This window comes from Gigantopelta aegis, chromosome 4, assembly GCF_016097555.1.
Source record: "Gigantopelta aegis isolate Gae_Host chromosome 4, Gae_host_genome, whole genome shotgun sequence".
Classification (NCBI taxonomy): domain Eukaryota; kingdom Metazoa; phylum Mollusca; class Gastropoda; order Neomphalida; family Peltospiridae; genus Gigantopelta; species Gigantopelta aegis.
The window spans coordinates 108,319,713-108,370,560 of NC_054702.1; the positions used below are offsets into that span (position 1 = coordinate 108,319,713).

The following is a 50,848-nucleotide window of genomic DNA, read 5'->3' on the forward strand; positions in this document are numbered from 1 at the left end:
ATCTGACTTTTAGCACAGTTAAAAAAAAAATATGATTCATATAATTTTAGCACAAAAACAACTTCACGAGCACCTTGCTATGGTCCGGATAACAGCCTTGACCTTTTGTTTCGAGACAGTTGTAAATTAATATGCGCAAACAAATCGTATGTCATAATAAATAAACTCAGTGATAACATAGAAATAATTTATAAAATGCATACATTAATAAAACATGCATGTTATATTTTGTAATTTTATTTAAGTGCTGTACTATAACGGAAATAGTCGGACGTTAACGGAAACGACCGATTGCCACGTTAGCACAAACGTGCATTACACAGGTGTATTTAGGAACAAGATTTACTTTTAAAAGAGTAACATTTGTAACTTAATTCAACATGGACTTTTCCTATATTTTATTTCTTATTTATTTAACCTACTTAACAACTGTAGATTCAATTAGATTTTATGTAGCCCCAAATCAAAAGAAGTGCCTTCGAGAAGAAATTCACAAAGATGTCTTAGTTACCGGTGATTATGAGTTATCGGATGCGCCAGGTCACAAGTCTCATCTTATTGTAAGTATACGTGGAATGTTTGGTGTGACTACATTTAAGTATTTTCACTAACTATTACTGTTTACAATTCAAACAATATGTTTTAAAAGATAACAAAGATTAACTTTTGAGACCAACAGCTGGGGCAGATGTTTCAAGAATTCGCATCACTGTAAGTGCAAGTTTAAGTGAAGTAGGGCGATCTTGCCACCGGTCAATCTCGCCTGTGCGAGATCGCCGTAAATTCCATATACTTCTGTGCGAAATCGCCGTACTATATATATATATCTAACTAAAGAGGAATTTTATTATTTAAAATGTTTATATTACTATCATTTACTGCATGAAATGATATGAACAATGTTCAAATCAAATGTGATGTGTCCTTTTTTTCTGTCTTTGCCTGTTAGCTAGTGTTTGTATTCTGCCGATCAAAGCTGGGCGAAATCGCCGTAGTTTTGTCTGGACTTGGGCTACTTTGGGGTGTATGTACATAGTGTATGTAAATTGAAGGGACTGTCGCTATTTCTGCATACAACTATTAACAGCCATTCTTGAAGAAATTTTATCACATACAACGAAATATGTAATTGGTAATCAGTTAGCAAGATAATCTGTTTAAATCTACAATGCTGTATTAATTGGAACAACAAACGATGTCGGTGTTTCTTGTGAGTATAGTTTTCTCGCAGTGACCACTGCATACCGTTTTAAAGACGATTAACACTAATAATAGTGAACTCTAATCAACATATAGACATAAACTGTTATAATGAATTATAATCATCTGTATTATAGTATTAACTATTAAAATACAGAAACAATTTCCCTGTAATGAAACTGAAATCGTGAAATGCTAATAAGCAATATATCTTTATATCTGTTCTTGTATCTTATCTCGTTAGTTTTGTGTTACTGGTAATTTAATGTGATCAGTTCTATAAAACCGTAATGTAAAGAACATATCGAAAAAAGAAAACATACACAAGCTTTTAGTTTGACATTTTATTAATTTGTAACATTAACATGTTCTCAAATATGTAAGTGTACTATAAAATGGAACACACAAACATGTCGGCGACCACGTCCAACTTTTTGTGAAGCCAATATCAAACCCAAAACATGCACTGAATAATAATAAGCTTAAAGTACTGTCAGTCGGGCCAACTTTGTTGTAAACAGTATGGAAGACAGAAAACAGACAGATGGAGTTTCAGTTTGAATTTTATTAATTTGTTACATTAATATGTTCTCAAACAATAAGTAAGTGTACAATGAAATGGTACACAAAACGTCGGCGATCTCGCCCAACCTTGCTGATATGGAGTAAACTGAACAAAAGCAATGACAGAAAAAACAAAAGCTTGGGAATAAAGAACAGTATCAAACCCAAAACATTAATTAAATATTATAATAACCAATTTATTGTAATAAACAGTGCCATTCCCGTCTGCTTATATGTATATAGAGTACGGCGATTTCGCCCAGCAGTATATGGAATTTACGGCTAGCTCGCCCACGGCGAGATCACCCGGGCGAAATCGCCGGACTCTGTTTGAGTGAGCTCATAATTGTCAGTCCAGTAAGCTTATGGCGTAAAAATAGTATCCTTGAGTAATCGTGAACCAGGCTATTAATGGGAAATGGTTTCTGTGCATGCATAATGTAATGTATGATCGACTTTATGCAATTATGTTTTACAGTGTTGAATTTATTGTCAGTCAGTTAAAGTCCAAAACCAAATTGTTAACAACTACAATAAATTACTATCCTAATTTTACACTAAGTCTTTTTTGTTTATTCCTTAAAATTACCGATATCGGGTTCACATGATTTGTAGAAATTGACTTAAAATGGAGGAAGATGAATTAACATTTGGTGTGTGTCACATGACCTCATAAGTGTCAGATCAACACGGCCAAATCATTAAATTTTTATGATTTTTAAGCCCCTGTTAGAATTTGTTTTCAATTATCATTAAAAAAATTTTTTATTTTACAAACTATTCACTGATTAAGTGTTAGCAATGAGTGTTGGTAAAACGCAGACCGGACCAGAAAGCTCGACAAAATTAATTTTTCCTTTTAAAAAAATATTAAACAATGTGATCGTCAGCTGTGCATAGTTAAAAAAACCCTTCTTTTTTCATGTAGTGGCCTTAAAAATGGAAAATATATTTTTTGCAAAGGCATGCACCTGAACACAGGTAGAAACGGTGCACACTTTCCTGTTTACTGGAGGGTGCTTCACTTGTTTACTAGCCCGAGTACTCTGACTGTAAGAGAGCTAGACAGACATTTGGACATAAATACGCTCTCATTACAGTCAGAGACCAAGCTATGTATTTTTTTGGCAATTCCCGACAACCAAAAAGTTGGCTAAGATTTCCGCTCTAATACCACAACAATCCTATGTTTGACGTGAAATATCTTTACATCGATCATTTTCGAGGTGATTGATTAAACAAAATTCAGATATTAATCACTAATACACACACTACAGAAAGAAACCTGACAGCACCCACATTCGGCAAAGCTTCGGCAAACTCCGGACAGCAGAATTCTAAGTTCACCGGCCTATATTGTGACGATGCGTCACATGATCGCCCACTCAGCCATTCCGTCTTCCAGGGGCCGTCTCAAAACAACAAGTGCCCAACAATCACCAAAAAAAGTTTGTTTTGTGTAACGACACCACTACAGCACATTGATTCATTAATCATCGGCTATTGGATGTCAAATATTTGATAATTTTATCACTGTGTTAGAGAGGAAACCATTAGCCAACTTTTCCATGTTGTAACGTCGCTTGGTATGAGACGGCCCCTGTAACTGTTGCACAAGGCAGAATCACCCAGTGGGCGATCACGTGATCTACGGGTCGAAATAGGTCACCAAGCTGTTTTGGGGATTATTTTACAAGTTTTATTGTTGAAGTATGCCATGTATTTATACTCAAATATGTTAATTTGACACATTTATTTTTTATAACCTATTTTTGTTGGCATTAGAACGGTTTTGGTTATGCAAAAAGGTGTGCGATCTCACTCACATGCCAAGACAACAGTCCACTTAGTTAAATTAACAGTCATCACTAATAGCAAAAATGTAAACAATACTAACTACTTGTTGCCTGAGTTTATTTTGAAATCTGGTCACTGGCATTAAAATGGTTGTTCAAACAATGTTTTGTCGGTGATTAACTTAATGAATATTACTGAGCTTTCCCTTAAAATAGACTGATCTCTGCAGTTCACTAGAGCAATAGGGACACACATCATTTGGTACAAAAACCAGTGTACTTTCCAGAGTTATCCTTACATGTATTAATATGGCGGAAAAACATGGTACAACTGTGTCCGGTGTATCGGCGTGTCCAGTGATTCGGCGCACTTGGTATTTTGCTTAAGTATGTTTAGGAAGTTGTCATGTTCTCGGTGTTTTTAACGAATTAAAGTTCAATTCCTTTTTTCGATGGTTAATCAAGTATCAACATATTTGTTACGGGTGCAATTACAATTTTTTTTTTAGAATTATCAATTGTCACATTGTTATAAAAAATAAAAGCGAAATAAGATCCACGTGTGTGTGCACAATCTACCCAAGAAAAATAAAATCCATGTATCCATCTGCAGTACTTACTATGCCACTCAAGAAAATGATTCCGAAACGGATCATGAGATGGGTCATGTGTGATCGTTCATTTTCATAGTAATAATTTTAACAAGACAAAACAAATAAGTACTAAAATAATTCTGGGACAATAGTGTAGCATTTAGGGCTAAAAGTGAGGTCATGGGCGGTCTATAAATAGCAGGGTCAACAAACCACATCTACTGCGCCGAATCACCGGACATGCAAATCGTTTCAGATACAAGGGGTATTTCAGATTATCATTATGCACTGCTCATTGGTGAGAGTCACATTTTATTAAGTATTTCACAGTGTTCACATAGAAAATGGTCCTTGAATGCTTAGGTGCACTGATACACCGGACAGCACTGTACTTTAAGTTTTATCGTAGTGATCTGTTGTCAGTGTTTATAAATAAAGTTGTTGTCTGTGCACAAAACCATCTGTACAGTGCCATACAGTAACAGTCAAACAGCTTTCACTCTCTACTAAGGGAATATTTCGTTTTGATGCTATGTAATAATGATAGTTTGATTGGAATAGTCTGATTATATTGCGATGTACAAAACGTGAAAACCGATGTTTGTAAAATAATTGTCTTTTGTTCAAATATTGTACATTATTGTTCTCATGTGCTGAAAATAAGAAATATTTCAATATTTATAAGTTGTTTTTCATGGGTCGACTTATAAACGGGTCAATAAAAAAAGAAAGTTTTCAGGGCTTGAAATTAGGGACTCTACTTATAGCCGAGATCGACTTACAGGCGAAGATATACGGTAGTCTAATGTTGACATTTATCAGATACACCCTTAAACCAGGCTATTGTTTTTCAAGAGTGATGTGTGTCATGTCAGCAAAACTCATGCAATGAATCTGTGAAGCAGATGAGACTTTGACAATGACTGGTGTAAAATTGTAATTTCTTGTAGTTTGTTTAATATTACATATGTTATTTAATATTACAGTTCAAAATGTATTAAAATATTTTGAATGTCTATTTCGACTTTTCCTCATGAATCTGTGCACTTTATTTATGGGAGGGTTTTCTTAATTCAACAAAACATTCCGATGTTAGGGTTCACGCCTGTATATAGATTCCAGGGCTCACCCTGTACAGTATATGATGGCTACTTTAATTCAGAAAGGTTCCAAATTATACACTTGATTCAAATCATATTTTGTTAACAAAAACAACTGCATTAGGTAATACAATTTTAACAAAACAATTGAATATGTGCATTAAAATATGATACAAGTATTTATTTAATACTATCATGTTTTAATGTTATTTAATTTGTTGCTATATTAAAATCTAGCCAGCAACGCTTGACTGGTCAACTGCACACAGTATTGTGCCAAAGTAGAAAAAGGGACTGGCAAGGTGCTAAGTGAGCTATAACACTAAACAAATTGATGTGTGTTGTGTGGTTTTCTTCTTAAAATCAAATTAGGTCTCAAATATTTGGCGACTTCATCTCTACTGCCAACGACTTGGCAAATAATTGACCCAAAAAAGCTACATTTCACCAGCCACATTAGTACCTGTTGTATCTGAAATTCATGAAAGCTCATATTTATGGTACCGTATTTTAGTGACCTTCACTCATGACTTTATATGGAAGATGGCAGTATAATGCTTTTCTGAAGTCTGCAATGTTGAAATGAATCAAGTTTTACAGGCATGATTATTTGATTGATTTTACTATATACAGTGTTACAATTGTGTAAATTGAAGTATAATATACAGTACTTCACATATATATCTGTGATATCAATTGGTATACTGCAAGTATTACTGCTAATCTGTTATAATGTGGGCGATACATTTATTAAAAGATTGACAACATATTAGATATACATTTAATATCATATAATTATGTTGTCATATGTCGTCCATGTTTATTTCAGGTTACAGATACTAAAAGTCATATCCTTTATTCAAAAGAAGATGCTAAAAAGGGCAGATTTGCATTTACAACAGAAGAGTATGATATGTTTGAAGTATGTGTGGAAACAAAGATGCCAGGAGGTTAGTTTTCAAATCCCATTTGAATATATTTAGTCTCCATGACATGCTGCTTCTCCAGGGCACGATATTTCATGCAAGTCATCTTCTGTCTGCATGTTTTAAAGTCACTCAAACTGCGAACCATTAAATTCTTAGATTAAAAAGTTGAACAATTCAAAATTATTGGATCTTTATTCCTGTCTTCTAAAATTTAATATTTTCCAAAAATTGGTTACCACTTATGGTAAAAATCAGGTGACCTATCTTCCATTTACCTAAAAAAATTAGGTCATATTCTTAGCATCAAAGGCAAACATTTAATACATGTCATTTGGTAAATAGTTTGACTATACTTGTTTTAAAATTATTTTCAGGTGGTCAAGGTGTTGACCGGGAGGTTTCTTTGGACATGAAACATGGAGTTGAAGCTAAAAGCTATGAAGACGTACGTCTATTTTTTCATGGCTTAATGGCTTATATGTAACAGTATTCATGAAGTGTTATGAAGAAAAAATTGTCAAATGTTTTAAATTTTGAAGTTAGTAAAAAATCTGTGAATGTTATACATTTGAAGTTAAAAAAATAGACATTCCAAATGTCCATACTAGTTAAAACTTTTCACTGGAATTCTGTCTGCCAAAGTAAGATAAAAGAAAGGAAAGGAAAGCATGAAACTTATTAGACCAGAATAAATCTAATTACCGAGAGCCATTTTGTACATTTGATAAGGGAAGTAAACTACTTGTTTTAAGGGTCGAGATGTGGCCCAATGGTAAAGCACTTGTCCGATTCAAGGTTGGTCTGGGATCAAGGGCCTATTGGGCTATTTCTCGTTCCAGCCAGTGAACCACAACTGGTATATATCAAAGGCCGGGTATGTGCTCTCCTGTTTGTGGGATGATGCATTTAAGAGACCTTTTGCTACCAATGAAAAAAATTAGCGGGTTTCTTCTGTAAGATTATGTCAAAATTACCAATGGCCAATCGTTAAACAAAACAAACTTTAACTATTTGTGTGGAGGTTTTTTTTACTTGCATAGTAATTTTTATAATTATAATTATATATTTCTTTTGTAGCTTGCGAAGGCAGAGAAGTTAAAGCCACTTGAAGTAGAACTAAGGCGACTGGAAGATCTGTCAAAGTCAATTGTCGATGATTTTGCATACATGAGGGCAAGAGAGGAGGAGATGAGAGATACAAATGGTAATTTGTCTTCAGTGGTGTCAACTTACTGGTTGCCGTATATTGTGTATTTCATTAAAAAAACCTCTCTCGACTAACTTGATGAGTAATGTGTAACACAAAAGCACAACATTTCATCAAATGTCAGAAACCCTCTTATTTTTTAATAAAATGTCCATCATTACATGTAAAAATTTCACGAAATTAAAATTTGCAACTGCTAGAGTTATTCCTGCTACTTAATTAAATTAAAGGGCTATCCTAAATGTTGCAATAGCATGATAGTGTTAACACTATAGCATTTATTTATGTATCCTAAACAGTCTTGACCGTTACAGTGTGTCAAGTTTATTTTTGTCAAAATAAGACATCGTCCCTCCTCTTGTAATGCCAGACCATGCATCCCGTAAAAATATTAAGTAACGCTTGGAAACTCCTTCCCCCTCCTGTAAACACTGCTGAGTGTTAACGTAAAGCTGCTGCGAAAAATGGATATTGTTTTGCATTTTCTTAATTGCCATGGTTGACACCAAAAATCCATGGTTTAAAATGTACCAGTGTTAAAAATGTATTCCTATGGTTTTTGCAGAATCAACCCATTCAAGAGTGATGTACTTCAGCATATTCTCCATGTGCTGTTTGTTAGGCTTGGCTACCTGGCAGGTGCTTTACCTGAGGAGGTACTTCAAAGCCAAGAAACTGATTGAGTAGACAAGTTATCCTGGTCAGCATTTGTCATCCCTTACATCACGAGACGTCAGCCAATAACACACTCATTGAAACATTACTTGTTTTAACTCTCACTTCACCTAAACTTCTTGTTTACCATATTTTTAGGAGACAAAAACAGTTTCGTGTTTCAGTAAAAATTCCCAAATAATACAAAATTTATAATTATTTTTACTAAACTTTGTATTTAGTAACAGTAATGTTCTTGAAAAATCAAATACTTCTTGCTGAGAGTTGGCTGCTTTACTTCAATTTAAATTGTTGAAAAGATCTCAAAGCAAAATAATGGATTAGATCTAAAGTCCTTATGTGTTTTGATCAAAACATATTTCATCTTGTATATAAAAAGACTACTGCACAAAGAGACATTTTCATCATCATGGCCCTATATGTACATACATACATATAGATATGTATCTATATGTACATACACATGCCCTACATTTTCAGTAATAATGGAGTTGGTAGATATTCTGTATATATTTAATACATTATTTAATAGAAAATTAACTATTGAAATATGTTATGCTGGTGCATGTTACGCTTCCGGTTCATTTGATATAGAACTTTTGAGTTTTCTTTAGAGCATGTTTGTTTTATAATTTATAGAGGTGGAATGTTGGTGAACATTATAAAATTTAGTCCTTTCCGAAGTTTCTCCCTTTCAAGGAAATGTATATTATGCTGTTATGTATGCTTATCAATGTGAAATGAATGTTTAGACTGCCTAACTCTCATCTTGTACCATTTGCAAATTTGTCAAGATAAAACTATCCAGGAATGTACAAATTAAATATTATCTTGAGTCTAGATTAAAAATACTTGTATTTATAATCTAAGGAACGACTATGTATAGTTTATTGATTTTCCGAAAGTATCTTAAAAACTTGATTATGGTTTATGGTCTCAAAATCTGTGGATATCACATTCTATACTTTTCTTATTACTCAACTATGAGATGTACACAATGATTGGGTTGGGAATATTTATATATTTGTATGTTATATATATATAAAAATGCAGAAACCTGGTGGTTTTGGGGTGGGGGAAGAGGGTCACTATATTAAGCAAGGATATTTTTTAAAATACAGGTTATCCATTTTAAGATATTTTAGGTTTACAGTGGAATTATTTGTTGAATAATGGTACGAGTGTATTTGATGAACACTAGTCTATGCAGATCCTATTCAGCAGGATCTTTCCACAGGTTTTCTTGCATTATTATTTTCTGTTGTGGATGAAAAGATTTCCATGTTGGGGTTTTTCTCTTTTTGTGTACACGTGTGTTGCTGTAAGATACTAGTTAGAAGAAATAAATATTGTGAATTAATCCAGTTTTTTAGATTTTTTTGGTATCCAACACTACAGACCACCTAGAAAACCTGGATTGTTTTTTTTAGTTACAAGTCTTATAATATATGTGGCGGTTTATTACTGCACTTTTCCCCGGGTTTTTTAATGTTGAAATAACCAACATGTTCGCCTATTGCATAAATTGTCTCGCCCGATATTTTTAGAATTTCTATGCTCCCGAATAACGCTATAAATGGCGAAGTGTAATTGGTCGATATTTAAATTGTTATTTATAGAAGTCTGTTTTGTTTAACAACACCACTGGAACACATTGATTAATTAATCATCGGCTATTGGATGTCAAACATTTGGTAACTGACACGGTCATCAGAGGGAACCCGCTATATTTTTCCTAATGTAGCAAGAGATCTTTTATATGCACCATCCCACAGACAGGATAGCACATACCTCGGCCATTGATATACCAGTCGTGGTGCACTGGCTGGAACAAGAAATGGTGAGTGCTTTACCACAGGGCTACGTCCCGCCCGTTATTTATAAATGAAATGTCACCTGGAGTCCACGCAATGCTGTTAGATCTACTGGTAATTTTAATCGGATAGAGATGTGTATATATATATATATATATATATATATATATATATATATATATATATATATATATATATATATATATATATATATATATATATATATATATATATATATATATATATATATATATATATATATATATATATATATATATATATATATATGGAATGGACCTACATATATATATATTTAATATATGTCTGTTTAAATTAACAGTAGTGTATTTCATCATTCAGTGGCCTGATAAATATCCCAAGTATGATTACTCGTGCTAATTTCCCCAATGCAATCAGACATGGGACCCTGGCAAAAAAAAAACTCTTGGATAAATCCCTGCATTTTATCTTCACTGGATGAAGCAAAAATGATACTGGTTTTAATAAATCAATTTTTACCTACAGCCATTTATAGATGAACATTTTTCAATTAATAAAATGTTCTATCCAAACTGATAATCTGCAATGGATTTTAACACATGATGTTTCCACTATGTTGTCTGTTCAGGACCGGTTGGTGAGAACGACATCTGTGTAGTAGCTAGCCATATACATATACCTCCCCTTTGAGTAAGTTGTTGTCTGGAGTTTTAATGAATGCTATGACCATTACATGACTTCTAACAAGTAAAGACTTTGCCATGAAACAAATTGAAGAGAATAATTAACTGCAGATTATGGGGAGCCATTAACAAAACAAGTTTTATTTAACGACGCCACTAGAGCACATTGATATTTTTTTTTTATCATCAGCTATTGGACGTCAAACATATGGTCATTCTGACACTGTTTTTAGAGGAAACCCGCTGTCACCACATAGGTTACTCTTTTATGACAGGCAGCAAGGGATCTTTTATTTGCACTTCCCACAGGCAGGATAGCACAAACCATGGCCTTTTTTGAAACAGTTATGGATCACTGGTCGGTGCAAGTGGTATACACCTACCCACTGACCCTTGCGGAGCACAGGGTTTGGAGTTGGTATCTGGATTAAAAATCGCATGCCTCGATGGGATCCGAACCCAGTACCTACCAGCCTGTAGACTGATGATGGCCTAACCACGACGCCACCGAGGTTGGTCAAGCCATTAACATGCAATATTGAGCATTTATTTTTAATCCTTTTGTTGTAATTTTTTCTTTTTAATTCACATGCCAAGGTGGTAAAATGACTCTCCTTGTGTCGGGGGAACCCGAGTGATCGCTCCCTTTAAACAGCGAGGTCTTCAACATTAATTCACTGTCTGGACAGACTACAGATGTGACTGCCCAGGAAGCATGCTTGATCTTAATTGGATTAAATTGTCAATGACAAACTGCCTTTTTAGATTGTTTTATTACAAGATGAGGAAATACTTTTGTATTGTGGCAAATAAATGGCCAAAAAAATAATAAAAGTTTATATATAAAGTAAGATGCAATATTCAACATTGATGTTGGTCTTGTGCTACAATATACTACAAACAAGCTTTCCTGAGATTGATGGTACAAAATTTGTGTATAGACTTCACCATTCTTACATGGAATAAAGGTGATATCCTATCTTATTAACCTTTGATTCATTATTGAGCACAGCTTGGCTGGCCTTGTCAACACATGGACATCAAACACGCATCGACTGTAATTTTTATATTTTTGTAACTATTAACTTTATTCAAGGACAGGGCTTGATCAAATCACATTTCATAATCCTATACAGTTTTAAGACTGTTTCAGCTGGATTCTTGGCTGTACAGACGCTCCTCAGACTAATAATCATGTGAATATCTGAAAGTCAATGTTATTATTCACACTGTAATTCAACAAAGATTTTGAGAGTACTGCTAAAGCAATACATGTCCCCTACGGGGCCAAACAATTTTTTGTATCTCCTAAATTCAAGGGCCATAACTTTGAAAAGTGGGTAAATCACCACTAAACTTCAACTTGATCTGTAAAGCAATACACAAATGATAAAGCTATATATAAAATTTCATCTTGATATCTCCAGGCATTGCAAAATCTGGAATTGTTTTTCATATCTCCTAAGTTCAAGGGCAATAACTCTGTTAAAAAAGTGTAAATCGCCATGCAAGTCGAACTTGACCTGTAACAGTACATGATAAACCAATATACAAAATTTCAGCTCAATATCTAAAGGTCTTCTGAAAAAAAGTCTGAATAACAAATTTTGACATCTCCTAAGTTCAAGGGCCATAACTCCATCACAAATGGGTAAATCGCCATGAAAGTCAAATCTGATCTGTAACAGTACATGATGAAACTATACACACAATTTCAGCTCAATATCTCAAAGTCTTCTGCAAAAAATATCTGGAAAACATGTGGGACAAACGGACAGGCTGACAAGCGGATAGACGGAGATGAAACCTATAGTCCCCTCCGGTTGGACCGGTAGGGGACTAATTAATAAATTATTATTTCGTTCTTAATACCTATATGCATAATTTATAAATATATTTGTAATGTTTAAAAACAGCTTTAGAACAACAAAGACATCACTAAATATTATGTTTTATCTAAAAATAAGGCAGACAAGGCTTAACAGAATATACAGAGGTCTTACAAAAGGTAACCAACACATACAGGGAGAATATCACAGATGAAAAACGAATGTAATCACAAAATAATAGCAATGTGTGCAGATTCGTACACAAAATAAACAGTACATAAAACAATGACACTTCGTCACACCAGTCTGTTGTAACAGGGAGGTCAATGTCGTGGTCTGAATTTAGTGGTCTATAACTTATAAAACGCTTAACAGTGTTTCCCAGCCATCATTCAAATTCTTAGATATTCTCAGCTAGTCCCGGAACTTTATTAACAAAACCATTATTATTACAATCACCCAGAAGAACTTTCTAGATTCATAGTTATTGTGGCTCCCATTTTGCCTCAAATACAGTAATGTAAAAAAGGGGATGCTTAATTACGTTCTCTGTATACATATAACTGACTGAATAATATATGCCAATAGGTTTTTCTTATAAACCAGTCCGTCTTGACCTCCCATGTCTAAGCAAAAACAATACAATTTATAACAACAAAGTAAACAATGAACTAATTGATCTGCATAATAAATCTAACTATTTGTACTAGAACTACATATTTAACAGTTAAACGGTTAATGTCTAAAATATCTAAACCAGAGCATCTTAACTAACTGGTACATTGCACTAAAAGATAAAAGAACAGGCTTTCTGGATTTGTTATTTTTTCCCAATTACTTGAAATATGTATTCACATTACAAAGGCCTTGACACATTTTTTGTTCAGTAGCCATACAGGTAACAACACTTGATATAGTCCTGCCATAGAATTCCTTTATGGTACATCATGATGGCCATCTTGGAAATAGCCCGTTATTTACCTATTCAATGTAATCGAAACAATCATGATGTTAAACATTTCTTGAGCCAGTCCAATTCTATGGTGACTATCTTAAGATTCTGATGAGGACTGGGTAGACTATTCCTACAAATAATCTAGTGAGTGATATATAATACATAGATGAAAATTAATGGTCAGTTGCTTTACCCAAAATATAAGCCTGATTAAATATCAGCTGAATTAAAAGAGGTTATTACCCTCACAAGTTTCAGTATTGTCAATATATATAGAGGATTCGTCACGAGTATTTTTTAATAGGGAAAATATCAACAGAGCCATTGTTAATTGGTATTTGTCGAGGCTCTGCCGAGACAAATACCAATTAACTAGACGAGGTTGATATTTTACATATTAAAAAACACGAGTAGCTAATTCTATTTATCCTATAACACTTCTAAAATAACATTCTAATTAATTTTTCAGTAAATCACAGTACTAAAGTCGCCGCCATCGATAATATGATGTCATCACGATTAGCACAGATTAGTTTGATGTCACGCATTTTAAACAAATCTTTGAAAACATTACTCTCAGGTACACGGGTCTTGTTGGCTTGTAAGCAAATGACCCATCCACAGCAACACATTACCTAGAGACCGTGTAAATTTGCATACCATTATTAACCTGGTTAATAAAGTAAATTATCACATGGGTTTATGACATGGATATCATGCGTTAGTTATAGGATAAATTATGTTATATTATGTTCTGTTGTGCTGTTATATTATTTCGTTAACCCCTGCATAAGTGTAGGAGGTGGGGCAAATCCTCAAATTCGGGCAAAAACTAATCAGATATTTGGGCAAATTGTGCTAGCCTGAGACCTTTTTAATATGCATTTCCATCATTCTACCCGCAAAATTAGTGGTAATCCATGTAAGAATGCATAGTGATTAGTATGCATCCCTGTTTGCCAGTAATGCCAATATGAATAAATGTTATCCAGATTTGGGCATTTTCATTTAATATGGGCAAAAATCAGCCTGTCGCCCTACAAAAACGGGAGCTCATTTAAGAATTGACCGCAGTTATTTTTTGGTTCATGCAAGTATGAACGTATGAACCGAAAAAACGATATGCACACTTTTGTATGACCCGCTAAGCATGAACCAAAAAATTATTGCGGTCAAATCTTATAATTAAATTTATATGCATACTTTAACAATACGTAACTGAAATTATTTTGTTTAGCTTTAAATATGCCTGTAGTATTGTTTGTGTAAACTTCGTTGATACTTATGTCGCATAAGAATGCAAACGTTCATTCACTATGATAAGCGACACCATTTCCTCGAGCTGCTGTGCATTTTTACGGATCATTTAGTTAAATTGGAAGGAATTGTCCCATTTGTGTTTAGTTTATATTTTATGAAAGTGAATGAAGGAAACGTGTCTAACATTTATGCTGTCGGTGGAACCGTTTAATCTTCACCAACAGCTGTAGAACATCGCTTACAATTAAGTTACAGGTGTGAAGTTTCCTACATGATTTCTTTGGCGAAGGGTTTTTGTTTTGTTTTAAATCAATGCGTATACATATAGATCTACACGTCTACTCTGCTATAGCATTTTCCATTAATATATTTTTTTATTGCTTTTGTAGCTTTCAGAGTGTTTTTTTCAAAATATCTAAATATAATCCGGCTTGTTGCACAAAAGTAGTGCGAGTCAGTGGGGGGGGGGGCAGTAGGCATGACTTAAATTTTTTCAGTTCATCGAGATATGAACGAAAAAAAGTAAGCACCTCTGGACCAATCAGATTGACGTAAAGTGTATAGACGCAAAGAAAATTTAATTATATGCCTATGAACCCCCGAGGAGCATAATACATTATTTTTAATCTTAATATATGATTTTGACGACACTGAAATATGAGGGTAATAATCTCTTTATCTCATACATATACATCTTTTTGTAATCTTTATATTAAACTATAATTCCAGTTAGCCATTACATATAATTCAAACGACATATGAATATATGACGACAGGTCTTTTTGGATGGGATGGACATCAATATTAGAATGACCTCATGTTACATATGCTGATATAATAACAAACTAGTGTATAGTGTTTTGGTTTGATGTCTATAAATGCATTTGTTAATATTGAAGTAGTATGTTTGCTTACATGTCAACAAATGTAGTCTCATGAACTGATTAATTTGCATCTTGTTTGCAAAGTTATCAAGTTCGAAAATGTGGTCTGAAAAATATTACATTGTGTTACTTTATTGAACATGCTATCTATTATATGATAAAAGTATTTATCACCAAAAAGGAACTTAATGGAAAGAATTATTGTTATTTCGCATTACTCTAAGTGATTGCTACTTCTTTTCTATCTACAAAAATATACACCATAAATTCATATTAATACAAACTGTATTTGCAAGGCACTAGAAGATCCAATTTACTACACTGATATTAGTAACAATTACATAAAAATAAATGGGTACACATAACCTAAAATACAGCACATAAGAATCAACTAATTGATTCAATGGTAAATGGATACTGTCAAAATGGTTCATTAATTTATAAATTGCATTGCCGTTATTTTCATCTGTCTGTTTGGTATATTAGCTAAAACTGTGCCAACATAAAAGTTGTTTTGAAACATTGATTAAAAAACTGCCAATCATGTCATGAATCACCATGTTTTTAACTAATAAAATATCAGTAAAATACAAACATACACATTTCTATTACAATAAACATTGTCATAATAAGACTTTCTCACTAACTAATTTCTAATCTTGATTATGAAATAAATTAAATATTAGGTAATATGTTGTAAGTCAGTCAGTCCAATTTTTTAAACTCTGAATAGCCACCAATAAACAGTACAAGTTACAAGTGATTTTATTTTCAAACTGAAGGAAGCAAGACATCAGTTTGTCAGCAAGTGATGGGTCAACCAGGTGTGACGAGGACAAGACATCAGTTTGTCAGCAAGTGATGGGTCAACTAGGTGTGAAGAGGACAAGACATCAGTTTGTCAGCAAGTGATGGGTCAACTAGGTGTGAAGAGGACAAGACATCAGTTTGTCAGCAAGTGATGGGTCAACCAGGTGTGAAGAGGACAAGACATCAGTTTGTCAGCAAGTGATGGGTCAACCAGGTGTGAAGAGGACAAGACATCAGTTTGTCAGCAAGTGATGGGTCAAACAGGTGTGAAGAGGACAAGACATCAGTTTGTCTGCAAGTGATGGGTCAACCAGGTGTGAAGAGGACAAGACATCAGTTTGTCAGCAAGTGATGGGTCAAACAGGTGTGAAGAGGACAAGACATCAGTTTGTCAGCAAGTGATGGGTCAAACAGGTGTGAAGAGGACAAGACATCAGTTTGTCAGCAAGTGATGGGTCAAAACATCAGTTTGTCAGCAAGTGATGGGTCAACCAGGTGTGAAGAGGACAAGACATCAGTTTGTCTGCAAGTGATGGGTCAACCAGGTGTGAAGAGGACAAGACATGTTTGTCTGCAAGTGATGGGTCAACCAGGTGTGAAGAGGACAAGACATCAGTTTGTCAGCAAGTGATGGGTCAACCAGGTGTGAAGAGGACAAGACATCAGTTTGTCTGCAAGTGATGAGTCAACCAGGTGTGAAGAGGACAAGACATCAGTTTGTCAGCAAGTGATGGGTCAAACAGGTGTGAAGAGGACAAGACATCAGTTTGTCAGCAAGTGATGGGTCAACCAGGTGTGAAGAGGACAAGACATCAGTTTGTCAGCAAGTGATGGGTCAACCAGGTGTGAAGAGGACAAGACATCAGTTTGTCTGCAAGTGATGGGTCAACCAGGTGTGAAGAGGACAAGACATCAGTTTGTCTGCAAGTGATGGGTCAACCAGGTGTGAAGAGGACAAGACATCAGTTTGTCAGCAAGTGATGGGTCAACCAGGTGTGAAGAGGACAAGACATCAGTTTGTCTGCAAGTGATGAGTCAACCAGGTGTGAAGAGGACAAGACATCAGTTTGTCAGCAAGTGATGGGTCAAACAGGTGTGAAGAGGACAAGACATCAGTTTGTCAGCAAGTGATGGGTCAACCAGGTGTGAAGAGGACAAGACATCAGTTTGTCAGCAAGTGATGGGTCAACCAGGTGTGAAGAGGACAAGACATCAGTTTGTCTGCAAGTGATGGGTCAACCAGGTGTGAAGAGGACAAGACATCAGTTTGTCAGCAAGTGATGGGTCAACCAGGTGTGAAGAGGACAAGACATCAGTTTGTCAGCAAGTGATGGGTCAACCAGGTGTGAAGAGGACAAGACATCAGTTTGTCTGCAAGTGATGGGTCAAACAGGTGTGAAGAGGACAAGACATCAGTTTGTCAGCAAGTGATGGGTCAACCAGGTGTGAAGAGGACAAGACATCAGTTTGTCAGCAAGTGATGGGTCAACCAGGTGTGAAGAGGACAAGACATCAGTTTGTCAGCAAGTGATGGGTCAACCAGGTGTGAAGAGGACCAAACTAAAACATTATAATCCCTCTTCTTGGATGTACTCGTATATGCTTGTCATAATACCTGTATGTTTAAAACCAGTTTTCAGAATCTGACCTTAACCTTCAACACTGAACCTAAGAATAGCTTGGCATCAGTATTTGGAAATGTTCTTAAAACTAATTTGTTTATTGTTGCAACTGGCAGTTACATGCTGTCAAATAATTAATTTTTATAAATTAACAAGAATTCTGTGGAATGTCTCGTCTAAGATAAACATTTCAGTGCACTGTAATGAACACCCATAGGGTGCAACTATAAACCTGACCTAGGACTTGTAGTTGGGAAACTGATCTCAATGCAAAACTTTAGCATTAAACTTTAAAACAAAAGTTGATGCCATTGCCACAAACATAATGCTTATAACTAATCTTTTTACTTCATAAAACAATTTTTTTCAATATAGTGGACTCTGTTTAAAATGGTATGTAAACCGTCACAATCACAATATAGTACCGTTCAATGGGAGTATATTAAAAAAAAAAAAAAGACACTACAGATTTGATAATTTAATTATCAACCCAGTTTGAGTGGTGTCCACAGTGAATTTAGTTTTCATAACGAATGAGTTGACTTTCTGGCTTTAGTAACCAATGGGGGAAAGTGACTGTAAAAATTGAGATTTCAAGTCTTGAACCAATACGGTATTTTGTAATATCTAAACATACCCATATATGCATCTTTAAATCACACCCAAAGGTGTGAAGAAATTAATTGATATTCTCAAATGGTTGTTAAAATAAATAATTCAATTCCAAAATAAAACTTTGGGTACTTTGGCAAGTGTGTGTAAAGACAGTTAAAACCCCAACTCTGAAGAACAATTGGACGAACATGGTATCTACTGCTGAACAAGGTCCTAATTTACATGGTGTATTTAGAAGTAAAATAGTCTCTGAAATATATGAAAATGTAACACAACAGCTTCAAGAAGATATTTCGCACTAGTTATAGTACCAAACATGATTTAAATAAAGTTAACATTATGTCATTAAGACAACATACACTTCCATATCCATATTTTTCAAATAAAATTATTTTATACCAAGAATTTCAGAGCAAATAAAACATTGGTATCATATGGTCTAATAAGTAAAAAAGAAACTCTATACAGTAATGCCTTTTCCATATAACATATATTTTTTAAAAGATGAATTGATACAAACTATGTAGGTTAGAATGACTGTGATGGAGTGATTATAGTAGCATAAAATAAAATTTTCTAGCATGATTAATTTCTTGCAGTCATTAGTTGCGGGGTTTGATCATCTTGTCTAGCTGGGACTGCCCGAGAGCAGAGGCAAACTTCTTGATGATGTTATCAAAGCCAGCTTTAGCAGCCAGGTCATAGGGAGTTTCACCGCGGTCATTCTTCTTGTTCTGATCGGCTCCGTAACTAAAACAAATCAAAAACAATACCATGTCATTTTGAAGTAATTGTTTTATGTATTTATTTACAACAAGCTGTAAAAACTTCCATTTTTACAAGACAAATATGGTTAAAGTTAAAGTTTATTTTGTTTGATGACATCACTGGAATTCATGGATTAATTAATCATCAGCTATTGGAATTCAAACATTAGGTAACTTTGACTGAATGAATGAATGAATGTTTAACGACACCCCAGCACAAAAAATACATCGGCTATTGGGTGTCAAACTATGGTTAATGCAAACCTAAAGTGATGATCAACATCAATATAAAAATTCAACAGTAAAATAAAAACACAGTGTAAAGGACTGTGTAAAAATACAAATATCACAGATAGATATAATTAAAATTTAGAATAAAATTCAGTATCTCGTAAAAACTGCAATAAAAGTTCTGGATGGATTAACTTTGAATGACACTGGTTGGGATGGGAAAACACCCAATCAGAGAATGTGTACTGAGGAGTTTAGATCCTGCAATCCGACCTCAGGTAAGTGCTCTCCCGACTGGGCTAAATCCCACCCCATGACAAATATTGTTAATTGTAAGTTCACTTAAAACAAAGAAATTAAATTGTCTGAAAACAACAAAAGTCTGATATAAGACACATGTACAATATACATCTTATATAACAACCACACAGACTGTAGCTCGGATGGACGAGTGTAATACTGTCTGTTAGAAACTCTCAAACAAAATCGAGTCAAATAAACACACTATTTCTCACAATATGACTTAATTATAAATTTGTTGTAATTCTAATTAAGAGACATAACACAAGATGTTTTTTGCATATTAGTAAACTATGTAATTCTGTTTACTAAATTGACTTTACACTATAAAATTATTCACATTTGTCAAAGATACATTATAAAAGTATCCACATTAGTGAAAGGTACCCTACAAAATTACCACTTCTGTACTGAAGACTATAAATATTATTCTGTCTCACCTAAGTAGACAGTCGATCATCTTGAGACCTGAAGGACCCAGGTTCACAGCTTCATGCAGGGCAGTGTTTCCTTTTCTGAAACAGTCATTGTATAACACATTAAGAAAATTACATACAATACAGACACCTGTTAAATTCTTAACATAAAATAATTTGTTTTACTAATAAGTGAAAGAAATGATATTCAAGGAAATTTGTTTCACTTTTATTAACATTTTAAAGAATGAACAAACTAGAGTGTTAATACTACTGTACACTTTTAACATGAAACAAAAGTTAATAAAAACATTTGTTACACAATTAAAATTGTTGGCTTGGGAGTGAATGGGCTTCAAAAAAAAAAAAGAAGAGGAAAAAGAGTGGTCTGTAAATGCATGAAAATGTTGTTATCTGTGAATAATCCATAAGTAACTTACATGGATGAAGGTCCTTTCCTGTTGATATCGGCACCAGCATCAATAATGACTGGAATACAGTCTACCCTGTTCTTAATGACAGCCACGTGCAGAACTGGCAGGCCATTCTTGTTCACACAAGTCACATCAGCTCCCTGAATCAGTTTAAAAATCAACTTACTTTGAACAAAACAAAACGTTTTACATTTTAAAAATTTCATCGACTGATAAAAAGAAGAGTTCTCCAATTATCTGCTTGCAGTTTAATTACATTTTAAAATAAGAAAGAATTAAAAATGTAAATATTATATACCAGTCCATGCACTTTCTAGCTCCACTTTGTTTTTTCATTTTAGACATGAATGCCTACTTTTCAGTCCTCCTTAAATAGCTATGGTGTGCTTATTAACCAATCACAGAAAATAACCTTAGCTCACAATTCCACCTAAGACAATAGAATTTTGTTTTGTTTAACGACTAGAGCACATTGATTATTAATCATCAGCTATTGGATGTCAAACATTTGGTAATTTTGACATACAGTCTTAGAGACGAAACCCGCTACATTTTTCCATTAGTAGCAAGGGATCTTTTATATGCACCATCCCAGTCAGGATAGCACATACCACAGCCTTTGATATACCAGTCTGGAATGAGAAATAGCCCAACCAGATCGATTCCAAACAGACTGCACATCAAGTGAGCGCTTTACCACTGGGCTACATCCCGCCCCTCCTAAGACTAGAAGTTATACCATGGTGTTCATGTATTTTGTAGATGTGAAGAAATCATAACAGATACTAACCTCATCGATGTACTGTTGTAGATTACCTGGAGATCCCTCACCACTTGATCCAAGTTCTCGCATCATTTTTAAGTTGATAGGCTGTTGTAAAATACATCAATCAATTACTTAAATCTATCAGATAATATTAAATATGTTTATACTAAAACTATTTCTTTATTAACATCTACACAGATAAAAAAAAAAGGAAAGCAATATTTCTTTAATGACACCCCAGTACCTTTGAAACTATGGCTATTTGGCATTTATCATTTTTCATTATTTAGTCGAGTGACAGAAAATTGCAAGGTATTTTATCTGTACTTTCCTATGTGAGGACAGCACATACCATGGCATTTGGTGTACTATTCTACTGAGGGTAATCAATCCTATAACACATGACACCTCATATAAGTCAGCTACATCCAACCCACTCACCCCCCTGTAAAATATATTTTAAAATAGGTGAATACAGGTATAGGGTAAAAACAGAATCATTAATATAACAGAAATGTAGTGGTCTATTAGAGTGCGCCGTGCGGCCCAATACCTCTGACATCAGCACTCCACGTTTCTGTTAGGGTTACTTCACCCATATCAGTCTAGCCTATACCCACTGACCAGTCCAGCTTGGGTGTCCCTAACAGAAGCCAAAGCTCCTGCTGGCATAGCTCTCTGGGTCACTGAGACATACAATCCCCCTCACCATGTCAAGAAATGGACTATGAAGGGGATTAACATAAGATAATCTAACCATTTTCATAAATACAGTAGACTGTCTAAACCGGATTCACTTGGGACCGATGAAATATGCCAGTTTAGACAGAGTGCCGGTGTAGACAGATTTCATCCAGAGTTAAGGTTCTTGCTATACAGTGATAAAACAAAATACCTATGTAATTAAAACGTCATATTCACCAAACGTTTGTGTTGATAGCTTGTGGCTTGAAGCAATAAAAAAGAAGACTGTGTAAGACACCTGTGAAAGAAAGGCTAAGCAATGCTACCTACACCCATTACAACAGGTGTTCATTGATGATTATTATTATTATTAAAGGAGTGTCATTATTTCATAACACTAATTACTGGGAAACTGCCGGCAGACAGTAAAGGCTAAGCAATGCTACCTACACCCATTACAACAGGTGTTCATTGATGATTATTATTATTATTAAAGGAGTGTCATTATTTCATAACACTAATTACTGGGAAACTGCCGGCAGACAGTAAAGGATAAGCAATGCTACCTACACCCATTACAACAGGTGTTCATTGATGATTATTATTATTATTAAAGGAGTGTCATTATTTCATAACACTAATTACTGGGAAACTGCCGGCAGACAGTAAAGGCTAAGCAATGCTACCTACACCCATTACAACAGGTGTTCATTGATGATTATTATTATTATTAAAGGAGTGTCATTATTTCATAACACTAATTACTGGGAAACTGCCGGCAGACAGTAAAGGCTAAGCAATGCTACCTACACCCATTACAACAGGTGTTCATTGATGATTATTATTATTATTAAAGGAGTGTCATTATTTCATAACACTAATTACTGGGAAACTGCCGGCAGACAGTAAAGGCTAAGCAATGCTACCTACACCCATTACAACAGGTGTTCATTGATGATTATTATTATTATTAAAGGAGTGTCATTATTTCATAACACTAATTACTGGGAAACTGCCGGCAGACAGTAAAGGCTAAGCAATGCTACCTACACCCATTACAACAGGTGTTCATTGATGATTATTATTATTATTAAAGGAGTGTCATTATTTCATAACACTAATTACTGGGAAACTGCCGGCAGACAGTAAAGGCTAAGCAATGCTACCTACACCCATTACAACAGGTGTTCATTGATGATTATTATTATTATTAAAGGAGTGTCATTATTTCATAACACTAATTACTGGGAAACTGCCGGCAGACAGTAAAGGCTAAGCAATGCTACCTACACCCATTACAACAGGTGTTCATTGATGATTATTATTATTATTAAAGGAGTGTCATTATTTCATAACACTAATTACTGGGAAACTGCCGGCAGACAGTAAAGGTAAGATAACGTGCCGGTGTAGACTAGTGCATTTTGACTGGAAAAAATGGGAGAGAAATTAATTTTCTTAAGTAAGCAAATACACACAAACAAAAGTAATGAAATGCTTACAGATAACTTGGATTCAGACTTCTTTTTTGCTTTAACTCTTTTGCCAGACTTCTTTCGGTTTGATATCGGAGTCATTCGATCTTCACTCACTAGAATAAAACACACTGATAAATCACATGTAGATATATTGTAATGTTTGTAATTCCACAAATAAATGAGTTACCTAATTAATTACCTCTTTGGTTTTTTTTATTTTAATGACATGTACCAGGCTAGGACAAACTAAATTAGCTTAAGTTACTTTTTTAAATCATCATGATATGCATAAGAGCAGTATTGGATAAAGAGATGATGTTTTTTTTACACATCTACAATAATAACTCAAGTTATTCATAAATCTAGCTATATTAGACACATCAAATTTAGCTGGGTTACCTAGTAATCTACACATATGTTAGCTGTTTCTGAAAAAAACAATCTTAAAAACTTTAATACTGGTGATTAGTTACTGAGACTGGCCCTATATTCTAAAATGGTGGTCGCATGCCTAACATTAGACAATATGATATCTTAAGTTTTGAACAAAGAATAGGATTTTTTTTTCAGACAAACAAGTGGAAAATTCAGAAACACTGTACAGATGATAAAAAATCTGGGATTTCAGATATATTTGGACAACTTTCACCTGAGACTTGCACCCACCTTCTGAATCACTGATGTAACTGCCAAGAGAGTCGTGTTCTGTGTGCATGCTGAGGTAGCCCTGATGGGACACGCCCAGCCGCTTGCCGATGAAGGGATCCTTGTTGCCACGCAAGGCAAACGTCAAGTTCAGAGAGAGTTCATAACCATCTTCCTGGATGGAACTTGTTATCATCTAGGATGACAGAAAGAAAACAGATAAATTATGTTGAGATAATATGGTAACTTAGTTTTATTTCTTTCTCATTGTTTCTATAAATGTAAAAACAAATTTAAAAAATTATATTTACTAGTAATAAACAGCAATAACTTAACCAATATTTGTCCTTCTGCAACTCTGAAAATGAGATTTTCACTGAACAAAACTTGGAAAAGTAGTTCAATCACACAGAATGAAAAAATCTTAAAACTAATTAATTTACATATACATATGAACATAACATCGCAAGCAATTACAAGCTACAAAAACAAACAATTCTACCTTTCCCATTTTGGGTTCGCCAATAAGAGCTCTAAATTCTGCATCATTCTGAGCCTTCGCCTTAAGATGCTGACAAATGTGGTCAACCTGCTTCCTCCAGTATCCTGTAATAGTCAAAATTAAATATTATTATTTATATTATAATTGGCTCCAACAGAACATTTTGTTTTTATAATTTTGATTAGTTGGTGATCAGTTGAAAGTTGAGTTGCGACTACTATTTAACATATTAAAATTGTGTGGTGACCTCTGAAATTTGCATAGTGAACTGTGATGTATAATTAAACAAAATGTTCCTGGGCTCCTCCTCCAGTATCCTCTAACAACAAAACTATTATTAATCTTTTAATGGGCTGATGGGCATCAATAAAACATTGATAAGGAATAATAATGATTACATTAATTACCTCCCTCCCATTCATGGCCATCAATCTCTCTGGACAGGTATAATAACAATAATATTTACCTCTCCCTGGACTGATGGAGGTCAGGAGAGGCCGGCGATCGCGCATCTGTTTCTCAAACGCGATCTTTTCCGCATCTTCATCATTCTTTTTGTCGAGCTCTCGCTGGGACGGGTAGAACAAGCCGACTGTCTGCACAGCGACCGTGGTCATCGGTTTGATGCCACTCGCCGGTATCACACCAATAGTGACAGGCATCAACTTCAAATATAAACACAATAGCATGTTAACAATAGTCACAGACATCAATATTTAAGACAAATAACAAGTTAACAACAACATCCTGGTATTATACTGATAGTGACAAGCATCAATTTTTACTCAATACAAGTTTAGCAACTGCAGTTGTAAAGTTTCTGGTTGATAATGAACGGCATCAACTAAAAACCAAGAAATGCTAAACATCATAATATAGTGATATTTCTCATTTTCATTTACTCTACAAACAGTTGAATAATATGTCATTAACATGATGATAACAACAGTTCAAAATAACTAGTTTTAAAAGTCACATCTCCAATTAAACAGGCATTCTGAGAATACTGCTAAAGCAATACATGTTCCCTACCAGGCTTAACAAATGTTCTTATCTCCAAGTTCAAAGACCATAACTCTGTGACAAATGGATAAATCACCATGTCAGTCAAATTTGGTCTGTGACAGTACATGATAAAGCTATATACAAAATGTCAACTCAATATCTCAAAGCATTGTGGAAAAAATATATCTGGAAAACTACTTGTGGGACAGACGGACACAATACCAGTTTAACAACTGCAGTTGTAAAGTTGCTGGCTGATGTTACTACAATAGTGAAAAGGCATTGATTAAAAATGCAATACAAATTTAACAACCGAGAAATGCTATACATACTAATATAGTGATATTTCTCATTTTCATTTATGCTATAAACACTGGAATAATCTGACATTAAAATAATAATAACATTTTAAAACAACTAGTTTTAAGTCATATCTCCAATTATACATGCCTTCTGAAAATACTGCTAAAGCAATACATAAGGAGACAGTGCATTAACATTCAATATTATGTCACAACTAATATAGAAAATCAATCAACTAAACATCTTGTTAATATTATTATAAATGCAATAACAAAAATAACTTACCTCCGAACTATAATTTGAAACAGGTCTGAAAGAAAAAACCCAGAAACATTAAACTACTAAAAATATTTACTTTCACTCTGAAGAGAAATTTACATCACAGAGATATATTACATATACACAGAAATATGAACTTCCTGACTAGAAAGTATTTTTACATAGCCAATACACTTTTCACTTTAGTTGAAAGGAAATAACATAGCTATCTGATTTTGGACAGAGTGGGTTGGATGTAGCAGGATATGGATAATAATAAAACAAAAATGTCGAAAGAAAAAAAGAAAGAAAGAAATGTTTTATTTAATGACGCACTCAACACATTTTATTTACGGTTATACGGTGTCAGACATATGGTTAAGGACCACACAGATATTGAGAGAAGAAACCCGCTGTCGCCACTTCATGGGCTACTCTTTTCGATTAGCAGCAAGGGATCTTTTATATGCACCATCCCACAGATAGGGTAGTACATACCACGGCGTTGATATACCAGTCGTGGTGCACTAGCTGGAACGAGAAATAGCCCAATGGGCCCTCCGACAGGGATCGATCCCAGACCGACCGTGCATCAAGAGAGCATTTTACCACTGGGCTACGTCCCGCCCCTCAAAAATGTTGAAGTCTTAAATTAACATCTAGAGTTAAATACTGTTGTTGATGTATTCAGAGATTGCTGTATAAAGCAGACCATGTAACACTAAAGAAAGGCTGACAGAATAACAGACCTGTACTCAATGCGTGACAGCACCTGGATCTGAATACTGTTGATGTATTCAGAGATTGCTGTAAAATCAAATAAAGGCTGAAAGAATAACAGACCTGTACTCAATGCGTGACGGCGCCTGAATCTGGATTCCACACGAGCCACAGAACGTGCTGTACGGGTGATTGGTGGCACTACACTTAGAACACTGCAAGGCACCGGATGGCTGTGATGGCTACAAAGAAAACAGTTTAAAAATACAACTGTTAATACACATTATTTTATATGCTAGTTGGACTGAACTGGTTAAAGACATGGCCCCTGCGCATGCTGTAACCTCACCGTGGTGCAGGGGTGTAACATTCTCTTTGAGAATGGCCAATACAGCACAAATTAAAATTTTGAGTAAAAGTCAGTATCTATCTGTGATAAATTTGTTTTGCTTTTACCATAGTGTGACACCCAATAGCCAATGTATTTTTCGTGCGGGGGTGTCGTTAAACATTCATTCATTCATTGGTTAAAGACATGAAGACCATACCTTTTTTAAAACAGAATGTGTTTATGGGACAGACAATGGATGTAATAAAAGATGGTTTGACAAACTCATAAAGTCTAAACATTTGGGGTTTTTAAACTTTTACATTATAAATTACAGTTTGTTATGTTTAACACTAGTATAACATGGATATCAATTTACTGAAATATTTAACTGATATTTTCTGAGCCAACTCAAAATGAATACAGCAAACAAAAACAAAGTAAAAAAACCTGAAAGACAAGCTTTGCCAGATTTAGTGTCTAGACTCAAAACTTCAATAATGTAATATGCATGCAATTTACTTGGTGTTGCCATATTAGTTTTGAGTCTAGATTCTAAAAGTTTTATAAGCATCAGGCGTGGAGGAAACAAGTTGAAATTCAAAATAGAGAAAAAGAAAAGGAAGCAGTAAGATACCCCCCCCCCCCCCCCCCCAAAAAAACCACCCAACAAATTCCCATACCTTTGCTCCACACCAGTCACAGAATCGAGCATCCCCATTGTTGACGCGGTTACACTTGGTGCATGTTATATATCTCTTGTCTGGGTTGGTAACAGGCGGTGCTGACAGTCCAGAGAAAATAGCTCTCTATTGAAACAGAAACAAAGTTAAAAATTTATATTACTGTTTACTCAACTAAATTTTTACAAATAATTCCAACACAGGGTTCGAAACTCACCAAAAAATATGGTGGTTCAAAAATAATAATGCATGTTGACAAATTATGGTAAGCAAACCACGAGCAAGATTTTAATGTAGAATACAAATATTAATAGTGTCTCAGGTGTTATAGCTCTAAAGAAGATATTATTTGGGCGACTAACACCATTATTTTTTAATATTTAAGTCGCCCAAACAGGACATAGGTCGCATTTGGCCAGGTCGCCACAGGCCATTTCAAGCCCTGCAACATATTAATATATTTGGTTATCCAAGCTAAAACAAGATAATTTAAGTGACAATTCTATCTATTATAAAAAATTAACCAGTAATTTAATAAAATAATAATTTTTGATACTCAATTCAATCAATCAAATCATTTATTTCCATATATGCATCATACAGAAATGTACATAAACATAAACTAGTAGTGCTAATAATGATGCTACCATCATGAACATGTTATAACGTTACATAAAACTCTAAAATGAATTGCCTTTATGCATGAATATAAAATAACATACAGATATAAATGCATACATGAAAGAGAATAAAAGTATAGTTATGTGGTTTTGTTTTTAGTTTGTTCTAGACTGTGGTAGGGAGTCTAGAGAGTTCTGTCCTGTGATTTAACATTTCATAGCACGACTGACCTATTATTACGGATATATTCCCTGAGCAGTCTAAGAGAAAAAACGATTTCTCTTTGTTGGTTAGATGTTGAAAGCCTGGGCAGAGTTGTTGTATTTTATTGTATAGGATATTTCGTATGTGGGAGTTTGTGGGACATGTTGTCAAAAAATGTATTTCGTCTTCTACTTCTTGGTTACACAGTCTGCATAGTCTGTCTTTTCTGTCAGTGTTCCTATATCGTCCAGTTTCAATTTCAAGTCGGTGAGCGCATATTCTTAGTTTTGTAAGTGCCTGCCTAAAGTTTACATTTTTAATTTGGTTTAGATATTCGGCTAATTTATATTCATCTTTAATATGTTTGAATATTTGGAGTTTTAACTACCTGAGTTTATTTTGAAATCTGGTCACTGGCATTAATGGTTGTTCAAACAATGTTTTGTCGGTGATTAACTTCATGAATATTACTGAGCTTTCCCTTAAAATAGACTGATCTCTGCAGTTCACTAGAGCAATAGGGACACACATCATTTGGTACAAAAACCAGTGTACTTTCCAGAGTTATCCTCCTTACATGTATTAATATGGCAGCAAAACATGTGATTAACCGATGATACTTTCAGTTTTATCGTAGTGATCTGTTGTCAGTGTTTATAAATAAAGTTGGTGTCTTTGCACAAAACCATGCTGTACAGTGCCATATAGTAACAGTAAAACAGCTTTCACTCTCTACTAAGGGAATATTTCGTTTTGATGCTATGTAGTTTGATTGGAATATTATTGCGATGTACAAAACATGAAAAACAAAGTTTGTAAAATAATTTTCTTTTGTTCAGATATTGTACATTATTGTTCTCATGTGATGACAATAAGAAATACTTCAATATTTATACGTTGTTTTTCATGGGTCGACTTATAAACGGGTCAATAAAAAAATAAGTTTTCAGGGCTTGAAAATAGCGACTCGACTTATAGCCGAGATCGACTTACAGGCTAAGATATACGGTAGCAAAGTCTGCAGTTCAGCATACAGAATAATTCATGTTTACTTTAATGTTAAGACAAGACTTTGTATTATGCTTTATAAAATTTCTGAATTCATTATTGCAGTATTATACCATAGTTAAGACTTTACTAAAGACTATATCTTAAAGGTTCTTCACCTTCAAAACAATTTGAGCAATATTTATGTACAATACAGTTCCTTGCTTGAAATATTATTCTATGCACATTCAATAACAGCGAGAGCTATAAAGTGGCAGCCCTCCTACAGATGAAATTAGAACCATGCATCGTAGTTTATATCAGTTCACATGGCTGTATACCCTCAAGATATTAGCATCTAGGATCATTATAGTGCGGAGATGCAGTAATGATTTGCCAACTGAGTGCTCATAACAGTCGTAGTTTATATCAGTTCACATGGCTGTATACCCTCAAGATATTAGCATCTAGGATCATTATAGAGCAGAGATGCAGTACTGATTTGCCAACTGAGTGCTCATAACAGTCATAGTTTACATCAGTTCACATGGCTGCTAACCCTCAAGATATCATATCTTCTTCTGGGAAAATTATAGAGCAAAGATATTGCCAATAGCAGATTCATAACAGTTACGGCTTCTTTTAAACACTTGTAAAATTTTATATAGTTTTGGTTCAGATTAACGTCAATTTTTCAGAAAATTCTTTACTTTTGAGGGCAAAGTACTTTTAAAAGATTTATATGCAGAGGTCTTACAAAACATACCTGTTGTGCAGTGGTGGGAAGGCGGGTGTCACAGGTGACACACATAATCAGGTTGCTGGGGTTGGCAGTTCCACACAGCGTGCACACAAGCCGGTTGGACAGCTTGATGCTAGCCATTGGCTGGTTCTGGACGGGAATCGGACCCTCACACACCACGCATGTCACAGTGTTGAAAGGCACCATGGACTTACAGTACACACACATGCCCATCTGCAGCCATAAAATAACCAGTGTAAACACACATTCCAACATATGAAGAGAAGAAATAAATACTTATACAATAGCAATATATCAGAAAATTAAGATACTAAATATATATAAGTAAATTTAAACTAGTAAAATAAAAAAGTAGCGACCTGCACTTCCATTTATATACTCTGTCAAAAAAGAAACGCATAGGTGATAGGGAAAGAAAAAAAGTGTAATTTTATAAAATATCATTTTTTGGTAAAATGTTGCTGAATGACCATGTTTGTTAATGTTCCTGGAATGGGACAGCATGCCCAAATGCACCTTAAAACAAATTTAACGCACGTTGTGCGACAATTGCAGAAAATTGGTGTGAAATGGTCAGATTTTGGCGAATGCACGTGAAATTCGGGCAAAAGATTGGGTATTTAAAGATGGTCTGCACAAACGATTCGGAACCGACTTTGAGAAGCTGGGTTACGGGCTAGGAGACCGTATGTTGGCCCCGTCCTGCGACGTCAACATCGACATTTACGTGTTCGCTGGTGCAAAAATGTACAGGGGTGGAACTTGGGAAACTGGCGGCGAGTGTGGTTCAGCGACGAGTCACGTTTCCTTCTACAGCGACGTGATGGACGACAACGTATTTACAGACGCCGCAATGAACGTTTTGCCAACAACTGTGTCGCCCAAGTTGACAGATTCGGGAGTGTGTGTCATGATGTGGGGAGCCATCTCATACACCGGCAGAAGTGAACTTGTGTTCGTACAAGGCAACTTGACAGCTGTACGCTACCGGGATGAAATTCTTCGCCGTCACATGCTTCCAATTTTGGATCGACAGAGAGAACTCTTTCAGCAGGGCAATGCTAGGCCGCATACGGCACGTGTAACAATGGATTACCTACAGAATGAGAACATTAATGTGTTGCCATGGCCATCCAGATTGCCAGATCTCAACCCCATGGAACATCTATGGGACGACCTGGACAGACGTGTATGCCAGTGTGACCCGGAGCCTCAGACGCTTCCGCAGCTGTCCCATGCACTGCAGGAAGAATGGGCTAGGATTCCGTGACTCATTTAGTCTATGCCAAGGAGATGTCGCGCAGTGATTGCTGCTGCTGGTGGCCACACAAGGTACCGATTTCAGCGCCCTTGTGCGACGCTGTTTGGTGACGAAAACGCCTCCACTGCCGTCAGTCTATAGCAAGAACATTTTCACCTACTCATGTAAAATTTTACTGATATGATCATAAATAACGAAATTATGCCACTTTGTATTAAAGAGATAATTCCATGAATATTTAGCCTATGCATTTCTTTTTTGACAGAGTATATTACGTCTATACTAGCAGACTGACCTGGCCAGGTTCCGGTGGTGAGATGCGAGTCTGAGGTATAGGTGGAATCTGGTGGCCACATGTCGTACAGAATCGAGCAAACGGATCTGACGGTCGGTCAGCAAAACAGTGGATACATCTTAGTGGAAAAACAATATTAATAAGCATGTGAAAAGAAAAACAATTATGACCCTTAGTAATGGTACCATAATTAACACAAACTGTAAATACACATCTTCACTGGTGAATATCGTAATGACTAATAACAACAGAAGTAAACTAATCCTTACATTTTTTATAATGAATAAGATGTTACGAATGTTTTATTTGACACTGCTGAAAAGTATTAATGTGTTTGGTAATAAAATACAGTTGGACCCTGCTCATGCCAATGTCAAAATAAAAAACAGAAATGGCCAACACAGCATATTTTAAATTACAGCGATGGTTATTGTGACTAGATAGTAACATAAAAGTCTCCCACTGCTACCACATAGGCTACTCCTCCCAGTTAGCAGCAAGCTATCTCTTAAATGCACTTTACAAGACATGACAGCATGTCATTTAATATACCAGTTGTGAGGCACCGGGTGGAATATTAAAAAAATGGATCTATCAAGATTAATCAATCAATTAACACACTGCATCTCAGGCAATAAATCTTGTTTCCATTCATATTAAATATATATCCATACTTTATGAATGAACTAAATCCATTTCTTTGGCACATACTTTAGAAAATCTGTTTCTCTCTGGAGCCTCATAGCTTGTACGGAGTTCTGTGGGAGGCTTCGCTGGAGCTTTTTCACATCAAGGTCATCAAACGACTGAAAAAACAAACAAAAACAGAGATATAAAACTAGAAAACTGTAATGATCACATGCCTACTCAATATCAGTGCGCTTATTACATCACTATAATGAGCTCCATTTGTTATGTGAGTGATAATTAATACACCTATGTTGAACATTAAGTTCACTTTAAAAACAAAATTGATAAATAATCTTAAAAGACAGAACACTTAAAGAGTAATTAGCTTTTAAAATTACAGATGTTTGACAAAAACTTCTTTTACACAACCAACACAAACATTTATTTTTAAAATCTTACCACCACATCAGTTATGTTTGAACGTCTTGAATTTAGAAATCGTGGTCCAGTGCCCGGTCTTCTTCGATTGGAGCCAGTTACAGCCATATCTACATAGAAGACAGTTTAACAAATTTAAAGTCAAACATGTATGATTAGCAAACATAAAAAGAAAACAATATACTGTGACATGGAAATAGAATTGTTAAACATTACTCTAAAAAAACTCACAAAACATTCTCAAGAACATGGTTCTTATAAAATCATAAATTTGAAGAAAAAAAATTATATGCTGTTCAAGAAATGTGTATAACAATATTGAGTTGAATTCATCCAAAATATTACACTATTTAAGCAACCATCCTAAAGTGTGGTCTGTGTGTCAGGTTTGAAAATACTCATCAACTAGATGCACAGGTTATGCTTGCTGACCAATTCATTATCAGATTATGACAATAACCATTGTTTAAACCACAATGCCAAAGTAAAGGAAAGATAACTGAAAAAAAACCTATCCTTGAACTACTTTACAACTGCATGTTCTACTTGAAAAACTGGGAGTTTGGGGCTAATGTACAAATACACAGACACTATTTTTATTGTGTACATCATAAAAGTCAGTGCCAAAACCTCCAGATTTTATCTTACCAGCAATCATCTGTTGACTTTCCTTCATTTTGGCCACATCCATCCAGGCTGACTGAGGGGAGGTCACCAGCTTCGAGGCTGCTCGTTTCACCTCCATCTGAAACAGCCACATTCAACATTACTCAAACAGTAAAAACTAAGGGCCAAGTTTATGAAGCCTGTATTTCTTAAACATATGTGAAAGACAAAACCAAACTTTGTAAATTTTGCCCCAAGCATGTCATTTAAATGTCATTTAAACTATCAATGTAAAAATAGAAGTGGAAATGGGATCCAGGGGTGGTACAGGAGGGCCAAAACTGGTAGCTCAACTGCCGGCGGTGGCTCAACTGCCGGCGGTGGCTCTTTCTATTGTACAGTCCCAAGCCTAATCCACACCTGTAAGATTGACTGAGACTGTTTTTCCAGACCGACCAAACTCGCCAGGCGCGTACCTTAATGAATCACCCACCACACCAGTTCCAGCAACTCTGGTGATGCCACTTCCCTTCCAGAAGAGTGCACCCGTCAGGACGCAGGCCCGACCGGTCGCCGTTGCGAAAAGGAAGGCAACCGCTCATCCGAAAGGGTAACCGGACAAGCCACGCCCTCCTACTATCCAGCCGCCGAAGCCCAACATGGAACAAGCTGAGCAGTGGTCACTACAGGCCGGCAAGCTCCACCACTGTTACTACGCTTAGCTTGTGAAGACTAATCTAGAGGATGTTAGACTCCTCATCAGTACGCTGAAACATTGAGTTCTTCAAACCTGGGACAATTAGTCGTGCCACGTCAAAGGGGACTTTGCACTTTGTGCTTCACAGCTTACCGGCTAGGACTTTTACCATCAGGAACTGCTACTACCAGAAATGGACAACCCGACCCTGCACCGAATCCAAAAGAACATTTCAGGGAAGGACTATCAAGCCATAGCCAGAACAGTAGCAGGATCCGGCGAACAGCAAAATCTACCCCAGCTGGACATCACAAACATCATAGGAACACCATAGACGACAACCTCCCACCTCCCTACCAACCTACTTTGCCTCCTGTGAGTGTGGACTTGTCAGACTTAAAAATGTTTTTTTTATAAATAGTCTGATGCCCTTTATGTTTGGCAGTCCATCTAAATTGCTCAAATCACCTTCAAAGCACTTAAATGTTTTGTTTGGCCTTCAATTTTTTGACCAGACATGTCTTCTCGACTTGGAACTAACTTTTCCAAATTCTGCCCTTCCTGTCCTGGAATTGGTCACTGGTGAAGTCAGAAGCTAAGTCCAGGATAGGTGTGTTCCCGAACCTTCAGTGAATATGGGCACGTTAATAGTCCCCATCCCAATGTAAAATTAGTAACTCTTTTAACAAACTTTCAAAACTTTCTTATTAGCAAGTAGCACCATTCCTCAGTATTAACTTACTTACTGCTAGTATAAAACTAAAAATCATCTGTAACTCTGATGATAATATAAAATATCTGTGACTTGATGTTAACAGTAAAGAAATGTTCACTGACTTTTGTTCTCTCTTTTGCCCACTCTTCCTGAAAGCCGAGGTCATCATCAATGGGTTCCATGGGTGGAGGAGGAACATACTCCACATCAAATACTTTTGAGACGACATTACTTTCTCGCATCCCATCCCTGCAAAGTTAAAATAAAATTCTTTGTCACAATTTTTTTTCTCCAAAGTGTGCACATCGCTTTTTCAGTTCATACTTGCATGAACCAAAACATAATTGCGGTCAAATCTTATAATTAAATTTATATGCATACTTTAATAATATATAACTGAATTTATTTTGTTTAGCTTTAAATACGCCTGTAGTATTGTTTGTGTAAACCTCATTGATACTTATGTCGCATAAGAATGCAAACATCATTCACTATTATTTGAATCAGGTGATTTTTTGTAAATGACGTAATTTTGATATGCAAAACAAATTTCATCTAGCTGCTATGCATTTTTATGGATCATTTCGACAAAATATATACATGTATTAGCATAAAACACAAATCCATGATAACATTAGAGATTATTAACCAAGTACAAGCACAGTCAGAAATTTAATAACATTTTGTCAGCTATTTTATTACAATTCTCAAAAGATATTTCAAACATTTTATTGTATTGTTGTTTAATTTACACCCAAGTGTAATAATCTACTCAAACCTACTTGGACACGGCCACAGCCTTGATGTTCTGCTTGCCAGCTGGCAGTGTGAAAGGTCCCCGGTACTGTAAGGTACACTTCTCTCCCAGGCGCTGGAATGGATCAGGCTTCGTACCATTGATAGTGTAGTGAATAATCGTGTCAGGGGTTTCTGAAAATTATAACAAATGAACATGGCATAAAAAACTAACATGGGAAGTAGACTGTTGTACTGCATGCCATATCAATATGTTATACAACAGTCGAGAATCAAGATCATAGTTTAATAATCAATATCAGGATAAAAATAAAGAATTACAATCAAGGCATATTTCACTTTTTGAAAAACAAGATTATAAAGTTATATACATTGCAAAAGTGATAGGCTACCACTATATATCAATATGAATGTTTTCCTTGTCTGCAACTTTTAAACAAAGAGCTATGTCTGTAGTATTGACTAGGTTGGTGACTTGTAAATGAGTTATGCTAAATTTAACAACATCAAATAAAATATAATGTACTGGATCTTCTAAACAAGTCTAGCTTGACCACACTAAGACAAGACAACTGCGTGTAACTTCAATTTATGTTATGAATGTAAAAATTTAAAATAATAAATTTGTGACTAATGAACAAATGCAATGTCAGCAAAACATGATATCTTCCAAAAATTTATTTCACTATTTTTAATTGAATTTCAGGGGTTAGCGCGAACGCAGACCCCCACACTAAAAAATTACGTACTCGAGTCGCCCACATTTGGGGCGATCGCAGGGGTCAGCCCAACCGGAGTGCAATGGATAGGCCTCGCCCTGGGAGGACCACCTTGCGGATCATGGTAACCTCCCGTACCAGGTAAGTATGCTTTGACTTTGGTAATAACCTTATTTATAAGATATCTTATTCAACTAAGCTTGGTGTCTTGCATAGAGCATATGTTGAATAAAAAGTTATTTTTAATTTTAATTTGATCATTAAAAACAAATTTGTAATTGGTTTTATTTTTGGTTACGTTTACTTCTATTAATGATGAAAGTAATATAAAATAAAGTAGTACAAGTAACACAATATTAGCCATTTTGTGGTGTTTTCACTTTATAATATATAATGATAACATTAACCAATGAGAATGCTCCATTCTGAATCAAGGAGAAACCTGTCTAATAATAGAATTTTGTCAGGCAGCTTTAATGTAATACTTTACTGTACTACTTCACATAGTCAAATAAATGCTGTATATATATATTATATATATTTTAAAAAATTACATAATAAGACAGTTACACAGTACTAAGTAATTACAACAAAAAAACCTCAAACTGATACAGATAGAAGTGACAAATTAGTGCATAGCCTGAATCATGATGACTTTACTTGCATTATTGATCAGCTAAAACAAAATAGCAGCATGTCAGACAAGTTGTCACCATGGAGATAAGTAACATCACATAAAAAGGTTGGCTCCTGTGCCTTAGTGGAAGGTTTAATAATAGACTGGTCATGCCACACAATGATCAAGATTATCTATTGCATTCAAGAACATAATATACAGTAGGACTACATGTAGCTGGGAGAAAGAGTACATTGTACGTCCATGCTGTTAGAATTGGCTTACTTTTGGGTTCTTAGTAAAAACATTCAATGTATAACACAACACAAAATACACTGATCTCAAACAATATCAAGTAAACAATATTCTTCCACTCAAAAAACTAAATCTTGTTTTGTTAAATCGACTATACAATGGATTTATTCAGCTCCAAGACCAAGCTCAAAACAAATTTATTTGTTGTAATTTCATTAAAATCAACTTGGATGTTATTTTTTAAGCAGTTATTCTTTTTACAATGTCATTTTAAAAAGCTAAAATAAAAGTTCACTACAATCCTCAACCTATCAAAAAGCAACTGTGCATGCTCATTGCAGTCATCTGATGTTATTTTGCATTCTTTAGTGGTTTCTGATGTGGCAAAAGGTTAATTTATAATCACCAATAAATAGGATATTAAACTCGATACCATTTTCTATCATGTTTTTGTTCCTTGTGAAATAATTTCAGTTTTCACTTGCTAAAGCTTGTACATATGTCAATAAGTATGTCATATAGAAGTATATGCGATAATAAAATGATTGTTACTTATTTTAGGTGTCTAATTTTTATAATACTTACTTAACATGGCATCATTTTGTCAAAAACTCAAATACATGTAAAATAATTTCTCCATTTTTTTCCCACACTGGTTGATAGAGGCTTCTTTTGTGAATAAAATATCAAATAAAGTTAACAAGCAGTTTTTGTTAAAATGAGATGGTTTTCGATACTTTAGGATAACATGTATAAATGCACTGCCATGTAAAGGTTTTATTTACAAATTAATTTATATTCATGATTCAGGGAATTTTACTTAAATAATATAGATATTCTAGAATTTCTGTTATGTACTTGGTGTGCAAAACTAGATCCATATAACAGCCTACAGAATGGCAGCTTGCATGAGATTAAACTAATAAAGTATTTATTTTCATTTCTTCTAAAACAAAATGTGTTTAATGAGAAACATGGGTGAGGTCTAGACATGTCAATCACATAAATAAATAATGATGAACCACAGAAAACAAAATGCAATCAGTAATCCAAAATAACTTGTTAGAAGGAGATTATGAGTTCAATTAGATTTTCCTTTAGAAAACAGTAGACCTTGATAATACTGTGTAGCAAAACGGATTAATTGCTATCTCAATATTAAATCCATGTTATTACATTGTTTATTTATGTCATTCATCTGTTTCCGAGTTACAGAGCTCAAACTTAATGACGGAACCAATGGCCATTGCCGTCGTTGAGACATAAATTGCTGTAGGTCGGGAGCATCAATCAATGAAGGCAAAATATATACACCATGTACATTATCTGCCAGTATACTTAAATACTTAGCACACTTAAAATATGTCTACATATACCGGTAGTAAAATAAACTTTCAGTCTTATTTATTTACTGCAAAAGTTTTAGATTTTTTAAATTGCTGTCGGTGGGCTGTTTCATCCGCTGCAATCTTGTTTTTAAATTGCTGTGGGAGACAAATTTTTAAGTTTGAGCCCTGGAGTTAGCAAAGATGTTATGATCAGCATTGCCAGGGCTGGTATAAGTAAAAATAATAGTATATTAAATGTTTACTACATGCAAAAGTAGCATCAGTAAGAGCCATTTCAGAATTGTTAACATGGGGGAGGGCAATATTTTGTTTGTACTCACAAACCACAAGATAAAAGTTTATTTCAACATGGTTAGGCATAAAGGAAAAACTGTATTTCCCCATGTGATCAGATAAGGAAATTCTTATTATATTAATTTATATATGAAATTTTAAAAAATAAAATTTTAAAAATAATTAATGGAGCCTTGCTCAACAATAGATATAAATCCTTGAATAGAGGCTTGCCTTGAATAGAAGCCTGCCTGGATTAGAGACCGGGTCTCAGAGTGTCTCAAATAAAGGCCAACTTAGAACAGCTATTGTAGCTTTGTCAGGTTATAATGACAATGTTATACTCGTCATTTCCATTGTGTAACATCAAAAGCTTACAACCATATAGTGAGAACTGGAAAGGAGGTGCTTTCCACATGAATAAAACATTTTGGAAGCCTACTTTAGAATATGACTTTACAATAAAGCTATGTTAGAAAATGTGTATGCAAAAAATAGAAGACTGCCTTGAATAGAGGGGCGGAACGTAGCCTAGTGGTAAAGCTTGATGTGCTGTCAGTCGAGAATATATCCCCGTTGGTGGGCCCATTGGGCTATTTCTTGTTCCAGCCATGCGCCACGACTGGCATATCAAAGGCCTTGGTATGTGCTATCCTGTCTGTGGGATGGTGCATTTAAAAGATCCACTGCTACTAAAGGAAAAATGTAGCAAGTTTTTTCTCTAAGACAATAAGTAAAAATTACCAAATGTCTGACATCCAATAGCCAATAATAAATCAATGTGCTCTAGTGGTGTTAAACAAAACAAACTTTTAACTTTCTTGTCTTCAATAAAAACCAGGTCTCGTAGTGTATTCACAGATTGTCAGTGAATGGATTTGTAAAATTATCTTTTTATTATCAGTGATAGACAATAAATGTATAAGTATGCATTAAAGACTTTAAAAAACATTAAAAACCAGTCAAAATTACCATAAAATGAAAAATAAAAAAACCCCACTAAATGATTTTTTTTTAAATACAAAAATAAATACACACACACACACACACACACACACACACACACACACACATATATATATACACATACATACATATATATATATATACACAGTCAGACCTCGTTACAACAACCATGTTCGTCCCTGGGTCACTTTTTCATATTGAAATTGTTGTTGTATCGAATTAATTTGTCATGGGTTACATCCTTTGCCAAAATGACTAATTATACTAAATACTAATTAATATTAACTGAAAACTGAATAGCATTTAAATAATTAATGTATTGCCATTATTATTATTAAAAACAATAACACATACATGTACATATGTATGATGCTATAAAATTTAATAGTTTTCAAAAAAGGTCTGATTGTGGGGTATGGTCCCCCTGCCGCCTCCCCCTTCCCCCTACGCTACTGATCAAGGCGCATTCACTGTATGTCTAATCATTCCTTAGTTAAAGACTATTATTGGTACCTACTTTGTGTACAAAATATCATCAAAATAGAAGACTTTATTGTTCGAAGTTAATCCTTTAATTGATTGACTAAAGGCTTATGTTCAAAAGCAATACACGTCTACAGATTTAGCATACATCGGTAACTCGGACATCATGTGACACTGTCGGCTCGCAGCATGATCAAGGTTGCCAAATGGCTGTGTGTACTGCTAATGTGCTATGGCATCTGTGATTATGTAATGTCGTTGTAAAGAGGTTTTTTCAGACGTCGGATGCACGTTTGTTCCTAATTTGCTCTGTCGGAGTCAGAAGGTGTGAATTCTGGTGTAATGAACAGAATAACATTGATGTATGTTCGTTTCCGAGAATATGTGGTCAGATAATGTAAATGTCATAGTAACAACGGTCATTATAACGAGGTCTGACTGTACATACATATATATGAGTAGTGCAGCCAAAACTCATTACAACAGCACTCAATTAATTTACATTGCGGTACTAAAGAGTACAGAATAGGACCTAAGTACATCAGAATACATCGGTCTTTTAACACGGTACAGCATATTCTTCCACATCTAGCACCAATTCTTAATAACAGGCATTTATCCTTTACAACAGCACAAATGCTCATTAACAGCTACACATAGGCTTCTTAAAATAAGCCAGCATCAGGTGAATCATATTAGCTATTGTAACTTCCACGCCAGCTATGCTTTACAGATTAATTACAGTGTTTAGGATGGGGGATTAACAACTGAGCCCCATTTGAATAATGCACATTCCTACTTTGAAGCATAATGAACAACCGTATATACTCTGTGTTCTCGCCTGAATGTAGAGCATCTGCAGTTTATGTTAGCTTATTGAGGAAACAGCCATTGTCCATGATTGCAGCACTATTTGCTATGATTCAACATAATAATTATATATCATTATCTATGTAATATAAAGGTTCATTCTCAAAGAATGTTTGGATGTAATTTTTTGATGGCATGTTCAGGCTGTCCAGCACACCCTTATTAAATAAAAGTAGGACAAAAGTAGAAATGAAAATAGAAAAAAAGTAGGACAAAAGTAGGACTGAAACAATATGTAGAAACATTATTCATGCTCATATGGGGATAAACTAATGCAGTTAAAAAAAATTTAAAGTGGTATAATTGAGAAGCGTTTTGCTCAGTTTGTACCAGTATTTTTGTTATCAAACTAAGGTAAAAGCTAATGTGAAATAAAGACAATTCAAAACCCATATACAGATGCAGTATAGTAGTACTCCAGTACTTAGCAGACAGCTTCATCTGAGTATCGAAAGAGCACACTACTTGGTCATGGCAAAAGTAACATTGGTGTACAAGAAATTCACTTTCAGGGTATAAATTTAACATTTTGAGATAATATTGTGAAGCACATGTGTATCTTGCGCAAACTTTTTTTTTTTACATTCCCATATTACTTTGGACTTTTATAATGACATAAGCAATATACCTGCTTTAACAGCAATGTGCGGCATTTTGAAACAACAAAAGTAGAAAAAATTAGCAAAAATAGGACAAAGACCAAAAAGTAGGGAAAATAGGATCGCATGTTATTTAAGGTATACTCTAGTTTTACAACAAAAGTTAATAACATGTTTGGTTATTATGCAACGTTGAGATTTCGGTCTCAGTGGTGTCGTGGTTAAGCCAGTGGACATAAAACTGAGTTCACAGCCCAGTACCACCCAGAGCAACTTTTAACGACTCAGTGGTAAGACTTCTACACCCTCTTCTGTCTCATTAACCTACTGACCTGGACAGACAGCCCAGATAGCTGAGGTGTGTGCCCAGGACAGTGTGCCTGAATCGTATAAGCATGAAAATAAGTTGAAATGAAAATGAGATTTCCTCTTGAAAAGTGAAATAAACAGTCTAGGATATTCTAAATGAATAATGATAAAACTATCCTTAAAAATTAACTGCCAGTTACTAAAATGTTATACTGCAAAAAAACACAAATAAAATAAAAACAAAAAGAAGAATGCACGAATATTATTTTCTAACAATTCAAAGCAAATCTATATTAGTGAACATTTTGTTTCAAATTTTGAAACATGATTTGCAACTTCTATTTATTGCAATCTATAATATAATATGCAAGGCAGTTTTATTTTTTCTGATTGTTCCGACTGCTCCTCGTCTTTTCATCTGCACTGCTGACAGCCGTATTTCACAAGGATCATCTTGCGCCCAGGTCTAGTTGACAACATTGTGCTAAATATTCAGGGCTCACCCTGTTCACCGATATTAGCCAATTACTATATTTTTTTACAGCGGCTACAACATTTAGTCTTTGGCTAATAAAATAATATTCCTTAAATTAACCACATTTTAAACATTTTCAAAGAAAAATGCTACATATTTGAAAATTGGCTAAACCAAAAATATTTCTAGAGTGAGCCCTGAATATTGCATACAAAGATGAATTCTATAAAAACAACTTTAATGGAGGTCACCATTTTTGTCAGTGGCTGTGTGTATTTTGGAGGGAAAGCCTAGTGTAAAGCCAGCACACCACATCTAAACTTCCTGTGTGCAGCATGGAGTACATCGAGTACAAACATAATATTCTCTGATTATAACAACTCAAATTCATTACACAGATTAACAGTTAGCCGAGAACAGTTTCTCAGGATACTGCAAAGTTATAACATGTCAAGAAAGCTGTGAACTGTACATTATTTTCAAAAAAATATTTTTAAAACTGAAACTACATTCCCTAACCTTAAACCACCTGCACATTATTCGGGGGGGGGGGGGGGGGTTCTTCAAATATACAAACATGTATCAATACAATAAGACAGTGATGTAAATGAATAACAAAGTATCAGTGTATCTGCTACATGGGATTTTATAGTTGTCATGACCAGGCCTGTATTTGTGGTAATCTGTATGTGCTCTATCTGACACTATGCTTATTTCAATGCCTGTTTAAGACAGATAAAAGAATTGTCTGCAAGATCTAGAGGCATTTCTACTTTTCAAAAATACAGAGATTTTAAAAATGCACAAGCACAGCTGATTTCAGCTATATTACCTGTTCTGATCTCAATCTTGGTACTTGAGTCGATGATATTTTTCCTTCCAAGCCCAGGAGCCCTAAGAGGGATAATCGTGGGCACAAGGATCGACCCTGCTGTCATGATGCTGGCGCAGGCAAGTCCTTACTGAGCCACAATCTAATATGAAAATAATAAAAAAAATTATCCATAATTCTGTTTGCCAAATGGCCATTTTGTTAAAAATCTAAATAAATGCATTTGAAACTGGATTACTTCAGATTAAAACATAAATATTGCATATGTATATTTCAGTTCACAAACTTTTATAAAATTGAGTCTAAAATGTAAAAATTACATACCCTAAACTCTAGAACTTATTAGATACATTTTTACACTTTTTTTTTTACACCAATTATAGTAAGTGAACTACCGTTTAAAATTTGTCTTTGAAGTGCATGAAATCCAGTGTCAAAATACAAAGCATTCCAAACCCATAATCATCTAACAGGGGCACTTAACCACCTAACAGGGGCACTTAAGTTCTGTTTTGTTATTACTTACCCTCAAACTATTTTTTGGCCGAAATCCAGTAAATTAGATGATTATGTTAAGATTACAAGAATCAACATTATATATAGGCAATAAAAAACATAGTAAATCTGCTCTGGGTGTGGATTCATGCAAATTTAAAAAGAAAAGCTAATGTGAAACCCAGTCCTATAATCCGTCCAATCCTCCTATAACATAAAATTTGAAAATAATTTGGTTTGGTTTGACATAAGAAGAAAAGTGAAAGTGTTCTGGAAATAACAAAAAACAACAATTTCTGTGTGCCATATAAAAAAATATTTGGTTTGGAAATAAATAAAACTGTAATACATACTATAGTAAGAAAACAACGCTTATGGCATTATGGCCGCCATTCTGGTTTATTCACCAGTGTAGTCTTGATACAAAATAACTCTATTCGATTAATTTCATTACAGAGGGAGCAACAAGAAAATAATAAGTTATCTCAATAAAGCAAGACTATACCAGTCCATGAACCAAAATGGTGGTTTCGAATATTTTTTAAATTGCACACAAAAATTGTTGTTCCATGTTATTTCCAAAACACTTTTACTTTTCTTCTTACATCAAACCAAACCAAAAATATTTACAAAAAATATTTTTCTAGGATAGGACAGACTATAGATTTTTTTATTTCTGATATTGTGGGTTCCATGTAATCAAAGAGGGTGGGTGGGAGGATTTAGCCCGGTCACTTATCATAGGATTGGACCTCACCAAGTTTTTCCTGACCTAACCAGTATTTGGTATAGCAAAAGCCATGATATGTGAGAAATTTATAGACTTGGGCAAATTGAGGTCAAATTTTTATGCCTAGCATTTTTTATGGCCATTTGCGTCTGGTGGAATTTTTGGTCTACGGCCATATTTTATATCCGGAACTGTAATTTATTCAAAATGGAGGCCAAATTCTGTCATTTGTCATAAATGTAAACATTTTAGAGCACATAATCTGTGTAATATTTCCATATACAGTTGAATCCCGTTGGCGCGAACCCTGTCGGTGCTCTAGAAAGTGTTCGACCCATTGGGTAGTTCGACCGAACCATTCGGTTAACATTGGATATTTCCATAAGATCAGTATTTTGGAAACAGCAAACATAAAAATTTCATCAAGGTGTTATATCAGCATGAAAGGATATATTACAATTACTCTGATTGTGTGATACAGAAGCCCTTGTCGGTATTAATTAAAAGTGTGGTTGCTGAAGTGATGACAGCTGAGTAACTCGCCCTTTGTTTCATTTAAAACTGGTCTTCTAGACGTGTTCAGAGTAATGCTTCACGCCGAGGCCATTTTGTGCACTAAATTGTTTGATCGGTATCACAGTTTATCGAACAGGTACCGTAACACTAGCTGTACTTGAAAGATCATTACCGATAGCTGCTTAACACATAACACATGACAAGTATGGTAAAGAAAGGATTGCATGGCTATTGCATATTGAATTCTCTGATTCATCTATAGCTCATTCCCCTAAATAATTAACCCAAAGGTAGTAATAACCAACTGCAAAAGCTCAGCAATTGTTGTTCCTTTTCGGTTGTTTTCCATTTGATAGTCAAAATAAAATATTTGGTTGATTTTGGCTTTAAATTGTATTCTCATACTTCATTTTTCTGAAATGTTTCATAGTCAACCAATATTTGTTTAACCACTAGGTTCTCTTTCTGTCTTGGGGGCAGGATGTAGCTCAGTGGTACAGCGCTCGCTCGATGCACGGTCAGTCTGGGATCAATCCCCGTCGGTGGGCTCATTGGGCTATTTCCCGTCACAGCCAGTGCACGACTGGTATATCAAAGGCCGTGGTATGTGCTATTCTGTCTGTGGGATGGTGCATATAAAAGATCCCTTGCTGCTAATCAGAAAGAGTAGTCCATGAAGTGGCAACAGCAGGCTTCCTCTCTCAATATTTGCATGGACCATAACCATATATCTGATGCCATATAACCGTAAATAAAATGTGTAAATAATGAAAATTTTCAGTGGTACCTTTCACGACATGCGGGCGGTGGACGCAAATCTATAACTTTCATTCTCATGGCCTTAGTGATGTTCCAATGATCGATTATAATTTACGAAGTGTTCTGAAGACTACATCGTACATGTCATCCACGTGACACAGAAGCTTGTCATTATTTTTAATAATAATAATGTTTGAAAATAAACATCTTTAGCCCTAAACAATCATTATGTTTGAATGCCAAAGGAAAGTCTTTACTTTTATATTTTCATTAAAGCTGTTAAACTGGATATGACATTTTCATTTTATAATTTTGACTTTAGTCGTCTGTCGATGCTTTGTGGACATAAACAAACAAAAAAGTGGGGGGGGGAAAAGACACTTGTCATTGTCAAAATTGAAAACGCGCTAAGGCTAAGCTTTGGTTAAATTAAGCATTTAAGTTTGCTTCAGTTAAGTATCTATATTTATAGCGATGTCTGGGTATCTGCGCTCGAAATATCGAGTTATCAATGCTAAAAAATAATTAAAAAAGAAAAGAAAAACAATAAATTACCTTAACTGTCTGCTTCGGAACTTGTTTTGGCATGTAGCAACGACCGCCTTAGCGATATTAAGAGACACGACACTTGATTGGATAAACTGTAGAAAGTGCGTCTATGAAGAGTGAGGAAAAGGGCCATAATCCCATTTCAGTGTTCTTAAGCTTAGTCTTGATTGTTTTCAAATATTTGTTAAAAAGCATGTTTGGGCCCATCAAAACAAATTTTTATTGAAGAAGCAGTAGTCCAACAATATGTCTGTTTATTTTGCGCTTGTTTTTTAAAAATACTTTACCAATTTATTTTTTTTAAACAAAAAGTGGCACAATAGTTTCTCGAATTGGAATGGCTGTGTATGCATACACAAAAACGTATATGGGTGGCACATAAGAAAAATTATTTAGTAGGCCTAACTGAAACAAGGGGAATGCTTATGAGATAAAAGTTTTGTATTTTTTAAACGACACCATTAGAGCGCATTGATTAATCAATCTCTGGCTACTGGATGTCAAACATTTGGTAATTCTGACATGAGAGAAAATGTTTTTAAAATTTAATTTGTAGCAAAGTATTTTTGTATACATTTTCTCAAAGACAGGACAGCACATACCATGGCATTTGCATGGCCTCCGGAGCTGGGGGGGGGGGATGGGTACAAACTTTATATAATAAAAAAAATCCATATACATACTATTGAAACGAAACCCAGAGTTCACTTGAAATCATGTGACTCGGTGTTTACAAAAAGGATAAATTCCCACGCCAGGTCCGGCCACCCCTTTCGGTTGTGGACTTCCAAAAGGTTCTACAACTTAATACATTTTATAATAATGGTCTGTCCAGTAATCTAACGACCTGCCACAAGGTTAACCAAAACACAACAATTTTAAAACATTTATTCAACACAAAGACAAAGAGCTCTTAACAAAATACTGTGGACATTTGACAAGTTATACAATAATATTACCCTGAGATTTCCTACAAATATACTTATTTGAAAGTTCCATACCAAATAAAACACCGGTCTACATGAAAAACTTATAATATCGGTAATTTAGGCTACAACTCCTATTACAAATAAAATAATCCCTATCAGAAACTATCAATTTGATTTGAAAGATGATTTACACCAAAATCCCAAAACTACAATTCTTCCATGTTACACTATCAAATTCATGCATGCTAATCGAAAAGAGTAGCCATGAAGTGGCGACAGAGGGTTTCCTCTCTCAATAGTCCTTAACCATATGTCCGACGCCATATAACCGTAAATAAAATGTGCTGAGTGTGTCTTTAAATAAAACACTTTTTTCTTCTAGGAACAAAATAAAACACATTAGAACACAATCTCTCAATTGTCACTGTAGATTGCGACCTTTTTTCGTCACAACCAGTGCCCCACGACTGGTATATCAAAGTGCATATAAAAGACCCCTGAATGTTTGTTTGATTAAGGGTTGTTGGTTTGTTTTGTTTTTTTGTGGGTTTTTTTTTTTTGTTTTTTTGGTGGGGGGGGGGGGGGGGGGGGGGGGGGGGTGGGGTTGTCTTTTTTTTTAGTAGACCATAGTATGGCGGCAACGGTTTTCCTCTCTTATTATCTTTCTGGCTCTTAACCATAATGTTAATATAACCATAATAAATTCTGTTGTGAGGTGTGTCATCCTTTAAATCATTTCTTCTTCTTTTAACCGTCGTCAGAACTACCGCGCAAAATATAGAACAGCTATGCTTAACGAAATGGCACTCAGAATCTGATGCCCCTAGTGCCAAAAAACTATATATATTCAGCAGAAGGTGTATTCTGTTTTTGTTTTGTTTTGTTGTTGTTGTTGTTGTTGTTGTTGTTTTTTGTTATTGTGTTGTTGTTGTTGTTGTTGTGTTTTGGGGTGTTGTTTTTTTTTTTGTTTTTTTTTAAATCAATTAGTAAAGTTGCTGTAATTAAAGCCTCTGAATGTTTAATTCGGTCAGTGCAATACAGTGATAAAGTACACTATCCCTAACCATTTGCTCCCAATTCTTAACTAATTGTATTCGAGAATGTGTAGATCAAAGAGTCCGTTACATGTCAAGAAGTCGGAGGAAACATCGCTCATTCTTAGATAAGTGAACAATCTCCCATACGAGTTGAGTATAAAATGAACCTTCATGGATGGAACCCTTATGTGTTAAATCAAACAGAAACATATCTTGGCTTTATGAATCATTCATGGGCTGACCCAGATATGCGTTTATATTCCAAATACGCTGATAAGAATAACATCAGTCTTATTTTCTGATTGTCAGAGACGTTAAACGTGAGAACTGTCTTGAAAATCAAGTAAAACGTATAAAAGATCATGGTGTTCAAACTTTCTTTATTAAAAATATATTAAACCTAATATACTATTATTTGAGTGGTATTCCAACACAGGTAAACAATTTGTCAACATCTGGTTCCTCTCAAAACGTACACGGTAAATAATACGAAACTGTCAAAACAATAATAGCCAAAGTTCATAATCAGTAACAACATTATCATTGGTACTACACGATGTTGTTTTATATATTCATATACCTTAATGAAAATGGATTGTACTCCATTCGTAGTGTGTTGTCTTTCTATACCAGTAGCATCAGAAATATTCATATATGTTGAAGAGTAAAATATTAACGTATCTGATGTAAAAACACAATAACAACACAAGTGTTTATCATTGGTTGCACCAGGCATCAGAACTTTAGAGACTTGGTTTTATAAGCAAAGGATTTTCAAACAAAGTTTTCTTTTGGTGGATTTCAATCAAGGTGTCACGTTTTGCTTTTTAACGTGTTTGATGCATCTACCAGCTGACATACTCGTACAGCTCTGCTGATTGGACAAAATCATGTCAAAGTTTATGATAAGTTTTATTTGAATGCACATTCGATTTTGGTGATGTTAGTGTTAGATATTGTGTATAGGCGCATGGTTTTACCAATTGGGCGCGGTTTATGTATTGAAAAAAAGTATGTCTTCAAAGTTTATGCAAATTTCATCAGGACGAAATGGCCACTTATATGTTGGACACTTGCCTTTGCCGTGTGTCTTCTCCAGAAATGTTACCTTTGCATCGCATTCGGCGTCATCAACTTCTAGAACTTTCCCAATAAACCAGTCATTTTCAAGGTATCCATTGATGGTAGATATCAAGGCAGATCTTGGGGCATTTCTGGTTGTGAACAGTGTCCCTATCGGTGCCTTTTTCCTTGAGGTAATTTGATGGCGCCGCCAGTCCACGCATAGGTTCTTCTCATAGATCACCGCCTTTGCAAAAAATTGCATGAATTTTCATCGTGCCTTATTATTGAATTAGAATTCTACATTCTTTTTCTTTTCCATCTTATTCACGGGCTATCTTGGCTATCTTGTTGGCATGAGTGTTAGTTTAGTCTTCATTAGTCCGATGTAAGTTATGGACTTTTACATTGCTGAACTTAATACTGCTTAAATGCTTAACCATTTATGCTTTTATAACCATAATATTGCTTTGTTTTTATGCTTTTTATGTTTTTTATTGCGAGCTTGTAGTCTTCTGGCAGAGACTTGCTTGTGTTGTGTTTATATGTTGTATTTATCTTTTACTTTGCTATGTGTTTTATTACATTAGTTCTAACTAGCTTCAAGATTGAGAGGGGGTATTCCTGGGCAGAATCCCCCCACCCCCCACTAGGCCTTCCTTTTATATTGTGTATTTTACGTTTTTATATTATGCTTATTAACATGTATTTTATATTACAGACATTTTTAAATTATTAACATTACTTTAAATATAAATTGCTTGAGTTCTTTTAACTAACCGCATAACATGTTTTTATTTTTACAATTAAAGCGGTCATAGGTTCAGATCGCTCCCTCGCCTGCCTGAGTTACTATTTAGTCTCGTCAGTCAGGCGGGGCATTTGTACATTAATGGCTTGTCTGGGCCATCCGTATGCGTGACACATAGTACATTGGTAATATGTACTTACGGCGGATGTAGAGGAATTCCTTGAGGACACCTTTCAAAAATTACA

The 50,848-nt window shown here is 34.9% G+C and overlaps 2 protein-coding genes and 1 non-coding gene across 3 annotated transcripts; 1 reads left to right on the forward strand and 2 right to left on the reverse strand.

Moving 5' to 3' along the window:
- Positions 1 to 276: 276 nt before the first annotated feature.
- LOC121371717 (transmembrane emp24 domain-containing protein 10-like) lies at positions 277 to 9,424 on the forward strand. Its single transcript, XM_041497813.1, has 5 exons — positions 277 to 560; positions 6,083 to 6,203; positions 6,557 to 6,627; positions 7,260 to 7,386; positions 7,955 to 9,424. Exons 1-5 carry the CDS (start codon positions 381 to 383, stop codon positions 8,074 to 8,076), a joined length of 621 nt encoding a protein of 206 aa, XP_041353747.1. The 5' UTR covers positions 277 to 380; the 3' UTR covers positions 8,077 to 9,424.
- A 9,714-nt stretch (positions 9,425 to 19,138) lies between these two features.
- LOC121371718 (double zinc ribbon and ankyrin repeat-containing protein 1-like) lies at positions 19,139 to 46,927 on the reverse strand. The gene is made up of 20 exons (XM_041497814.1): positions 46,831 to 46,927; positions 43,776 to 43,917; positions 36,056 to 36,203; positions 35,396 to 35,522; positions 33,904 to 34,000; positions 33,277 to 33,365; positions 32,899 to 32,993; positions 32,188 to 32,305; positions 30,635 to 30,844; positions 28,057 to 28,182; positions 27,169 to 27,287; positions 26,353 to 26,377; positions 25,226 to 25,424; positions 24,760 to 24,863; positions 24,279 to 24,453; positions 23,637 to 23,725; positions 21,475 to 21,555; positions 20,691 to 20,824; positions 20,275 to 20,349; positions 19,139 to 19,286 (listed from the first exon to the last, which is right to left on the reverse strand). Exons 2-20 carry the CDS (start codon positions 43,879 to 43,881, stop codon positions 19,139 to 19,141), a joined length of 2,265 nt encoding a protein of 754 aa, XP_041353748.1. The 5' UTR covers positions 43,882 to 43,917; positions 46,831 to 46,927.
- LOC121372791 lies at positions 36,733 to 36,897 on the reverse strand. The gene has a single exon (XR_005958005.1). It is a non-coding gene; the product is annotated as a U1 spliceosomal RNA (small nuclear RNA).
- Positions 46,928 to 50,848: the final 3,921 nt, after the last annotated feature.

Excerpts from the sequence above, each read along its gene's own strand:
- LOC121371718 (XM_041497814.1), bottom strand. The coding sequence starts at position 43,881 with ATGACAGCAGGGTCGATCCTTGTGCCCACGATTATCCCTCTTAGGGCT. Across the intron at positions 36,204-43,775 it reads CAAGATTGAGATCAGAACAG|AAACCCCTGACACGATTATT; the intron begins GTAATATAGCTG and ends TATAATTTTCAG. Across the intron at positions 24,864-25,225 it reads CTCCATCAGTCCAGGGAGAG|GATACTGGAGGAAGCAGGTT; the intron begins GTAAATATTATT and ends TGACTATTACAG.
- LOC121371717 (XM_041497813.1), top strand. The coding sequence starts at position 381 with ATGGACTTTTCCTATATTTTATTTCTTATTTATTTAACCTACTTAACA. Across the intron at positions 561-6,082 it reads GTCACAAGTCTCATCTTATT|GTTACAGATACTAAAAGTCA; the intron begins GTAAGTATACGT and ends TGTTTATTTCAG. Across the intron at positions 6,204-6,556 it reads GGAAACAAAGATGCCAGGAG|GTGGTCAAGGTGTTGACCGG; the intron begins GTTAGTTTTCAA and ends AATTATTTTCAG.